Consider the following 72,089-nt stretch of genomic DNA (forward strand, 5'->3'; position numbering starts at 1 on the left):
TGAAAATGAAGTTAAAACATACCCAAACGTATGAGATACAATGAAAGCTGTGCTAAGAGGAAAACTCATACATCTGAGTGCCTGCAGAAAGAAACAGGAGAGAGCACATATCAGCAGCTTGACACCACACCTAAAAGCTCTAGAACAAAAAGAAGCAAATACACCCAGGAAGAGTAGAAGGCAGGAAATAATCAAACTCAGAGCTGAAATCAACCAAGTAGAAACAAACAGTACCATACAAAGAATCAACAGACCCAAAAGCTGGTTCTTTGAGAAAAATCAACAAGATAGATAAATACTTAGTCATGCTAACCAGAGGACACAGAGAGTGTGTCCAAATTAACAAAATCAGAAATGAAAAGGGACACATAACAACAGAATCAGAGGAAATTCAAAAAATCATCAGATCTTACTACAAAAGCTTATATTAAACAAAACTTGAAAATCTGGAGGAAATGAACAATTTCCTAGACAGATAGCAGGTTCCAAAGTTAAGTCAGGAACAGATAAACCATTTAAACATCCCCATAACTCCTAAAGAAATAGAAGCAGTCATTAAAAGTCTCCCAACCAAAAAGAGCCCAGGTCCAGATGGGTTCAGTGCAGAATTCTATCAGACCTTCATAGAAGACCTCATACCAATACTGTCCAAACTGTTCTACAAAATTGAAACAGACAGAGCACTACCGAATTCCTTCTATGTAGCCACAATTACTCTTATTCCTAAACCACGCAAAGACCCAACGGAGAAAGAACTTCAGGCCAATTTCCCGTATGAATATCGACACAAAAATACTCAATAAAATACTTGCAAACTGAATCAAGAACACATCAAAACAATCATCCACCATGATCAAGTGGGCTACATCCCACATATGCAGGAATGGTTTAATATATGGAAAACCATCATCGTAATCCATTATATAAACAAACTGAAAGAACAAAACCACAAGATCATTTCATTAGATGCTGAGAAAGCATTTGACAAAATTCAACACCCCTTCATGATAAAAGTCCTGGAAAGAACAGGAATTCAAGGCCCATACCTAAACATAGTAAAAGCCATATACAGCAAACCAGTAGCTAACATTAAACTAAATGGAGAGAAACTTGAAGCAATCCCACTAAAATCAGGGACTAGACAAGGCTGCCAACTCTCTCCCTACTTATTCAATATAGTTCTCAAAGTCCTAGCCAGAGCAATCAGACAACAAGAAGAGATCAAAGGGATACAGATTGGAAAAGAAGTCAAAATATCGGGTTGGGGATTTAGCTCAGTGGTAGAGCACTTGCCTAGGAAGCACTATTTGCAGATGATATGATAGTATATTTAAAGTGACCCCAAAAGTTCAACCAGAGAACTGCTAAACCTGATAAACATCTTCAGCAAAGTGGCTGGATATAAAATTAACTCCACATATACATACAAAACAAGGGTTTAAATTGAGCGCCTCCATGTGGGGAACTAATGATTTTAAAACAGAAAGCACATTACCACGGCTAGGACGCCATCCTTTGAGTTGTCAGTGAAGTACCATAGATACCAAAAATAAAACAGGCTGTCCCCATTGTTCTTAGTCACTCACAATAATTAGAAGGTAAGAGCCTGTGACTAAAGACAGCACACACCACAGGCATTAGCAATGAAGCGAGTGATGATCTGAGAAATTCCTCCCTAGTAGACACTGTTATCCATAATAACACAAGGTGCTATAGACACTGAGTAGTATGAAATAAACCATCAATGGTTTTGCACAGCCACAAATTCTGAGAGCTACAAGGATGAGTGACTGACCTAGGAAGATATACCAGTGGTGCCAGGGTGCTGTGAATGTTATGGCAGTAGCAATAGCTTTGAAGTTATGCCTAGTAAGGTAAACCTGACAAAAGTGCCTGTGGAAAAGTCATGAACACTAGGGGAGAACCTATTACTGCTTTTTTTTGATAGAAAGATTATCAAACTGCCTTCTAATTACTCATCTCTCTATCCACAGATTAGTGATATTCTCAACCACTTTCGAAGCAGTTTCATTTTTTACCAAATGGGGATCAAATACTGCTGCTTAGAGTACAGGAGAAGAAACTGCAGAGTGCCCTGCCCTACATAAAATATTTACTTCCTGGCCTTCCTCATAGCTCATGGAACATTGTGGAAGATGGTATGGAGACACTTTAAGAGCAAGAGTTCAAGGAGGAGTGTTGTGAAACAGTTTTCTAAATACATAAGAGACATGGCAGGCAGAGAGTAGTCTCCTCTGATTTTACACGAGTCACACCAAGGTACTTTATATTATATGTGACTATTGTGAAGGGTGTTTATTCTCTAATTTCTTTCTCAGTCTATTTATCCTTTGAGTAGAGGAAGGCTACTGGTATTTTTCAGTTAACTTTATATCCAGCCACTTTGCTAAAGTTGTTTATCAGCCTTAGTAGTTCTCTGGTGGAACTTTTGGGGTCACTTTAAATATACTACCATACCATCTGCAAATAGTGATATTTTGACTTTGTCCCTTCCAATTTGTATCCCTTTGACCTCCTTTCCTTGGATGATTGCTCTGGCTAAGAGTTCTAGCACTTTATTGAATAAGTAGGGAGAGAGTGGGTACCCTTTCTAGATCCTGAGTTTAGTAGGATTGCTTCAAGTTTCTCTCCATTTATTTAATGTTAGCTACTGGTTTGCTGTGTATGGCTTTTACTATGCTTAGGTATGGGCTTTGAACTCCTAGTCTTTCCAAGACATTATAATGAAAGGGTGTTGAATTTTGTCAAATGCTTTCTCAGCATCTAGTGAAATGGTCATGTGGTTTTGTTCTTTCCATTTGTTTGTATAATTGATCACGTCGATGGTTTTCCGAATATTAAACCATCCCTGCATGCCTGGGATGAAGCCTACTTGATCATGATGGATGATTGTTTTGATGTGCTCTTGGATTATTTGAGTTAATTTTATACCCAGCCACTTTGCTGAATGTGTTTATCAGGTTTAGTAGTTCTCTGGAGGAACTTTTGGGATCATTTAAGTATACAATCATATCGTCTGCATATAGTGATATTTTGACTTCTTCCTTTCTAATCTGTATCCCGTTGATCTCTTCTTGTTGTCTAATTGCTCTGGCTAGGACTTTGAGAACTATATTGAATAAGTAGGGAGAGAGTTGGCAGCCTTGTCTAGTCCCTGATTTTAGTGGGATTGCTTCAAGTTTCTCTCCATTTAGTTTGTTAACTACTGGTTTGCTGTATATGGCTTTTACTATGTTTAGGTATGGGCCTTGAATTCCTGTTCTTTCCAGGACTTTTATCATAAAGAGGTGTTGAATTTTGTCAAATGCTTTATCAGCATCTAATGTAATGATCATGTGGTTTTTATCTTTCAGTTTCTTTGTATAGTGGACTACATTGATGGTTTCCCGTATATTAAACCATCCCTGCATACCTGGGATGAAACCAACTTGATCAGGATGGATGATTGTTTTGATGTGCTCTTGGTTTTGGTTTGCAAGTATTTTATTGAGTATTTTTGCGTCAATATTCATAAGGGAAATTGGTCTTAAATTCTCTTTCTTTGTTGGGTCTCTGTGTGGTTTAAGTATAAGAGTAATTGTGGCTTCATAGAAGGAATTTGGTAGTGCTCCGTCTGTTTCTATTTTGTGAAATAGTTCAGATAGTATTGGTATGAGGTCTTCTGTGATGGTCTGATAAAATTCTGCAATGAACCCATCTGGACCTGGGCTCTATTTGGTTGGGAGACTTTTAATGACGGCTTCTATTTCTTTAGGAGTTACGGGATTGTTTAAATGGTTCATCTGTTCCCGATTTAACTTTGGTACCTGGTATGTGTCTAGAAAATTGTCAGTGTCCTCCAGATTTTCAAATTTTGTTGAATATAAGCTTTTGTAGTAGGATCTGGTGATTTTTTTTAATTTCCTCTGATTCTCTTGTTATGTGCCCCTTTTCATTTCTGATTTTGTTAATTTGGACACACTTTCTGTGTCCTCTCATTAGTCTGGCTAAGGGTTTATCTATCTTCTTGATTTTCTCAAAGAACCAGCTTTTGGGTCTGTTGATTCTTTGTATAGTTCCTTTTATTTCTACTTGGTTGATTTCAGCTCTGAGTTTGATTATTTCCTGCCTTCTACTCCTCCTGGGTGTATTTGCTTCTTTGTGTTCTAGAGCTTGTAGGTGTGCTGTCAAGCTACTGATATGTGCTCTCTCCTGTTTCTTTCTGCAGGCACTTAGAGCTATGAGTTTCCTCTTAGCACAACTTTCATTGTGTCCTATAAGCTTGGGTATGTTGTACCTTCATTTTCTTTAAATTTTAAGAAGTCTATAATTCTTTCTTTCTTTCTTCCTTGACCATGTTATCATTGAGTAGAACATTGTTCAACTTCCATATATATGTGGGTTTTCTTTCCTTATCAATTAACATAGATGGAGAAACCAAGATATTCCATGACAAAAACAAATTTACACAATATCTTTCTACAAATCCAGCCCTACAAAGGATAATAAATGGTAAAGCCCAAGATAAGGAGGCAAGCTACACCCTAGAAAAAGGAAGAAACCAATTGTCTTGGCAACAAAACATAGAGAAGAAAATCACACATACATAATCTCACACCCAAATATGAAGATAACAGGAAGCAATAATCACTATTCCTTAATATCTCTCAACATCAATGGTCTCAACTCCCCAATAAAAAGACATAGATTAACAAACTGGATACGCAACAAGGACCCTACCTTCTGCTGCCTACAGGAAACACAACTCAGAGACAAAGACAGACACTACCTCAGAGTGAAAGGCTGGAAAACAACTTTCCAGGCAAATGGTCTGAAGAAGCAAGCTAGAGTAGCCTTTGTGCTTTCTTTATTGTTTCTATTTCTAATTTTAAAACTGGGAAAGTTTTTTTCAATTCCTTCACCTATTTGGTCATGTTGTTCTGTAATTCTTTCAGGGATTTTTGTGTTTCCTCTTTAAGGGCTTCTAATCATTTTCTGTATTGTCCTGCATTTCTTTAAGCGAGTTAAGTATTCCCTTCTTAAAGTTCTCCATAATTATTATAAAATGTGATTTTAAATCTAAATCTTGTTTTTCCAGTGTTTTTGGATATCCAGTATTTTCTTTGGTGGGAGAACTGGCCTCTGATGTTGCCAAGTAGTCTTAGTTTCTGTTGCTTAGGTTTCTGCACTTGCCTCATGCCTTCAAGTTGTCTCTGATGTTTGCTTGCCTTGCTATTTCTGACAGTGACTTTACCCTCCTATAGGCCTCTGTGTAAGCACTCCTGTAGACCTGTTTTCTTGTTTTCTCTCAGCTCTTTCTGGGAACAAGTGCTCTGATCTCAGGTGTGTACTCTTTCAGTGCTAGGCAGGGGCAGGAATCAGATGGGTCCTGAACCTGACTGCTTTTAGGTTCTAGCACTAGGGGTATAGCTGGTACTAGGCAATTCCCTCTTGGGTCTGGAATGTGGGCAGAGGGTAGTCTCCTCTGACTTCTCAGGAGTGTCAGTACTTCTGAGGGCCCAGCTCTCTCCCCCACAGAATTTGGGTGCAGGGAGCTGTTTGACCTGTTCAGTTCAGTTCAGTGCACAGATCAAAACCACAGGTAGTGGTGGCTGACTGTTCCTATATTCCTGTGTCTAGAGGCACTATGCAGTTTCCTCTTGGACCAGGGTTGTGGGCAAAGGTGGGGAGAAGTGGCAGTCTATCCTGTGGTCTCAGGATGTCTACACTTCTGAGTGTTCAGCTCTCTTCCCCATGGGATTTGGGTGCAGAGAACTGTGGGATGGCATCAGTTTATATCAGGCACAGCCAGAAAGAGGAAATGCCCTGAACCAGAGAACTTCTCCCTCTGTGTGTCCTGAGTCTACCAGTCAGATCACTTGGAGCATAAAAGTGGGTCTTACCTCTGCTCTATGGTGTGTAGGCACTCCTGGTGACTGACTTTCAGCTCTTGGCACAGGCAGGTATCAGTGCCTCAGTCCTTCTTAAAAGGGGAAACAAAAATATGTATAGGAGCAGGATATGGAGCAGAGACTGAAGGAATGGCCATTCAGAGCCTGCCCCACCTAGGGATCCAGCATACACACACACACACACACACACACACACACACACACACACAAACACAAACACAGCCACCAAACCTAGACAATATTGAGGAAGCCAAGAAGTGCATGCTGACAGGAGCCTGATATAGCTGTCTCCTGAGAGGGTCAGCCAGAGCATGACAAATGCAGAGGTGAATGATAGCAGCAAACCATTGAACTGAGAACAGGGTCCCATTGGTGGGATTAGAGAAAGAATTGAAGGAGCTGAAGTGGCTTGCTACCCCATAAGAATAGCAACACCAACCAACCAGAGCTCTCAGGGACTAAACCACCACCCAAAGACATGGTCAGACCTATGATTCCAGCTGCATAATTAGCAGAGATGGCCTTGTTGGGCACCAATGGGAGGAGAAGCCTTTTTCCTGCCAAGACTGGATCCCTCAGTGTAGGGGACTATCAAGGAGGGGATGTAGGAAGAGGGTGGTTGGGGAGTGAGAATACCATTATAAAAGAAGGTGGGGAGGATGGGATAGGGGGCTTATGGATGGGAAACTGGAAAACAGAATAACATTTGAAATGTAAATAAAAATTATCCAATAAAAATTTTTTAAAAAAAAGAAAGGAATGTTCAACATCCTTAGTCATCAGGGAAATACAAATCAAAAATCCCTGAGATTCCACTTCACACCTGTCAGAATGTCTAAGATTAAATACTCAGGTGACAACAGATGCTGGCAAGGATGTGGTGAAAGAGGAACACTCTTCCATTGTTGGTGGGATTGCAAGCTGGTACAATCACTCTGAAAATCAGTCCAGAGGTTTCTCAGAAAATTGGACCCAGCTATACCACTCCTTGTCATATACTCAAAAGATGCTCCAACATATGACAAAGACATATGCTCTACTATGTTCAAGCAACCTTATTTATAATAGCCAGAAGCTGGAAAGAACCCAGATGTCCCTCAAAAGAGGAATGGAAACAGAAAATGTGGTACATTTACACAATGGAGTACTACTCAGTGCTCAAAAACAATGACTTCATAAAATTCATAGGCAAATGGATGGAAGTAGAAAATATTATCCCAAATGAGGTAGCCAAATCACAAAAAAGAACATGGTATGCACTCACTGATAAATGGATATTAGCCCAAAAGCTTGAATTACCCAAGATACAATCTATAGGCCAAATGAAGTTCAAGAAGAACAATGACCAAAGTGTAGATACTTCAGTCCTTCTTAGAAGAGGGAACAAAAATATTTATAGGAGGGAGTACAGAGACTGAATGAATGGCCACTGAGAGCCTGCCCCACCTGGGGATGCAGCCCATATACATACAGCCACCAACTCCAGACAGTGCTGCTGATTCCAAGAAGTGCATGCTGACAGGAGCCTGATATAGGTGTCCCCTGAGAGGCTCTGCCAGAGCATGACAAAAACAGAGGCAGATGCTTGCAACCAACCATTGAACTGAGAATGGGGTCCCCATTGGAGGAGTTAGAGAAAGAATTGAAGGAGCTGAAGGTATTTGCAACTCCATAAGAACAACAGTCCCAACCAACCAGAGCTCCCAGGGACTAAACCACCATCCAAAGAGTACACATGGACAGACCCATGGTTTCAGCTGCATATGTAGCAGAGGATGGCCTTGTTGGGCACCCAAGGGAGGAGAAGCGTTGCCAAGGCTGGAACCCTACCCCATGTAGGGGAATATTGGGGGAGGAGGTTGGAAGGGGTGCGGGAATGGGTGTGGATAGAAGGGGAAGAAAAGGGATGGAGTGTGGGATATGAGTTTTTATGGACAGGAAATTGGGAAAGGGGATAACATTTGAAATGTAAATAAATATCTCTAAAAATAAAAATAAAATAAAAAAGAAAGAAAGAAATCTTTATATTAACCTTAAGAAGGATATTTGAAGCGTTGGGCAGGAGTGTATTTGGTATATCCCATCTCAGGCCTTTTCACAATCATTCCAGGACTCCCCAGTATAGCCACACATCTCAGATCAACCTTGGGTAACAGCCCTCCAATTCACCCATCAAATCACACAAGAACTCCACAGTACAGCCACTCATTTCAGATCCACCTTGGGTGACCCTAAATAGCATCAGTGTGGACAAGCAGTCTATCCCCATGCTGTTCTTCATATCACTCCCCAAAACTTTGTCATAAACCTCCAGGGATAAATCATGGATAGGAATTCACAGCAACTAAGATGATGCAGCCCAGTAAGCATACTCCAGTTAAGATACTCCACAGAATAAAGTCCAGCCCAGCAAACCAGAAATGGTGTCTGGAAGATTTTCCAGACCTTAAGAGAGAATCCAAGTCCCAGAGAAAGACTGATTCCCTTAGGTGTACAGGGCACTCTGACTCTTAAGTATTGTGGCAAGCGGTATCAGGGTTACTGTGAGACATATACTAGGCTGAAGTTGTCAATGCCAAGGGAGGATTGGAGTCCTAAAGGATCTTGTGTACCAGTACAATAGCCAGAGTTCACATGCAATGGATAAAAAAGAGGAATCCCCATAATATGACTAATAGTAAATTGTCTATGAAACATCTTTAATGCTTGACTGCAATAGCCAATTCCATTATCTGTCTAATCTGATTTAAAACACCCAGCATAAAGAAAAATGTAGGCAATGACATTTCATTTTTAGTTGCTTCTCCTGTTAAAGAAGTTGCAACAAGAAAGCCTGAGAAGGGGGCCAATAGTCATGTGTACATATTTTAATTTTCCAAAATCAGATATGAGTAATATCCATTTTCATAATTGATTAAGTACAAATTCTCAAAGATTAACACCATTATGTGGTACAGAAAGAAACTGAGAACATTGAGGACAAGTTTTACAATTTGAAATGCACATTCTCTAGAAATACCAAATTGTCTCAAGCTATGACTATTTTGACAAAGAATGAGATCACTTGTCAAATTGTTCCTGTGTAAGGCCTATAATTTGCCTAGTATACAAATATGCTGTTGAATTGCCATCACTAAAGGGTCTGGGCAATTCAGTATGAGCTCGTGTGTGTGTGTGTGTGTGTGTGTGTGTGTGTGTGTGTGTGTGTGTGTGTGTATTATTGGTTATTTTATTTCTTTATATTTCAAATGTTATCCCCCTTGCTAGTTTCCCCTCCACAAACTCCCTATTTCATCTCCCCCTGTCCTGCTTCTATGAAGGAGCTCCCTCACCCACTTCTATCTCACCACCCTAGCATTCCCCTACACTGGGGCATCGAACCTCCACAGGACCAAGGACCTCCCCTCCCATTAATGCCAGATAAGGCGATCCTCTGCTATATATGCAGCTGGAGCCATGGGTCCCTCCATGTGTACTCTCTGGTTAGTGATTTTGTCCCTGGGAACTCTGGGGGATCTGTTTGGTTGATATTGTTGTTCTTCCCATGGGTTTGTGAATCCCTTCAGCTCCTTCAGTACTTCCCCTAACTCTTCTACTGTCATCCCATGCTCAGTCCAATTGTTGGCTGTGAGCATCTGCATCTGTATTGGTCCTCTGGCAGAGCCTTTCAGGGGACAACCATATCAAGCTTCTGTAAGCAAGTGCTTCTTGGCATTAGCAATAGTGTCTGGGTTTGCTGTGTATGGATGTGATGGCACAGTCTCAGAATGGTATGTACTTCAGTCTCTCCTCCACTCTTTGTTCCTGTATTTCCTTTAGACAGGAGCAATTCTCAACAATAAGTGAACTTGTGGGGTAATCATCATCCCTGTACTCAAGCTGTACTACAGAGCAACAGTGATAAAAACAACATGGTATTGGTACAGAGTCAACTAGATCAACAGAATAGAATTGAAGACCCAGAAATGAACCCACACACCTATGGTCACCTGATCTTTGACAAAGAAGCCAAAACCATCTAGTGGGGAAAAAACAGCATATTCAACAAATGGTGCTGGCTTAAGTGGCAGTTAACATGTATAAGAATGCAAATTTATCTACTCTTATCTCCTTGTACAAAGCTCAAGTCCAAGTGGATCAAGAACCTTCACATAAAACCAGATACACTGAATCTAATAAAAGAGAAAGTTGGAAAGAACCTTGAACATATTAGCACAGTATGTGCTTTTAAATGTCCTATAAAGTAAAGAGCAGTACATTCTCTTAAATTAAGTTGTATTTGCTTAAATACTTGCGAACTTTGAGAATTAGCAATATCTAAAAAGGAACAGGTTCAAGCAATTGTAAACCATGAGCTATATATTGGCTATCAATCAGTTATCTGTTCTGTAGCAGGGAAAAACTCAAGAGAATGAACATGTGATGTGATCCAATTTCATATGCTGCCTTCCTGTTAGATGCACTATCTGTAAATACAATAAGGGCATTCTCTATTGACTACATCATAAATTTACAGGAAATACAAAAGCATGTATAGAAGCAAATGGTAGCAACTTGTCCTTTGAATAATGCTTATCCATTTAGCCTGAAATGCTTGTGCAAGCCATAGCCCCACATGTCAGTATTCCACAATAACCAATATAATTGTTGTTTGGAATAAGGAATAAATACTTCATCAGTTTTTCTCTCAAAATATTCTTGTGATTCTGTCCTACGATTCTGTATTAACATAGCAAGAGCTTCGTAATAGGGTGTTAAAACTTTAGTTGGAGATAAAGAAAGAAGAATCCACATTAATGGTCCCTTCTGCCAAAGAACTGCTGAGGGTGACACCGCCCAGACCTGAAGGGAGTCAGTCAACAGTTCTCTACACCCAAATCCTGTGGGAGGGAGAGCTAAACGTTCAGAGAGGCAGACACGCCTGGGAAGCCAGAAGAGACTACACTCTGCCCACATTTCTGACTCCAGAGGAAAACACCTAATGCCATCCGGGACCCCGGTGCACCAGAGCTCCGGGAAAAGGTGGTGCAGACCCTCCTGGTTGCTGCCCTTGCCCAAAGCTCAAAAGCAGCCCCCCACGAGCAACTTGAGCTGCCGGACCAGAGGTAAGACCAACTTTTCTGCTACAAGTGACCTGCCTGGTGGACTCAGGACAGAGGCCCACAGGAACAGCTGAAGACCAGTAGACAGGAAAAACTACACGCCCGAAAGCAAAACACTCTGTTCCCATAACTGGCTGAAAGAAAACAGGAAAACAGGTCTACAGCACTCCTGATACACACAGGCCTATAGTAGGGTCTAACCACTGTCAGAAATAGCAGAACAAAGTAACACCAGAGACAATCTGATGGTGAGAGGCAAGCGCAGGAACCCAAGCAACAGAAACCAAGACTACATGGAATCATCTGAGCCCAATTCTCCCACCAAAGCAAACACTGAATATCCAAACACACCAGAAAAGCAAGATCTAGATTTAAAATCACATTTGATCATAATGCTGGAGGACTTCAAGAAAGACATGAAGAACTCCCTTAGAGAAATGCAGGAAAACATAAATAAACAAGTAGAAGCCTATACAGAGGAACCACAAAAATCCCTGAAAGAATTCCAGGAAAACATAATCAAACAGGTGAAGGAGTTAAAAATGGAAATAGAAGCAATAAAGAAAGAACACAGGAAAACAACCCTGGATATAGAAAACCAAAGGAAGAGACAAGGAACCATAGATACAAGCATCACCAGCAGAATACAAGAGATAGAACAGAGAATCTCAGGAGCAGAAGATTCCATAGATATCATCGACACAACTGTCAAAGATAATGTAAAATGGAAAAAGCTACTGGTCCAAAACATACAGGAAATCTAGGACTCAATGAGAAGATCAAACCTAAGGATACTAGGTATAGAAGAGAGTGAAGACTCCCAGCTCAAAGGACCAGTAAATATCTTCAACAAAATCATAGAAGAAAACTTCCCTAACCTAAAGAAAGAGATAACCATAAGCATACAAGAAGCCTACAGAACTCCAAATAGATTGGACCATAAAAGAAACTCCTCCCATCACATAATAGTCAAAACACCAAACGCACAAAATAAAGAAAGAATATTAAAAGCAGTAAGGGAAAAAGGTCAAGGAACATATAAAGGCAGACCTATCAGAATCACACCAGACTTTTCTCCAGAGACTATGAAAGCCAGAAGATCCAGGACAGATGTCATACAGACCCTAAGAGAACACAAATGCCAGCCCAGGTTACTGTATCCTACAAAACTCTCAATTAACATAGATGGAGAAACCAAGATATTCCATGATGAAACCAAATTTACACAATATCTTTCTACAAATCCAGCCCTACAAAGGATAATAATGGTAAAGCCCAACATAAGGAGGCAAGCTATACCCTAGAAGAAGCAAGAAACTAATCGTCTTGGCAACAAAACAAAGAGAAGAAAAGCACACAAACATAACCTCATATCCAAATATGAATAGAACAGGAAGCAATACTCACTATTCCTTAATATCTCTCAACATCAATGGCCTCAACTCCCCAATAAAAAGACATAGATTAACAAAGTGTATACGCAACGAGGACCCTACATTCTGCTGCCTACAGGAAACACACCTCAGAGACAAAGACAGACACTACCTCAGAGTGAAAGGCTGGAAAACAACTTTCCAAGCAAATGGTCAGAAGAAGCAAGCTGGAGTAGCCATTCTAATATCAAATAAAATCAATTTTCAACTAAAATTCATCAAAAAAGATAAGGAAGGACACTTCATATTCATCAAAGGAAAAATCCACCAAGATGAACTCTCAATCCTAAATATCTATGCCCCAAATAAAAGGGCACCTACATACGTAAAAGAAACCTTACTAAAGCTCAAAACACACATTGCACCTCACACAATAATAGTAGGAGATTTCAACACCCCACTCTCATCAATGGACAGATCATGGAAACAGAAATTAAACAGAGACATAGACACACTAAGAAAAATCACAAACCAAATGGACTTAACAGATATTTATAGAACATTCTATCCTAAAACAAAAGGATATACCTTCTTCCCACCACCCCATGGTACTTTCTCCAAAATTGACCAAGATAGATAAACAGCCAAACTAACGAGAGGGCACAGAGAGATTATCCAAATTAACAATATCAGAAATAGAAAGGGAGATATAGCAACAGAGTCTGAGGAAATTAAAAAAAATAATGAGATCCTACTACAAAAGCCTATATTCAACAAAACTAGAAACTCTGGATGAAATGGACAATTTTCTAGACAGATAAAATCAGGATCAGATAAACCATCTGAACAGTCCCATAACTCCTAAAGAAATACAAGCAGTTATTAAAAGACTCCCAACCAAAAAGAAAAAGCCCAGGACAGGATGGGTTTAGTGGAGAATACTATCAGACCTTAATAGAAGACCTAAAACCAATACTGTCAAAACCAACCACAAAAATAGAAACAGAAAGAACACAACCCAATTCCTTCTATGGAGCCACAATTTTGCTTATGCCTAAATTACACAAAGACCTAACAAAGAAAGAAAACTTCAAACCAATTTCCCAACAAATATTACTTCAAAAATACTCAATAAAATTCTTGCAAACTGAATCCAAGAACACATCAAAATGATCACTGATCATGATCAAGTAGATTTCATCCCAGGGATGATGGAATGGTTTAATATACAAAAATCTATCAACATAATCAACTCTATAAACAAACTCTAAGAAAAAAACCACATGATCATCTCATTAGATGCTGAGAAAGCATTTGACAAAATTCAACACACCTTCATACATAAGTCTTGGAAAGATAGGGTATTCAAGGCCCATACATAAACATAGTAAAAGCAATATACAGCACACCAGTAGCCAACATCAAACTAAATAGAGAGAAATTTAAAGCAATCCCACTAAAATCAAGGACTAGACAAGGCTGCCACTCTCTCCCTATTTATTCAATATAGTACTTGGAGTCCTAGCCAGAGCTATCAGACAACAAAAGGAAGTCAAAGGGATACAAATTGGAAAGAAAAAAGTCAAAATATCACTAATTGCAGATAATATGATAGTATACTTAAATAACCCCAAAAGTTCAACCAGAGAATTATTAAGCCTGATAAACAACTTCAGCAACGTGGCTGAGTATAAAATTAACTCAAACAAATCAGTAGTCTTCCTCTACTCAAAGGATAAACAGGCTGAAAGAGATAGTAGGAAAATGACACTCTTCACAATAGTCACAAATAACATAAAATACCCTGGTCTGACTATAACCAAGTAAGTGAAAGATCTGTATGAAAAGAACTTCAAGTCTCAGAAGAAAGAAACTTACGAAGACCTCAGAAAATGGAAAGACCTCCCATGCTCATGGATTGGCAGGATTAATATAGTAAAAATGGCCATTTTGCCAAAAGCAATCTACAGAGTCAACGCAATCCCCATCAAATTCCACATCAATTCTTCATAGAGTTAGAAAGAGTAATTTGCAAATTCATTAGAATAACAAAAAATCCAGGAGAGCAAAAACTATTCTCAACAATAAAAGAACTTCTGGAGAAATCACCATCCCTGACCTCAAGCTGTACTTTACAGAGCAATAGTGATAAAAACTGTATGATATTGGAACAGAGACAGGCAGATAGATAAATGGAATAGAATTGAAGACACATAAATGAACCCACACACCTATGGTCACTTGATCTTTGGCAAAGGAACTAAAACCATCCAGTGGAAAAAAGATAGCATTTTCAACAAATAGTGCTGATTAAACTGGAGGTCAGTATGTAGAAGAATGCAATGCAATCCATTCTTATTGCCCTGTACAAAGCTTAAGTCGAAGTGGATCAAGGGCCTCCACATCAAACCAGGATATACTCAAATCTATAGAAAAAGGTTGGGAAGAGCCTCTAGCACATGGGCCCTGGAGATGATTTCCTGAATAGAACACCAATGGCTTATGCTCTAAGTTCAAGAATGGACAAATGAGGTCTCATAAAATTGCAAAGCTTCTGAAAGCAAAGGACACTGTCATTAGGACAAAACAGCAACCAACAGATTGGTAAAGTTCTTTACCAATCCTATATCAAATAGAGGGCTAATATCCAATATATACAAAGGACTCAAGAAGTTAGACTCCAGAGAATCAAATAACCCTATTGAAAATGGGGTACAGAGCTAAACAAAGAATTCTCAGCTGAGAAATATTGAATGGCTGCTAAGTACCTAAAGAAATGTTCAACATCCTTAGTCATTAGGGAAATGCTAATCAAATCAACCCTGACACAAGTCAGAATGACTAAGATCAAAAGCTCAGGTGACAAAAGATGATGGAGAGGATGCGGAGAAAGAGGAACACCCCTCCATTGCTGGTGGGATTGCAAGCTGGTACAACCATTATGGAAATCAATCTGGAGGTTCCTCAGAAAATTAGACATTGTACTACCTAAGGACTCAGCTATATCACTCCTGGGCATATACCCAAAAGGTGCTCCAACATACAACAAAGACACATGCTCCAGTATGTTTATAGTGGCCTTATTTATAATAGCCAGAAGCTGGAAAGAACCCAGATGCCCTTCAACAGAGGAATGGATACAGAAAATGTGGTACATCTACACAATGGAGTACTGCTCAGCTATTAAAAACAATTACTTCATAAAATTCATAGGCAAATGAATGTAACTAGAAAATGTCATTCTGAGTGAGGTAACCCAATCTCATACACACACACACACACACACACACACACACACACACACACACACACGTTTGCATTCACTGATAAGTGAATATTAGCCTAAAAGCTTGTATTATCCAAGATACAACCCAGTGACCACATGAAGCTCAAGGAGAAGGATGACCAAAATATGGATGCTTCAGACCTTCTTAGAAGGAGGAATAAAAGTTTTTGTAGGAGGGGATATGGAGACAAAATTTGGAGCAGATACTGAAGGACCTTTCAGAGCCTGCCCCACCTGGGGATCCAGCCCATATACATGCAGCCACCAAACCCAGACAATATTGAGGATGCCAAGATGTGCATGCTGACACAGGAGCCTGATATAACTGTCTCCTGAGAGGCTCTGCCAGAGCATGACAAATACAGAAGTGAATGCTAGCAGCCAACCATTGAACTGAGAATGGGGTCCTCATTGGAGGAGTTAGAGAAAGAATTGAAGCTGAATGGGTTTGCAGCCCCATAAGAACAACAATACCAACCAACCAGAGCTCCCAGGGATTAAACTACCATCCAAAGAGTACACATGAACAAACCTATGGCTCCAGCTGTGTATGTAGCAGAGGATGGCCCTGTTGGGCTCCAGAGGGAGAAGAAACCCTTGGTCCTACCAAGGCTGGATCTCTCAGTGTAGGATAATGTCAGGGAAGGGAGGTGGGAAGGATTGCTGGGTGGGTGGGGGAAAGGGGATAACATTTGACATATAAAGAAAAAGTATCCAATAAAAATAACTGACATAAAAATTATTTTTTGTGGAAACAACTTGTTTCAGGCTTCCAAGTGCAGGTCAAAAACTGCAGCGTCTTTCCCATGTATGGGACAAATTTTATGTCTCATCTGCTCTAGTACCACTTTGCCGAGATAATTCAATCACATGCTCTGTCCAGAGAGCTAGAGTCTGGAAATAAATAAACTGTGGGTCAACAGTGATGGTGGTCTTTCTTCCAGGCTTCTGACACAGCCTTCAGATACTGACACATGAATAGAATTGACCACTTGGAATGCCATAGAAAAATGAACAGTAGGTGACATCTTAAGGGAAGTCTTTCTCAGTGCTGTACACATTTTCATGATAAAATCATCCAAAAATTCTCTAAAAGATTGATGAGAGATAGAATATAGTGCAGTGATAAAATGCCTGCCCCAGCACCAAATACATACATAAACCTGGCAGAGATGTCAGGCAATAGTCTTGTCATGATAACTCCAAGGCTGGTGGCCCTTGCAGTGACTAATAAATTTTATTTTAAGATGAATAAATAGGACAGGCAAGATGAGTCCATACAGAAAGGTATTTGTGGCCAGGTCCAATCATCTGAGCTCAATACCTGAGGTTCAGACCTTAGAAGGAAAGAACTGACTCAATTGTTCTCTGACCCATACTTGTACTTTGCAGAATACACATATACAGGAAGGAAGGAAGGAAGGAAGGAAGGAAGGAAGGAAGGAAGGAAGGAAGAAGGGCAGTATATTTAATGTCAAAACATCTAATTGCCATAAGATCCATTTTATACCATTTGAAATTTTTGCTTCTGTTTTAAAATCTACTGAGAAAAAGAGGCAGAAATTAGTCATACATGGGAATGAACTAAACCATTAAGTTACAAAGAAAACATAATTTGATCTATGTTAACTGAATATTTCCTCAATTTCTGCTTTTTTTCAATGTCATGTTGATGGAATTTATCAATAATGTCTCTTCTAAAAATTGTGTCTGCTGTTGTCATGTTAATAGTTACAAGCTTTGTGAGCTTGCCTGAGGCAAGACCAGTAAGCCTCACCATGTATAAATATCCCTGGTCCCCACAGTCTCTGGGAGAGTCCATTTGCTCAGTCTAAAAGCAAACTGAGCACCATGAGGCTGAGCCTGTGTCTTCTGACCATTCTGGTTGTTTGTTGCTATGAAGGTGAGTATTATTTAGGATTGATCCAGCCACAGCTCCTGGTAAGTTTGCCCCTTTGAACAGGTGGTAAGTTTCTGTGCCATGAAGTCGGGGTCAGGAAAAGACTATTATTCTAAAAATTCCCCCCCAACCTCTTTTATTAGCTCCCAAAAGAACAAAAACTCCAGATACTTTCTCTTGCTGAGGAAGCTTTGATGAGGCAGAGTGTCTGGAAAGAACCAAAAAGGACATTAGAAACTAAGTTCAAAAAAGGAATCTATTTGTTGTACTACTTTTCACTTTCTTGTATTGGAAAGTAACCCGAAAGAGTTCTCCATTCCTGATAGTCAATGTTCTCTGAATCTGTGAATAATCAATTTTCAAACCTCTCAACTTGACTCTAAGAATAAGCAAGCCTGTGTAGTCTGATCAGTTTCTTGGGGTTCTACCAATACTGTTAATAGGAACAGTGTGGTCATTATCAATAAGATATTGGTTTTTTCTTAAATTAATAAATTTTCACAATCTATTGCATCCTACATACTCTGTGCCTTAAAAATTAACTGAGTCTCATGGGCGATTACCCCCTGTTTCTTCTCCGCATCTCCTCCTGCCTAACCAGCTACCCCTCGTCCTATAGCCTACAGTATTTTCCTACAATATTTTCTGATGGAATCTGTTTAAGGCTCATATCAGTCACTGTTCAGGCACGTCCTAGGTATAGTATCTACATGTCCTTGGGAAAACTGACTCTGGTGGCACATACCTCTGCTCCAAGTTAAATGAGGTTAAATATAAGGCGCTTGGGTCTAAGTCCAGTGCAGGCCACCGCCGGAGATTTTTTTAAGAGCCTTGAAGGGAACGTGGAAACTAGATTAGAAAAACACAGTTTCTTCAGTTCTTATGTGGACAGTCAACATACATCTTTACAATCCATAAGATGGATGCCAATTTGCCCTTGTCAACCTCCCTAGAAGTGAACCTGAGCGTCACTGTGCAAATGCACCTGGGTATGATCCAAAACTGATCAACTCTTTACCTTGAACTGTACCTGTTGCCATGACCTAATCTGTCAATTTCAAATTGTCACCTCTCTACACAAAAGAATCTGCTCACTTTTTACTTTTCCTATCTCTTATAAAATTCTGATGTTCATGTCAAGTTGGACAACACAACAATTACTATTTTCAGTTGTACAAGACTCATAAAAATGCTAGTGGATATGAAGTTAAACCTGAAACTTTTAATGCTAAGAAAGAAAATTTCAGGAAACCATAGAAGATTGGGGAGTCATTGGTGTGGACTAAAATAAAAAACAGAGGGAGCCAACAATAATGTTCCTTCAGTCCCTTGCTGTGTGATCTTCAGGATTTCATACAGGAACAGGCAAGGGGCCCAATACCCTCCATATTCTGTCCAGTCTTCAGTCTCAAGTCAGAGAAATTCATACAAAAACATAATTAAAAATAAAAAGTAGCCATGGGACCTGGGAAGCAGAGAAAGGTGAATTTCCACGTGTTTGACTCTCAAAGTTAGAATGGTCTACAAAGTGAGTTCCAGGACAGCCAGAACTACACAGAGAAACTGTCTAGAAAAACAGGAAAGCAAAACAAAACAAAAGTGATTAATGATAGTTTCACTTCGCTCACACTTTCCAGCTAATGGCCAGACCTTGGCTGGCCAGGTCTGCCAAGCTCTTCAGGATGTAACTATAACCTTCTTACTAAACCCTGAGGAAGAACTGAAGAGGGAACTTGAGGAATTTGATGCACCTCCAGAGGCTGTTGAAGCAAACCTAAAAGTGAAGCGATGTATAAATAAGATAATGTATGGAGACAGACTTTCAATGGGAACTTCATTGGTATGTTCATATTGCTTTACACACTCAGAAGGCCACAATCGAGGTTGATGTGATGGTCTCTTGGGGCCACATGGATGGGGAAGAACTACAGGACATTGGTGATAGGTTGGTTGAGGAATACACTGCTAATCTGAGTTCATTTGTAAACAGTTCCCAGAATAGTTGCCTCATTGTACAGTGTTACCCGAGATACAACACTCTTGTGGCATCCTAACAAGGCCAAAAAGGGTTCTACAAAAGTAGGTTTTATGGTTCACTCTGTTGTCAATCTGCTAGGGACTTTGACGAAGTTTATATCTGCACAATGAATGGATATTATCTCTATTGAATACTATGGGGGATGTTGGTAAATGAAAATCCCACAGATGGGAGGAAGGAACCTGGAAACAACTTCCTTAAGATCAAAATATGGGTAGGATCCATTTCTCTGCCAAATTTGCTCACACTGCCAGGAACCTGAGGACCTCCTGTTTGCAATACTTCATACCCACTTCAGCCCTGGATCTACCCTGGTTAACCCATTAGAAGGAAAGTAGAGGCCACAATTTTAAATCATCTAAAGAAGTTATGCCTAGGGAACTGTCCCCTCCTAATCCAGAGAAGTAGGGACCTGAGCAATGCTGTGGTCACCTGACACGGAAAGAGCTCTCATTTATATGCATTATTTTATTTTATTCCCTGAGCACACTTTATGTTTTTGTCTTTCTATGGTGCCCTCCATGGACTCTTAATTTGTTACCATTTCTTCTCCAGGAACTGCCTGACTCACCTCACCTTTCTTCTCTTGCCTTCTGTTTATTTGCAGGTATTCATTATGTTGAAATGTGATGTGAAAGTATGGTTACAAATAAACTTTCCAAGAGGTCGTTGGTTCTCAGAAATTAACTGACTTTCACTGCTCAATGTGAAGGTTTCAATATCTTGCACTAATAAATTACTCTCCTTGCATATTAACACCTGTCTGTTACACTAAGTCTTGGGTCTTACATTGGATTAGTTTTAATTTTTAAAAGTGTATTTTCAGTGATGGTAATAAGTTACAGAGGTCATCTCTATCAACGTGACTGTCAAGCCTGAGGTTCAGGCATCAGGAACACTGCCCTACAAGTAAGTTTGCCATTTCTGTGAGACCATAAAGGAAAATGATCAAAGATGATAGCACACATTGGCCTCTTCTGTGGCCACTGTTCTAAACTGACTTACTACCCCAGTACATCATGCCATTCATGGTCTAAGTACTCCACCTGACTACTTCCCATTCAACCTATGGTAGTACTTAGAACAAGCCCCCTATTCTAAAACAAAAGCCCTGATTGTCATAAGCTTCACTGCAATAGGTTCACCATTCTTTCCATCACTTTCATGAAGTGCAGAGCAATTTCTCAAAAATTCAAATATCTTGTGTCCTAATCAAAACTATATATTCATTTATAATTAATGGCTCTTACTATGGCTTTTATGAATATCCACATTTTCTGCCCTAGTAAAGCAATCATGGGTTTGTACCATGTCAGGGCACAGGATAAAATGAAAGAAAAGGAAAAGAGGAGGGGTAGCTATGCCTACTGCCTCCTGTTCTAAATGTGGTCCATATCCTCCAGTCTGATGGGGTGTGGCTTACCCTAAAGGAGAGTATGGACATGCTTCACATGTTCAGGTTACAAATATGTCTGCCGTTTATGGCTGAGCAAGTAAACAAAGAAAAGCAAAACTCTTCCAAAATAGAGATACAACCGCCAGCTACACAAATAGTACATGCATGCATAAATGTTTCAATAAAGCTGCTGTCTCAATCACATTACATCTAATGGGAAAGAAATTGAGGTAGAATGTTTCATGAAAAAGAATGATAAATCTTAAAACCACTGTGTGTAACACAAAACTCAAAACTTAAGGAGACAATTGAAAAATAGAACTAAAATTTTAAAAGCCAGGAAATTTTTCCAGAATTAAAACCATATAAAATTGAAAAGGCCACAGTAACTAACTGTTTTTCTACATCTATAATATCTTGGTGATATTGACAATTTCAATGAAGGAAAGTCTTCTGAAAAAACAAGCAAGACAAAAAACACTAAGTTTTTTCAAAGTAGAGGGAGTAAACATTAAATCTTCAGGGTAATGTGTCAGACAAGAAGTTGCTTCTATGTAACCCTGTGAAGGAGACACAGAAGTGGAAAAAGGAAAAGAAAGAAAAGGGAAGGGAAAGGAAGGGAAGGGAAAGGAAGGGAAGGGAAGGGAAGGAAAGGAAAGGAAAGGAAAGGAAAGGAAAGGAAAGGAAAGGAAAGGAAAGGAAAGGAAAGGAAAGGAAAGGAATTTGCCAAGTGTGGTAGACTATGCCTTTAATCCAAGTACACAGGAGGCAGAGACAGGCAGATCACTGTGGACTCCAGAACACCTTGGTCTACAAAGCAGGTCAAGGCTATCCAGGGCTACATAGTGAGATCCTGTCTCAGAAAGAGGAAGAAACGAGAGAGAGAGAAAGGGCCTCCTTATGAGGAAAGAGAAGGTGTCAGAGATACAAAAGTAACAGTACCCTTGAAACAGTCTATGAGCCTGTTGGGGTGGTGCACTCTGCTAGGATTTGCTGAAGGAGGCAGAGGCAGGAGGATCATGAGTTCAAGACCAGCCTGGGCTACACATTTTTTTAAAAAATTAAAAATAAATAAAACAAAGAAACATGCTATGAAAAAGATGATGGCAACTTGAAGAACAGAAACCAATCACAGGTCACTCCAGCTGCATGGCAACCATGTAGAGAAGTTGAAAGTTGTGATAGTTGAAGGCCCCCACAAGCTCATCCTGCTTAGAGCCCTGCATCAGGACAAGCCCAAATCCTCACAGGTTTAAAGACTGGTTGCAAGTCAACTGGCGGAGAGCACAGGGACTCAGTACCATCTTGAGAGAAAAACCCACCATTTGAAACTGACTTACCGGAGGGGCCTGAGAATGGATAAGTGGATAACATTTAGAGTCTGAATTTAACCTGTCAATTGCAGCATGAGAGATGACCCTGGGAGGCATTTGTGGGGAACTGCAGGGACACACACAAACTGGCTGAAAACTCAAGTCTCCAAGTAAGCTCGGTTTAGGCAGTAAACTGCTCAAGGGAAAGGTTCAGTGCTTGGTATCAGACATCAACTCCTGACAATAGCTCAGGTGATACTTACTAATCACTGAATTTTAAAATTCCTCTTACTTTTTGTCATTTACATATTCACTTAAATAGGCTTCTTTTGATTATTGAGTGTTCCTACATACTTTTAGTTTTCTTTTCTTATTTTAAAATTATTAGTTTTTTTAACTTACTTTACATTCCTACTGCCCCCTTACCAGTCACCCCCTCCCGCAACCTATCCCACTCCCCCTCCCTTTCTCCTCTGAAGAGGTAGGAGCTATCCTAAATATCCTCCAACACTACATCAAGTCTCTATCAGGCTCCCACTAAGGCCAAACAAGGCTGCCTAGTTTTTAGGGAAAAGTTTTTAGGATAGTCCCTGCCCCAGTTGTTTGGGACCCACATGAAGACCAAACTGCACATTAGCTACATATGTGTGGAAGCTTAGGTCCAGCCTGTGTATGGTTGGTGGTTAACTCTCTGAGAGACCCAACAGTCCAGGTTAGTTGACTCTGATGAGTTCCTATCCCCTTCAGGCCTATTCTTGTATAAGAGTCCCCAAGCTCAATCCACTGTTTGGGTGTGAGTGTCTGCATCTGTTTTAGTTAGCTGCTGAGTGAAGCTTCTCAGAGGACAGCCATGCTAAACTCACTGCAAGCATAACCAAGTATCATTAATAGTGTTAGAGTTTGGTATTTATTCATAGGTTGGGTCTCAGGTTGGGTTGATTATTTGTTGACATTTTTCTCAGGCTCTGTACCATTCCCCATCCCTGCATTTCTTGTAGACAGGATAATTTGTGGGTCCAATGTTTTGTGGGAGATTTGGTGTCCCTATCACTCCACTGGGGTTCTTCCCTGGCTACAGGAAATGGCCTCTTCAAGCTCCATCTCTCCAATGCTGTGAGTCACAGCTAAGGACACCACCATTGATTCTTGGGCACCTCCCTTATCCCAGATCTCTGTCTCTTTCTGAAGATGCCCTTTACCTCCACACTTCCATCAATTACAAGTTTCTATTCATTGTCTTAGACATCTAGCCATCCCTCCTGTCCCTCCCCAAACCTGATCCTGTAACCCCCATTATGTTCCCCATCCCCTCCTGCCCTCAGTTCCCTCCCTCCATCTACCTCTTATAACAATTTTATTCCCCTTTCTAGGTGAGATCCAAGTATCCTTGCTTGTGCCATATTTGTTTACCTTCTTTGGGTCTGTGGAGTGTAGCATGGTACCTGTATTTTATGGCTAATATACACTTATCAGCGAGTGCATACAAGGCATATCATTTTAGGACTGGGTTACCTCATTCAGGTATTCTCAAGTTCATTCCATTTGCCTGCAAAATGTTTGATGCCTTGGTTTTTAATAGCTGAATAATATTCCATTCTTTAGATGTACCACATTTTCCTTACCCATTCTTCAGTTGAGGGAATCTAGGTTGTTTCCAATTTCTGGCTATTACAAATAAGGCTGCTACCAACATAGTTGAACAAAATTCTTTGTGAGATGTTGGCACATCTTTGGGGTATAGCTGAGGCTTGAGGTAGAACTATTTCCAGTTTTCTGAGGAACTTCCAAATTCATTTCCAAAATGGTTGTGCAAGGTTGCACTCCCAAAACAATGAAGTAGTGTTCCTCTCGCTCCACATTCTCGCCAGCATGGTCTGTCACTTGGAGGTTTTCTATTGATTCTAAGAGCCATCAGATGGGAGCTCAGGGTCATTTTGATTTGCATTTCCCTGTCTAGAAAGGACTCTGAGCTTTTCTTTAAATGCTTCATCCTCTTCAACTCTGAACCTCACTTTTTTCTTTTCTTTTCTTTTTTCTCTTTTTTTTCTTTTTTTGATATTTTTCATTAGCGTCTCAAATGTTATTCTGTTTCCCAGTTTCCTGGACATAAGCCTCATCCCCTCCCCATCCCCCTCCCCTTCTTCTGTAAAGATGCTCCCCCTCCCCATAACCCTCCCTTCACATGCCACCCTGAAGTTCCCCTAAACTGGCGGGGGCAGGGGGCATCCAGACTTGTCATGACCAAGGGCTTCTCCTTCCATTGGTACACAACAAGGCCATCCTCTACTACATATGCAGCTGGAGCCATGGATCTGTCCATGTGTAGTCTTTGAGTAGTGGTTTAGTCCCTGGGAACTCTGGTTGGTTGGCATTGTTGTTCTTATGGAGTTGCAAGCCCCTTCGGTTCCTTCAATCCTTTCTCTAACTCATCCAAGGGGGACCCCATTCTCACCTGAATGGTTTGCTGCTAGCATTCGCCTCTATTAGACATGCTCTGGCTGAGTCTCTAGGAGACATCCTGTCAGCATGCACTTATTGGCTTCATCAATATTGTCTACTTTTGGTGGATATATATATGGGCTGGATCCCAAGGTGGGGCAGGCTCTAAATGGCCATTCCTTCAGTCTCTGTACTAAACTTTGTCTCCATATCCCCTCGAATAAATATTTTTGTTGCCCCTTTTAGGAAGGATTGAGGCATCTGAACTTTGGCTGTTCCTCTTCTTGAGTTCCATGTGTTCTGTGGATTATATCTTGGGTAATTCGAGCTTTTGGGCTAATAGCCACTTATCAGTGAGTGCATAACATGTATGATTTTTTGTGATTGAGTTACCACACTCAGAATGATATTTTCTAGTTCCATCCATTTGCCTATGAATTTCATGAAGTCATTGTTTTTGATAGCTGATTAGTACTCCATTGTGTAGATGTACCACATTTTCTGTATCAATTCCTCTGTTGAAGGGCATCTGGGTTCTTTCCACTTCTGGCTATTATAAATAAGTGAAACATAGTGAAACATGTATTCTTGCCCAGGAGAGGTAAAGCTGGGTCCTTAGGTAGTACAATATCCAATTTTCTGATGAACCCCCAGACTGATTTCCAGAGTGGTTGTAACACTTTGCAATCCCACCAACAAGGGATGAGTGTTCTTCTTTCTCCACATCCTCGACAGCATCTGTTGTCACCTGAGTTTTTGATCTTAGCCATTCTGACTGGTATGAGGTGGAATCTCAGGGTTGTTTGGATTTGCATTTCCCTGATGACTAAGGATGTAAAACATTTCTTTAGGTACTTCTCAGACATTTAATATTCGTCAGATGAGAATTCTTTGTTTAGTTCTGTACCCCACTTTTAATAGGGATATTTGGCTCTCTGGAGTCTTACTTCTTGAGTTCTTTGTATATTTGGGAAATTAGCCCTCTATTAAATGTAGGGTTGGTAAAGATCTTTTCATAATCTGTTGGTTGACATTTTGCCCTAATGACAGTGTCCTTTGCATTAGAGATGTTTTGAAGTTTTATGAGATCCCATTTGTCGATTCTTGATCTAAGAGCATAAGCCATTGGTGTTCTGTTCAGGAAATTGTCCCCAGTGCTCATGTGTTCCAGGCTCTTACCCACTTTTTCTTCTATTGGGTTGAATGTATCTGGTTTGATGTGGAGGTCCTTGATCCACTTGGACTTAAGCTTTGTACAGGGTGATAAGCATGGATCGATCTGCCTTCTTCTACATGCTGACCTCCAGTTGAACCAGCACCATTTGCTGAAAATGCTATCTTTTTTCCATTGGATGGTTTTGGCTCCTTTGTCAAAAATCAAGTGCCCATAGGTGTGTGGGTTCATTTCTGGGTCTTCAATTCTATTCCACTGGTCTATCTGTCTGTCTCTGTACCAATACCATGCAGTTCTTATCACTATTGCTCTGTAATACTGCTTGAGTTCAGGGATAGTGATTCCCCCAGAAGTACTTTTATTGTTCTCTTAGTGTCTGTATGACATCTGTACAGGATCTTCTGGCTTTCACAGTCTCTGGTGAGATGTCTGTTGTAATTCTGATAGATCTGCCTTTTTATGTTACTTGACCTTTTTCCCTTACTGCTTTTAATACTCTTTTTTTGTTTTGTGCATTTTGTGTTTTGACTATTATGTGACAGGAGGAGTTTCTTTTCTGGTCCAATCTATTTGGAGTTCTGTAGGCTTCTTGTATGTTTATGGGCATCTCTTTCTTTAGGTTAGGGAGGTTTTCTTCTATGATTTTGTTGAAGGTATTTACTGGTCCTTTGAGTTGGGAGTCTTTATTCTCTTCTATGCCTATGATCCTTGGGTTTGATCTTCTCATTGTGTCCTGGATTTCCTGTATGTTTTGGACCAGTAGCTTTTTCTGATTTACATTATCTTTGACCATTGTGTCGATGATTTCTATGGAATCTTCTGCTCCTGAGATTCTCTCTTCTATCTCTTGTATTCTGTTGGCGATGCTTGTATCTACAGCTCCTTGTCTCTTCCTTTGGTTTTCTATATCCAGGGTTGTCTCCCTTTGTGCTTTCTTTATTGCTTATATTTACATTTTTAATCCCTTCACCTGTTTGATTATGTTTTCCTGGAATTCTCTCAGGGATTTTTTGAGTCCTCTCTATAGGCTTCTGCTTATTTATTTGTGTTTTCCTGCATTTCTCTAAGGGAGTTCTTCATGTCTTTCTTGAAGTCCTCCAGCATCATGATCAAATGTGATTTTAAATCTAGATCTTGCTTTTCTGGTGTGTTTGGATATTCAGTGTTTGCTTTGGTGGGAGAATTGGGCTCCGATGATGCCATGTAGTCTTGGTTTCTGTTGCTTGGGTTCCTTCGCTTGCCTCTTGCCATCAGATTGTCTCTGGTGTTACCTTGTTCTGCTATTTCTGATAGTAGTTAGACCCTCCTATAGGCCTGTGTGTGTCAGGAGTGCTGTAGACCTATTTTCCTGTTCTCTTTCAGCCAGTTATGGGAACAGAGTATTCTGCCTTCAGTTGTGTAGTCATTCCTGTTTACTGGTATTCAGGTGTTCCTGTGGGTATGTGTCCTGGCAAGTCACTTGGAGCAGAAAAGTTGGCCTTACCTCTGGTCTCAGGCCTGGAGTCACTTCCTAGAGCCGGGTTTCAGCTCTCTGTGAGGGCAGCAACCAGAAGGTCCTACCCCGCCTTCACCTGGGACCCCGTGCACAGGGAGCCCAGATGGCACCGGGCGTTTTCCTCTAGAGTCAGAAATGTGGGTAGTGAATAGTCTCCTCTGACTTCCTAGGCATGTCTACTCCTCTGAAGGTCTAACTCTCCCTCCCAGGGGATTTGGTGCAGGGAGCTGTTTCACCAGGTCCCTTCAGATCTGGGTGTTGTCTGGACCCCAGTGTTGAGTGCCCCTATCTTCCTGTTCCCAGAGGCCCTATCCTTACCCTTCTTTTGTTCTTTTCTTTCCCCTCCCCATCAAGCCCCTTCCCATCCCCCTCCCTGAAATTCCCCTACACTGTGGGATCCAGCCTTGCTCCTGTGTTTTTGTGACCTGAAGCCTCCAGGTGGGCTGTTTGGAGCAGAAGAGTTGGTCTTACCTCTGCTTTCAGGTGTGTTGGCACTCCTGATGACTAGCTTCTGCTCTTGGTCCAGACAGAAAAAAATGATTTCTTTCTTGAGAGACTTGTATTTATTTTCATACAGATCATTTACTTGTTTGGTTAGAGTTACTCCAAGATATTTAATATGATTTATGGCTACTGTGAAGGGAGTTGTTTCCTTAATTTCTTTTTCAGACTCTTTATCATTTGTATAAAGGAAGGCTAATTAAATATAAATTAATTTTATATATGGCTACTTTGCTGAGGTTGTTAATCAGCTGGAGAAGTTCTCTTGTACAATTTTTGGTATGCCAATTTGTATCCCCTTAATCTCTTGGAATCTCGAATGGTTGAGAAGCACCTAAAGAAATGTTCAAAGTCCTTAGTGATCAGAGAAATGCAAATCAAAGTGATCCTGAGATTCCACCTTAATGCAATCAGAATGGCTAAGATCAAAACCTCAGATGAAAATACTTGTTGGCAAAGAATTCACAGCTGAGGAATGCCGAATGGCTGAGAAACACCTAAAGAAATGTTCAACATCTTTAGTCATAAGGGAAATGCAAATCAAAACAACCCTGAGATTTCACCTCACACCAGTGAGAATGGCTAAGATCAAAAACTCAGGGGACAGCAAATGCTGGCGAGGATGCGGAGAAAGAGGAACACTCCTCCATTGTTGGTGGGATTGCAGACTGGTACAACCATTCTGGAAATCAGTCAGGAGGTTCCTCAGAAAATTGGACATTGAACTGCCTGAGGATCCAGCTATACCTCTCTTGGGCATATACCCAAAAGATGCCCCAACATATAAAAAAGACACGTGCTCCACTATGTTCATCGCAGCCTTATTTATCATAGCCAGAAGCTGGAAAGAACCCAGATGCCCTTCAACAGAGGAATGGATACAGAAAATGTGGTACATCTACACAATGGAATATTACTCAGCTATCAAAAACAATGACTTTATGAAATTCATAGGCAAATGGAGGGAACTGGAAAATATCATCCTGAGTGAGGTAACCCAATCACAGAAAAACACACATGGTATGCACTCATTGATAAGTGGCTATTAGCCCTAATGCTTGAATTACCCTAGATGCCTAGAAAAAATGAAACTCAAGACGGATGATCAAAATGTGAATGCTTCACTCCTTCTTTAAAAGGGGAACAAGAATACTGTTGGCAGGGAATAGAGAGGCAAAGATTAAAACAGACACAGAAGGAACACCCATTCAGAGCCTGCCCCACATGTGGCCCATGCATATACAGTCATCCAATTAGACAAGATGGATGAAGCAAAGAAGTGCAGGCCGACAGGAGCCGGATGTAGATCTCTCCCAAGAGACACAGCCAGAATACAGCAAACACAGAGGCGTATGCCAGCAGCAAACCACTGAACTGAGAATAGGACCCCCGTTGAAGGAATCAGAGAAAGAACTGGAAGAGCTTGAAGGGGCTCGTGACCCCATATGTACAACAATGCCAAGCAACCAGAGCTTCCAGGGACTAAGCCACTACCTAAAGACTATACATGGACTGACCCTGGACTCTGAACTCTGACCTCATAGGTAGCAATGAATATCCTAGTAAGAGCACCAGTGGAAGGGGAAGCCGTTGGTCCTGCTAAGACTGAACCCCCAGTGAACTAGATTGTTGGGGGGAGGGCGGCAAGGGGGGGGAGGATGGGGAGGGGAACACCCATAAAGAAGGGGAGGGGGGAGGGGGATGTTTGCCCAGAAACCGGGAAAGGGAATAACACTCGAAATGTATATAAGAAATACTCAAGTTAATAAAAAAAAAAGTACTTGTTGGCAAGGATGTGGAGTAAGAGGAACACTCCTGCATTGCTGCTGGAATTGCAAACTGGTACAACCACTGTGGAAATCAATTTGGAGGTTCCTCAGAAAATTGGAAATTAATCTATGTGAAGACCAGCTATACCACTCTTGGGAATATACCCAAAAGATGCCCTACCACACCACAGGGGCAGATGTTCCACTATGTTCATAGTGGGCTTATTTGTGATAGCCAGAAACTGGAAACAACCAGATATCCCTCGACAGAGGAATGGATACAGAAAATGTGGTTCATTTACACAATGGAATATTACTCAGCTATTCAGAGCAAGGACATCTTGAGTTCTGTAGGCAAATAGATGAAACTAGAAAATACCCAGAGTGAGGTAACTCAGACCCAAAAGGGCATGCGTGATATGTTCTCACTAATAAGTGGAGATTAGCCTCCCAAAAAAGTACAGAATACCCAAGATACAGTCCACAGAACTCAAAAAACGTCAACAAACTGAAGGAACCAAGTGAGAATGCCTCAGTTCCACTTGGGAGGGAGAAGAAAGCAACCACAAGGGAAGAGGGAGGCAGGGATCTGGGAGTGAAAGATGGGGTGATGAGGAGAGGGGAGCATGATCTGAAACTGGGTGGGGGGAAAGGACTGAAACCCTGAGGGCTAGCAGAAAAAATAGAAACAGGCAACCTTGGGAAGAAGGAGGTTGGGAGGACCCTCCATAATGTACCAGAGGCATGGAGGTGAGAGACTCTCAAGACTCAAAGGGAGGGCGGACCCTAGATGAAATACCCTACAGTGGGGAAAGGAAACTTCTTGAACCCACCTCCAGCAGAAAGACAGGGCATCAAGTGAGGAATGGGGTCAAAACTCTGACCAATGATTGTTCCTTTCTGAAAGAACTGTAGGGATGGAAATGGAGAAGAACCTGAGGAAAAGAAGGTCCAACAATAAGCCCAAAGTAGGATGCAGCTCAAGGGGAGCCCCCAAGACCTGATACCATTACCGAGGCTTTGGAGTGTTCCCAAAAAGCTCTCTGAAAGACCCAACAAGGAACTGATAGTCAGATGCAGATATGTGCACTCAACCAATGAATAGAAGCTGCTGACCCTTCTGGTTGAATTAGGGAAAAGCTGGAGGAAGCTGAGGAGGAGGGTGACCTTGTAAGAAAACCAGCAGTCTCAATTTACCTGGATCCCTGAGATCTCTCAGACCCAGGTTCCTGGACCAGGTATCATACACCAGCTGAGATGAGGCCCCCAACACATACAGCAGAGGACTCCTGGGTCTGGGTTCAGTCAGAAAAAATGCATCTAACCTTCCAGAGACTGGAGGGCCCCAGAGAGTTTAGAGATCTGGTGGGGTGGGCGCCGTGGTTGGGGTGGGGACATTCTTGTGGAGATAAGGGGCAGCTAGGATTTATGGGATCTAGAAAAGTCATAGGGTGGACCAGGAGGGAAATAAAACTGGAGTGGAGAAAGAGAGAGAGAGAGAGAGAGAGAGAGAGAGAGAGAGAGAGAGAGAGAGAATGTGGTATATCTAAACAGTGGGATACTATTCTGATATTACAAACAAAAGCATCATAAATTCTGCTGGTAATTGGAACTGAAAACTTGAGAATATAATCCAGTATGCGCTAACCCAGTCCCAAAAGGACACGCTTGTTATGTACTCACTTATAAGTTGGTATTAGACATAAAATACAGGATGCCCATGCTACACTCCACGAACACAAAGAAGCTAAACATGAATGAAGGCACAAGCAAGGATGCTTGAATCTCACTTAAACAGGGAACAAATTAGTCATAAGTGGCAGATGGAGAGAGTGAACTGGGAGGGAGAGGGAATGAGCAGCAAAATAGGAGATTCAGGATCAGGTGTGGGGAGGAACAGGAGAGATGGCCAGATGATTATGAGAATAAACTGAAACCTGCAAATTACAGGAGTAGGTAAGAGACAGGAGTATCTCCAAAATGATACAGAGATCTGGGATAAAGGAGGCATTCAAGAATTAGTGGAGGTGACCTTAGCTGTGACTCACAGCACTGGGGTACAGAAACCCAGTGAAGCAATAGAGACACTAACCCACCCACAAAACTTTCAACCCAAAATTTACCCTATCTAGAAGAAATGCAAGCACATGAGAATAGAGGACAGACTGAAGGAATAGCCAAACAAAAACTGGACCAACTAGAGACCCATCCCATAGGCAAGTACCTATCCCTCACATAATTAATGATATTCTGTTATGCTTGCAGACGGGAGCCTAGTATGACTGTCATCTGAGAGGATCCAGCCAGCAGCTGACTCAAACAGATGCAGACACCCACAGCCAAACAGTGAATGGAGTTTGGGGACTCTTATAAAAGAATACAAGGACACCTTACAGGTCCAAAGGTATAGAAACTACACAGGAAGACCAACAGAGTCAACCATTGGGGCTCTCAGAGACTGAACTACCAACCAAAGAATATATAGGTTGATGTCTATATGCAGTAAGGGCTGTCAAAAGTTAGGTCAAGGCCCATGATCAGACACTAAAAAGTAAGGCAGAAACAAAGTTTTAATAAGGCAGGAGAGAAAAGGAAAAGGAGAAGAACCAAGATGGAAACAGAGAAAGACAACCCAGATCCATGTGGCCTTAAATGAACATAGGAAGTTATGAATATTTCTTAAGGGATAGATTTCTTTCTTTCCTTCCTTCCTTCTTTTTTTTTTTTTTTTTTTTTTGCTTTCCTTTGAGGCACAAGTTGGTTTATTATTGTCTCAAAAAAACCAGAAATTTAAATAAAAAGTAACAACACTGAATTAGTGGCCTCTGCACAGGACAGTGTAGCACTAGACCCTAACCTAAGGAAAGAGATGCCCATAAACATAAAAGAAGTCTACAGAATTCCAAATAGATTGGGCCAGAAAAGAAATTGTTATTGACACATAATAGTCAAAACAACAAATGCACAAAATAAAGAAAGAATATTAAAAGCAGTAAGGAGAAAAGGTCAAATATTATATATAAAGGCACACCTATCAGAATTAAATCAGACTTCTCACCAGAGATTATTAAAGCCAGAAGATACTGGGCAGATGTCATAAGAGAACACAAATGCCAGCCCAGGCAACTATATCCAACAAAACTCTCAATTAACATAGAGGGAGAAACCAAAATATTCCATGACAAAACCAAATTTACAAAATATATTTTTATAAATCCAGTCCTACAAAGGATAATAGAGAGAAAACTCCAACACAAGGAGAGAAATTACACCCTAGAAAAATCAAGAAAGTAATCTCCTTGCAACAAAGACAAAAGAAGAGAGACACACAAACACCTTTAACAACAAAATAACAAGAAGCAACAATCATTATTCCTTAATATCTCTCAACACCAGTGGACTCAGTTCCCTAATAAAAAGACATAGACTAACAGACTGGATACATAAAGAGAACCGAGCATTTTGCTGTACAAAGGAATCACACCTCAGTGATATGGAACCAGAAACTATCATTCTGAGTGAGGTAACCCAATCACAGAAAAACATATGGTATGCACTCATTGACAAGTAGATATTAGCCCAAATGCTCATATTACCCTAGATGCACAGAATACATGAAACTCAAGAAGGATGACCAAAATGTGAATGCTTCACTCCTTCTTTAAAAGGGGAACAAGAATACCTTTGGCAGGGAATAGGGAAGCAAAGTTTAGAACAGAGGCTAAAGAAACACCCATTCAGAGCTTGCCCCACATGTGGCCCATACATATACAGTCACCAAACAACATAAGATGGATGAAGCAAAGAAGTGAAGGAACCAAATGTAGATCTCTCCTGAGAGACACAGCCAGAATAAGGCAAATACATAGGCGAATGCCAGCAGCAAACAACTAAACTGAGAACAGGACCCCTGTTGAAGGATTCAGAGAAAGGACTAAAGAGCTTGAAGGGACTTGAGACCCCATATGAACAACAGTGCCAACCAACCAGAGCTTCCAGGGACTAAGCCATTACCCAAAGACTAAACATGGACTGACCCTGGGCTCCAAACTCATAGGTAGCAATGAATAGCCTAGTAAGAGCACCAGTGGAAGGGGAAGCCCTTGGTCCTGCCAAGACTGAACCCCCAGTGAATGTGATTGTCGGGGGAGGGCGGTAAGTAGGGGACGATGGGGAGGGGAACACCAATATAGAAGGGGAGGGAGAGGGGTTAGGCAGATGTTGGCCCAGAAACCAGGAAAGGGAATAACAATTGAAATGTAAATAAGAGGAACCAGAAGATAGGGGCACTGGAGCTGCAGGTCCCCTGTGCTCCAGACACCAATGGGACCTGAAGGGACTGGATCAAAAGTTCTCTGCACCCAAATCCCGTGGGAGGGAGAGCTAAACCTTCAGAGAGGCAGACACACCTGGGAAGCCAGAAGTGACTACACTCTGCCCACATTTCTGAATCCAGAGGAAAACACCTAATGCCATCTGGGACCGTGATGCACAGGGGCTCCCAGAAAACGCAGCGCAGACTATCCTGGTTGCTGCCCTCACGGAGAGCTCAAAAGCAACACCCCACGAGCAAACTTGAGCCACAGGACCACAGGTAAGACCAACTTTTCTGCTCTAACTGACCTGATTGGTGTCTCAGGACACACAGAGGCAAAATTCCTCTGGGACCAGACACTTCCGGTTTTTAGCTGGATTCCCAACCTCGATGATCCCTGCCTGCAGCTCACTACTCCCAAACACTGTGGGAGAGAGAGCTCACCACCCAGACAGGTGGGCCCTCCTGAGACTGCAGAGTGGAAGAGACCAACAATACTGCTCATCACTGTCCACATCCCTGGCCTAAGAGGAAACTGTATACGGCCTCTGGGAAACGAAAAATAGAAGCACTGGAGGTGCAGGTCCCCTGCGCTCCAGACACCGCTGGGACCTGAAGGGACTGCATCAACTGTTCTCTGCACCCAAATCCCATGGGAGGGAGAGCTAAACCTTCAGAGAGGCAGACATGCCTGGGAAGCCAGAAGAGACTACACTCTGCCCACATTTCTGACTCCAGAGGAAAACACCTAACGCCATCTGGGACCCTGGTGCATGGGGGCCCCCGGAAAAGGCAGCGCAGGCCCCCCTGGTTGCCGCCCTTACTGAGAGCTCAAAAGCAACACCCCACGAGGAACTTGAGCTGCGGGACCACAGGTAAGACCAATATTTCTGGTCCAAGCGACCTACCTGGTGAACTCAGAACACAGGCCCACAGGAAAAGATGAAGACCAGTAGACAGGAAAAATTACACACCTGAAAGCAGAACACTCTGTTCCCATAACTGGCTGAAAGAAACAGGGAAACAGGTCTACAGCACTCCTGACACACAGGCCTATAGGACAGTCTAAACACTTTCAGAAATAGCAGAACAAGGTAACACCAGAGATAATCTGATGGTGAGAGGCAAGCACAGGAACCCAAGCAATAGAAACCAAGACTACATGGCATCATCAGAGCCCAATTCTACAACCAAAGCAAACACTGAATATCCAAACACACCAGAAAAGCAAGATCTAGATTTAAAATCATATTTGATCGTGATGTTGGCGGACTTCAAGAAAGACATGAAGAACTCCCTTAGAGAAACACAGGAAAACATAAATAAACAAGTAGAAGCCTATAAAGAGAAATCACAAAAATCCCTGAAAGAATTCCAGGAAAACACAATCATACAGTTGAAGGAATTAAACATGGAAATATAAGCAATGAAGAAAGAACACAGGGAAACAACCCTGGATATAGAAAACCAGAGGAAGAGACAAGGAGCCATAGATACAAGCAACACCAACAGAATACAAGAGATAGAAGAAAGAATCTCAGGAGCAGAAGATTCCATAGAAATCATCAACACAACTGTCAAAGATAATGTAAAGCAGAAAAAGCTACTGGTCCAAAACATACAGGAAATCCAGGACTCAATGAGAAGATCAAACATAAGGATAATAGGTATAGAAGAGAGTGAAGACTCTCAAAGCTCAAAGGACCAGTAAATATCTTCAACAAAATCATAGAAGAAAACTTCCCTAACCTAAAAAAAGAGTCACCCATAGGCATACAAGAAGCCTACAGAACTCCAAATAGATTGGACCAGAAAAGAAACTCCTCCCGTGACATAAAAGTCAAAATATCAAATGCACAAAATAAAGAAAGAATATTAAAAGCAGTAAGGGAAAAAGGTCACGTAACATATAAAGGCAGACCTATCAGAATCACACAAGACTTCTCGCCAGAGACTATGAAAGCCAGAAGATCCAGGACACATGTCATACAGACCCGAAGAGAACACAAATGCCAGCCCAGGTTACTGTACCCTGCAAAACTCTCAATTAACATAGATGGAGAAATCTAGATATTCCATGACAAAAACAAATTTACACAATGTCTTTCTATAAATACAGTGCTACAAAGGATAATAAATGGTAAAGCCCAACATAAGGAGGCAAGCTACACCCTAGAAGAAGCAAGAAACTAATCGTCTTGGCAACAAAACAAAGAGAAGAAAAGCACACAAACATAACCTCACATCCAAATATGAATATAATAGGAAGCAATAAACACTATTCCTTAATATCTCTCAACATCAATGGCCTCAACTCCCCAATAAAAAGACATAGATTAACAAACTGGATACGCAACGAGGACCCTGCATTCTGCTGCCTACAGGAAACACACCGCAGAAACAAAGACAGACACTACCTCAGAGTGAAAGGCTGGAAAACAACTTTCCAAGCAAATGGTCAGAAGAAGCAAGCTGGAGTAGCCATTCTAATATCAAATAAAATCAATTTTCAACTAAAAGTCATCAAAAAAAGATAATGAAGGACACTTCATATTCATCAAAGGAAAAATCCACCAAGATGAACTCTCAATCCTAAATATCTATGCCCCAAATACAAGGGCACCTACATACGTAAAAGAAACCTTACTAAAGCTCAAAACACACATTGCACCTCACACAATAATAGTAGGAGATTTCAACACCCCACTCTCATCAATGGACAGATCATGGAAACAGAAATTAAACAGAGATGTAGACAGACTAAGAGAAGTCATGAGCCAAATGGACTTAACGGATATTTATAGAACATTCTATCCTAAAGCAAAAGGATATACCTTCTTCTCAGCTCCTCATGGTACTTTCTCCAAAATTGACCATATAATTGGTCAAAAAACGGGCCTCAACAGGTACAGAAAGATAGAAATAATCCCATGCGTGCTATCGGACCACCACGGCCTAAAACGAGTCTTCAATAACAATAAGGGAAGAATGCCCACATATACGTGGAAATTGAACAATGCTCTTCTCAATGATAACCTGGTCAGGGAAGAAATAAAGAAAGAAATTAAAGACATTTTAGAATTTAATGAAAATGAAGGTACAACATACCCAAACTTATGGGACACAATGAAAGCTGTGCTAAGAGGAAAATTCATAGCGCTGAGTGCCTGCAGAAACAGGAAAGAGCACATGTCACCAGCTTGACAGCACACCTAAAAGCTCTAGAACAAAAAGAAGCAAATACATCCAGGAGGTGTAGAAGGCAGGAAATAATCAAACTCAGAGATGAAATTAACCAAGTAGAAACAAAAAGGACCATAGAAACAATCAATAGAATCAAAAGTTGGTTCTTTGAGAAAATCAAGAAGATAGATAAACCCTTAGCCAGACTAACGAGAGGACACAGAGAGTGCGTCCAAATTAACAAAATCAGAAATGAAAAGGGAGACATAACTACAGATTCAGAGGAAATTCAAAAAATCATCAGATCTTACTATAAAAGCCTATATTCAACAAAACTTGAAAATCTTCAGGAAATGGACAATTTCCTAGACAGATACCAGGTATCGAAGTTAAATCAGGAACAGATAAACCAGTTAAACAACCCCATAACTCCTAAGGAAATAGAAGCAGTCATTAAAGGTCTCCCAACCAAAAAGAGCCCAGGTCCAGACGGGTTTAGTGCAGATTCTATCAGACCTTCATAGAAGACCTAATACCAATATTATCCAAAATATTCCACAAAATTGAAACACATGGAGCACTACCGAATTCCTTCTATGAAGCCACAATTACTCTTATACCTAAACCACACAAAGACCCAACAAAGAAAGAGAACTTCAGACCAATTTCCCTTATGAATATCGACGCAAAAATACTCAATAAAATTCTGGCAAACCAAATCCAAGAGCACATCAAAACAATCATCCACCATGATCAAGTAGGCTTCATGCCAGGCATGCAGGGATGGTTTAATATACAGAAACCCATCAACGTGATCCATTATATAAACAAACTGAAAGAACAAAACCACATGATCATTTCATTAGATGCTGAGGAAGCATTTGACAAAATTCAACACCCCTTCATGATAAAAATCCTGGAAAGAATAGGAATTGAAGGCCCATACCTAAACATAGTAAACGCCATATACAGCAAACCAGTTGCTAACATTAAACTAAATGGAGAGAAACTTGAAGCAATCCCACTAAAATCAGGGACTAGACAAGGCTGCCCACTCTCTCCCTACCTATTCAATATAGTTCTTGAAGTTCTAACCAGAGCAATCAGACAACAAAAGGAGGTCAAGGGGATACAGATCGGAAAAGAAGAAGTCAAAATATCACTATTTGCAGATGATATGATAGTATATTTAAGTGATCCCAAAAGTTCCCCCAGAGAACTACTAAAGCTGATAAACAACTTCAGCAAAGTGGCTGGGTATAAAATTAACTCAAATAAATCAGTAGCCTTCCTCTACACAAAAGAGAAACAAGCCGAGAAAGAAATTAGGGAAACGACACCCTTCATAATAGAGCCAAATAATATAAAGTACCTCGGTGTGACTTTAACCAAGCAAGTAAAAGATCTGTACAATAAGAACTTCAAGACACTGAAGAAAGAAATTGAAGAAGACCTCAGAAGATGGAAAGATCTCCCATGCTCATGGATTGGCAGGATTAATATAGTAAAAATGGCCATTTTACCAAAAGCCATCTACAGATTCAATGCAATCCCCATCAAAATACCAATCCAATTCTTCAAAGAGTTAGACAGAACAATTTACAAATTCATCTGGAATAACAAAAAACCCAGGATAGCTAAAACTATCCTCAACAATAAAAGGACTTCAGGGGGAATCACTATCCCTGAACTCAAGCAGTATTACAGAGCAATAGTAATAAAAACTGCATGGTATTGGTACAGAGACAGACAGATAGACCAATGGAACAGAATTGAAGACCCAGAAATGAACCCACACACCTATGGTCACTTGATTTTTGACAAAGGAGCCAAAACCATCCAATGGAAAAAAGATAGCATTTTCAGCAAATGGTGCTGGTTCAACTGGAAGTCAATATGTAGAAGAATGCAGATCGATCCATGCTTATCACCCTGTACAAAGCTTAAGTCCAAGTGGATCAAGGACCTCCATATCAAACCAGACACACTCAAACTAATAGAAGAAAAACTAGGGAAGCATCTGGAACACATGGGCACTGGAAAAAATTTCCTGAACAAAACACCAATGGCTTATGCTCTAAGATCAAGAATCAACAAATGGGATCTCATAAAACTGCAAAGCTTCTGTAAGGCAAAGGACACTGTGGCTAGGACAAAACCGCAACCAACAGACTGGGAAAATATCTTTACCAATCCTACAACAGATAGAGGCCTTATATCCAAAATATACAAAGAACTCAAGAAATTAGACCGCAGGGAGACAAATAACCCTATTAAAAATGGGGTTCAGAGCTAAACAAAGAATTCACAGCTGAGGAATGCCGAATGGCTGTGAAACACCTAAAGAAATGTTCAACATCTTTAGTCATAAGGGAAATGCAAATCAAAACAACCCTGAGATTTCACCTCACACCAGTGAGAATGGCTAAGATCAAAAACTCAGGTGACAGCAGATGCTGGCGAGGATGCGGAAAAAGAGGAACACTCCTCCATTGTTGGTGGGATTGCAGACTGGTACAACCATTCTGGAAATCAGTCTGGAGGTTCCTCAGAAAATTGGACATTGAACTACCCGAGGACCCAGCTATAGCTCTCTTGGGCATATACCCAAAAGATGCCCCAACATATAAAAAAGACACGTGCTCCACTATGTTCATCGCAGCCTTATTCATAATAGCCAGAGGCTGGAAAGAACCCAGATGCCCTTCAACACAAGAATGGACACAGAAAATGTGGTACATCTACACAATGGAATATTACTCAGCTATCAAAAACAATGACTTTATGAAATTCGTAGGCAAATGGTTGGAACTGGAAAATATCATTCTGAGTGAGCTAACCCAATCACAGAAAGACATACATGGTATGCACTCATTGATAAGTGGCTATTAGCCCAAATGCTTGAATTACCCTAGATGCCTAGAACAAATGAAACGCAAGACAGGATGATCAAAATGCGAATGCTTCACTCCTTCTTTAAAAGGGAAACAAGAATACTCTTGGCAGGAAAGAGAGAGGCAAAGATTAAAACAGAGACAGAAGGAACACCCATTCATAGCCTGCCCCACATGTGGCCCATACATATACAGCCACCCAATTAGACAAGATGGATGAAGCAAAGAAGTGCAGACCGACAGGAGCCGGATGTAGATTGCTCCTGAGAGACACAGCCAGAATACAGCAAATACAGGGGCGAATGCCAGCAGCAAACCACTGAACTGAGAATAGAACCCCCGTTGAAGGAATCAGAGAAAGAACTGGAAGAGCTTGAAGGGGCTCGAGACCCCAAAAGTACAACAATGTCAAGCAACCAGAGCTTCCAGGGACTAAGCCACTACCTAAAGACTATACATGGACTGACCCTGGACTCTGACCTCATAGGTAGCAATGAATATCCTAGTAAGAGCACCAGTGGAAGGGGAAGCCCTGGGTCCTCCTAAGACTGAACCCCCAGTGATCTAGATTTTTGGGGGGAGGGCGGCAATGGGGGGAGGATGGGGAGGGGAACACCGATAAGAAAGGGAAGGGGGAGGGGGATGTTTGCCCGGAAACCAGGAAATGGAATAACACTCGAAATGTATATAAGAAATACTCAAGTTAATTAAAAAAAAAAAACAGACCTCAACAGATACGTGGAGATTGAAATAATCCCATGTGTCATATCAGATCCCCAAGGGCTAAGGCTGGTCTTCAATAACAACAAAAATGGCAGAAAGTTCACATACACATGGAAGTTGAGCAACACTCTACTCAATGATAACTTGGTCAAGGAAGAAATAAATAAAGAAATTAAAGACTTTTTAAAATTTAATGAAAATGAAGGCACAACATACACAAACTTGTTGGACACAATGAAGGCAGTGATAACAGGAAAACTCTTAGCTCTGAGTGCCTCAAAAAGAAACTGGAGAGAGCATACACTAGGAGGCTTAACAGCACACCTAAAAGTTCTAAAACAAAAAGAAGCAAATACACCCAAGAGGAGTAGATGGTAGGAAATAATCGAACTTGGGCTGAAATCAACCAAGTACAAACAAAAAGAACTGACAAAACCAGGAGCTGGTTCTTTTGGAGATTCAATAAGATAGATAAACCCATAGCTAGACTAACCAGAGGGCAAAAGGAGTATATCCAAATTAACAGAGTCAGAAATGAACAGGAAGACAGCAACAGAAACTGAGGAAATTTAAAAAATTGTCAGATCTTACTACAAAACCCTATATTCAATGAAACTTGAAATTCTGGATGAAATGAATAATTTTCTAGACAGACACCAGGTACCAAAATTAAATCAGGAACAGATAAGCCATCTAAACAACCCCATAACTCCTAAAGAAATACAAGCAGTTATTAAAAGTCTCCCAACCAAAAAGAGCCCAGAACTAGATGGATTTAGTGCAGAATTCTATCAGACCGTCACAGAAGACTTTACCAATACTGTACAAACTATTCCACAAAATAGAAACAGACAGAGCACTACCAAATCCATTCTATGAAGCCACAATTATGCTTATACCTAAAGCACACAAAGACCCAACAAAGAAAAAGAACCCCAGACCAATTTCCCTTATAAATATCGACCCAAAAATACTCAATGAAATTCTTGCAAACTGAATCCAAGAACACATCAAAATGATCATCCATCATGATCCAGTAGGCATAATCCCAGGGATACAGGGATGGTTCAATATACAGAAATCCATCAACGGAATCCACTATATAAATAAACTCAAATAAAAACATCACATCATCATCTCATTAGATGCTGAGAAAGCATTTGACAAAATTCAACATCCTTTCATGGTAAAAGTCTTGGAAAGATCAGAAATTCAAGGCCCATACCTAAACATAGTAAAAGCAATGTACAGCAAGCCAGTAGCCAACATTAAACTAAATGGAGAGAACCTTGAAGCAGTCCTACTAAAATCAGGGACTAGACAAGGCTGCCCACTGTCTCCTTACTGATTCAATACAGTTTTTGAAGTCATAGCAAGAGCGACTAGTCAACAAAAGGAGGTCAAAGGGATACAAAGTGGAAAAGAAGAAGTCAAAATATCACTATTTGCAGATGATATGATAGTATATTTAAGTGACCGCAAAAGTTCCACCGGAGAACTACTAAGCCTGATAAACAGCTTCAGCAACATTGCTGGGTATAAAATTAACTCAAACAAATCCTCTACTCAAAGGATAAACAGGCTGAAAGAGAAAGTAGGAAAATGACACTCTTCACAATAGTCACAAATAACATAAAATGCCCCAGTGTAACTAACCAAGTAAGTGAAAAATCTGTATGAAAAGAACTTCAAGTCTCAGAAGAAAGAAACTTAAGAAGATCTCAGAAGAATGGACACTGAAAATATGGTGCATTTACACAATGGAGTACTACTCTGCTATTAAAAACAATGACACTATGAAATTCTTAGGCAAATATATGGAGCTAGAAAATATCATCCTGGGTGAGGTAACCAGGTCACAAAAGAATGCAAATAGTATGCACTTCCTGATAAGAGCATATTACCCAAAAGTTTGGAATACCTAAGAAAAAATTCACAGACCATATGTAATCCAAGCAGGAGGAAAACCAAAATGTGGATGCTTCATTCCTCTTTATAAGGGAGAACAAAATAGTCACAAGGGGAAATACAGGGACAAAGAGTGGAGTAGAGACTGAAAAAAGGCCATCCAGAGACTACCCTACCTGGGTATCCATCCCATATGCTGCCACCAAACCAAGTAACTATTGCTGATGCCAAGATGTGCTTGCTGACAAGAGCCAGATATGGATATCTCTTGAGAAAGCTCTGCCAGAGCCCTACTGATACAAATGAGGAAGGTTGCGGCCAACCATCAGACTGAATAAGGGGAGGAGATAGAGAAAAGACTGAAGAAGCAGAAGGGGTTTGCAACACCATAGTAAGAACAACAATATCAACCAACCAAACCCCACCAGAAATCCCAGTGACTAGACCATAAACCTCTACACATAGAGGGATCCATGACACTAGCCACATACGTGGCAGAGGGTGACCTTGTCCAGCATCAATGGGAGGAAAAGCTATTGTCCTGTGAAGGATTGTTTCCCCAATGTAGGGTAATGGCTGGTCTTTGATGTTGAAGTTGTTGTGTAGCCATGGGAGCATCCTCTTAGAAGCAGGGAGAGAGGGGAGGAGGAATGGGAGAGGGAGGAAAGGGGATAACATTTGAAATGTAAATGCATAAAATATCCAAGAACAATAAATTTATTTATAAAAAAAATAAAAAAATTAAAAAAAGAAGATCTCAGAAAATGGAAAGACCTCCCATGCTCATGTCTTGGCAGGATTAATTCAGTAAAAATGGCCATTTTGCCAAAAACAATCTACAGAATCAATGTAATACCCATCAAAATTCTAACTCAACTCTTCATAGAATTAGACAGAGCAGTTTGGAAAGTCATTTGGAATAAAAAAAAAAAAACAAGACAGGGGAAAGTATACTCAACAATAAAAGAACTTCTGGGGGAATCACCATCTCTGACCTCAAGCAGTATTACAGAGCAATAGTGATAAAAAACTGTATGGCACAGAAACAGACAGGTAGATCAATGGAATTGAAGACGCAGAAATGAAACCATATATGTATGGTCACTTGATCTTTCACAAAGGATCTAATACCATCCAGAATGTTGAAAAAGATAGCATTTTCAACAAATGGTGTGGGTTCAACTGGAGGTCAGCATGTAGAAGAATGGAAATCAATTCATTCTTATCATCCTGAATGAAGGTTAAGTACAAGTGGATCAAGGACTTCCACATCAAACCACTCAAACTAATAGAAGAAAAATTGGGGGAAATCCTCGAACACATGGGCACTGCGGAAAATTTCCTGAACAGAACACCAATGGCTTATGCTCTAAGATTAATAATCGACAAATGGGACCTCATAAAACTGCAAAGCATCTGTAAGGCAAAAGACACTGTGGTTAGAACAAAACGGCAACCAACAGATTGAGAAATGATGTTTACCAATCCTACATCTGATAGTGGGCTAATATCCAAAATATACAAGAAACCGGAGAAGATAGACTGCAGAGAGCCAAATAACCCTATTTAAAAATGGGATACAGAGATCTAGATAATATTGATGATGCTAAGAATTATGTGCTGACAAGAGTCGGATGTAGATGTCTCCTAAGAGGCACAACAGAGCATGTCAAATACAGAGGTGAATGCTGACAGCAAACCATTGACCTGAGACCAGGATCCCCGTGGAAGGAATTAGGGAAAGGATTGAAAGAGCTGAAGGGGCTTGCAACCCCATAAGAACAACAAAATCTACCAACCAGAGTTTCCAGGGACTAAAGCACTACACAAAGACTATACATGGACAGACCCATAGCTCCTGCTGCATATGTAGCAAAGAATGGCCTGGTTGGGCACCAATGAAAGAAGCCCTTGGTCCTGCCAAGACTGGACCTCCCCAATGTAGGGGAATGTCGAGGGTAAGGGGAGAGGTTGGGGAGAGGAACACCCCTATAGAACAAGGGGAAGGGGATGATATAGGGGGCTTATGTCCAGGAAACCTGGAAAGGGAATAACATTTCAAATGTAAATATAAAAATATCCAATAAAAGAAAAAGTATCCAATTTTAAAAGATGGGGTACAGAAGTAAACAAAGGATTCTCAGCTGAAGAATATCATAAGGCTGAGAAATACCTAAAGAAATGTTCAACAGCCTTAGTCATCAGGGAAATGAAATCCAAACAACCCTGAGATTCCACCTCACATCAGTGAGAATGGCTAAGATCAAAAACTCAGGTGACAGCACATGCTGGTGAGGATGTGAAGAAAGAGGAACACTCCTCCATTGTTGGTGGGATTGCAAAACGGTACAACCACTCTGGAAATCAGTCTGAAGGTTCCTTAGAAAAATTGGACATTGTACTACCTAGGACCCAGCTATACCAGTCCTGGGCATATACCCAAATCATGCTCCAACATAAAACAAGGACACATGCTCCACTATGTTCATATCAGCATCATTTATAAAACCCAGAAGCTGGAAAGAACCCAGATGCCCTTTGATTGGATTGGATACAGAAAATGTGGTACATCTGCACAATGGAGTACTACTCAGCTATCAAAAACAATGACTTCATGAAATTCATAGGCAAATGGAATGAACTGGAAAACATCATCCTGAGTGAGGTAACCCAATCACAGGAAAACACACTTGGTATGCACTCACTGATAAGTGGAAATTAGCCCAAATGCTCGAATTACCCAAGATTCAATCCACAGACCACAGGAAGCTCAAGAAGAAGGATGACCAAAATGGAGATGCTCCTACTCCTTCTTAAAAAGGGGGAACAAAAATATCCATAGAAGGGGATATGGAGGCAAAGTTTAGAGCAGAGAATGAAGGAACAGTCATTCAGAGCCTGCCCCACATGTGGACCATATATATACAGCCACCAAAACAAGATAAGATTGATAAAGCTAAAAAGTGTATGCTGAAAGGGACCAGATATAGATCTCTCCTGAGATACACATTCAGATCATATCAAATACAGAGGTCAATGCTAGCAGCAAACCACCGAACTCAGAACAGGTCCCCCTTTGGGGGGAATTAGCGGAAAGATTCAAAGAGCTAAAGGGACTTGAAGCCCCATAAGAACAACAATGCCAACCAACCAGAGCTTCCAGGAACTAAACCACTACCGAAAGATTATACCTGGACTGAACCTTGGCTCCAACTGCACATGTAGCAGAGAATAGCCTTGTTGGGGCACCAGTGGAAGGGGAAGCCCTTGGTCCTGCCAAGGTTGGACCCTCAGTGCAGGGGAATGTCAGTTGGGGGTAGTTGGTAAGGGAGGAGGATGGGGGGAACACCCGTATGGGGGAGGGGGAGAGGATGGGGGGACGATTGACAGGAAACAAGGAAAGGGGATAATGTTTGAAATATAAATAAAGAAATATATCTAATAAAAAACCTGAATAAAGAGGATGAAGAAGACACTGAACAGTGGACAGATGCCTCATGCTCATGGAACAGTAGGATTAATATATTAATATATATTGAGAGTTTGTATTGCCAGAGTGAGTTATTAACTCAATGAAGTATCCATAAAAATAGCAATGACTTATTGAAGCAAATGGAGAAATATCCTAAACTTTACAATCCCATTTAATTCTGTTGTTCTGGAAACCAGACAAAGGGAAAGACACACACAGGCAAGAACTCTATGACTGAGTTGCAGCTCCAGCCCTTCATTTTCCTATGCAGAGTCTTTATGTGTAGCGCAGGTTAGCCTTGTGCCTGTACCTCACATGCGCTGGTTCATAGATGAGGCTACCATGCCCAGCTCTGTTAGAAAAGGATGCAGGCTTTTTCTTGTTTGTTTGTTTTTTATTTTCAGTGCTGGAAATTGAACCTACAGCCTTAGAAATGATAGGTAAGAACTCCTTGGCCATGTTTCCCAGATTCTATTACTCTGTTGGGTCAGTTGGATGCCTAGTTTTGAATTCTGGAGTATTGTCTGAACATTTCAAAATCAGAATGCATTCATCCATTAAGGAATAAGGAGGAATTGATTCAAAGGAGTCTTGACAGATTCTTGACAGGAAATTGATGATGATGTTGTCCACTTTATAACACTCGGGTAAGGAATAAATTCGTAAACCCAACCAGAGAAAAACTAGAGCACCTGGCAGTAAATCCTAATGGTTTAAGCCAACATAGGTGACTAAAAGGAAAAACAAAGTAAGTCATGTGAAATTAATCACCTCTTTCTCAGAGGAGGTGGTCAAACTCAATCTTATCTGTCAACAAGGAGTGTTTATTTATTCTAAATGTTCAGAAAATGTGCTACAATTTAGCTCTGGTTTTGATGGCTTTTCTCTGCCTAGAGCTAAGTTACTTACCCTTCATCACTTTGATTTTCTTGGTTATGATGAAGTGACTATAATGGTGGTAGAATTCTTAGTTGACTATTGGAAATACATGTGACTGGTAGATTGGGACAGATATTAATCAGCCCTAAGATCCCTAAAATGGAGAAGAGACTGCACTCTGTGCACATCCAGACGCCAAAGGAAAACACCAAACGCCATCTGGAACCCTGGTGCACGGAGGCTCCCGGAAAGAGCGGCGCAGATCTTCCCGGTTGCTGACGCCGCGGAGAGGACTTAGGCAGTACCCCACGAGCAAACTTGAGCCTTGGAACCGCAGGTAGGACCAACTTTTCCCCTGCAAGAAACCTGCCTGGAGAACTCAGGACACAGGGGCAAAATTCCTCTAGGACCGGGCACTTCCTGTGTTTACCGGAAGTCCCACACCCGCAGATCCCGGCCGCAGCAGCTCTCTGTTCCCAAACCCCGTGGGAGAGAGACCTCACCGCCTGATCAGGTGGGCACTCCTGAGGCTGTAGAGCGGAGGAGACCACCAACACTGCCCACCCCTGCCCACATCCCTGGCCCAAGAGGCAACTGTATAAGGCCTCTGGGTTCCCGTAGAGGAGGGCCCAGGAGCGGCAGGATCCCTGCACCTGAGACACCGCCGGAACCTGAAGGAAACAGACCGGATAAACAGTTCTCTGCACCCAAATCCTGTGGGAGGGAGAGCTAAACCTTCAGAGAGGCAGACACGCCTGGGAAACCAGAAGAGACTGCACTCTGTGCACATCCAGACGCCAGAGGAAAACACCAAACGTCATCTGGAACCCTGGTGCACGGAGGCTCCCGGAAAGAGCGGCGCAGATCTTCCCAGTTGCTGCCGCCGCGGAGAGGACTTGGGCAGTACCCCACGAGCAAACTTGAGCCTTGGAACCACAGGTAGGACCAACTTTTCCCCTGCAAGAAACCTGCCTGGTGAACTCAAGACACAGGCCCACAGGAACAGCTGAAGACTTGTAGAGAGGAAAAACTACACGCCCGAAAGCAGAACACTCTGTCCCCATAACTGGCTGAAAGAAAACAGGAAAACAGGTCTACAGCACTCCTGACACACAGGCTTATAGGACAGTCTAGCCATGGTCAGAAATAGCAGAACAAAGTAACACTAGAGATAATCTGATGGCGAGAGGCAAGCGCAGGAACCCAAGCAACAGAAACCAAGACTACATGCCATCATCGGAGCCCAATTCTCCCACCAAAACAAACACGGAATATCCAAACACACCAGAAAAGCAAGATCTAGTTTCAAAATCATATTTGATCATGATGCTGGAGGACTTCAAGAAAGACATGAACACACTTAGGGAAACACAGGAAAACATTAATAAACAAGTAGAAGCCTACAGAGAGGAATCGCAAAAATCCCTGAAAGAATTCCAGGAAAACACAATCAAACAGTTGAAGGAATTAAAAATGGAAATAGAAGCAATCAAGAAAGAACACATGGAAACAACCCTGGACATAGAAAATCAAAAGAAAAGACAAGGAGCTGTAGATAGAAGCTTCACCAACAGAATACAAGAGATGGAAGAGAGAATCTCGGGAGCAGAAGATTCCATAGAAATCATTGACTCAACTGTCAAAGATGATGTAAAGCAGAAAAAGCTACTGGTCCAAAACATACAGGAAATCCAGGACTCAATGAGAAGATCAAACCTAAGGATAATAGGTATAGAAGAGAGTGAAGACTCCCAGCTCAAAGGACCAGTAAATATCTTCAACAAAATCATAGAAGAAAACTTCCCTAACCTAAAAAAAGAGATACCCATAGGCATACAAGAAGCCTACAGAACTCCAAATAGATTGGACCAGAAAAGAAACACCTCCCGTCACATAATTGTCAAAACACCAAACGCACAAAATAAAGAAAGAATATTAAAAGCAGTAAGGGAAAAAGGTCAAGTAACATATAAAGGCAGACCTATCAGAATCACACCAGACTTTTCGCCAGGAACTATGAAGGCCAGAAGATCCTGGACAGATTTCATACAGACCCTAAGAGAACACAAATGCCAGCCCAGGTTACTGTATCCTGCAAAACTCTCAATTAACATAGATGGAGAAACCAAGATATTCCATGACAAAACCAAATTTACACAATATCTTTCTACAAATCCAGCACTACAAAGGATAATAAAGGGTAAAGCCCAACATAAGGAGGCAAGCTATACCCTAAAAGAAGCAAGAAACTAATCGTCTTGGCAACAAAACAAAGAGAATGAAAGCACACAAACATAACCTCACATCCAAATATGAATATAACAGGAAGCAATAATCACTATTCCTTAATATCTCTCAACATCAATGGCCTCAACTCCCCAATAAAAAGACATAGATTAACAAACTGGATACGCAATGAGGACCCTGCATTCTGCTGCCTACAGGAAACACACCTCAGAGACAAAGACAGACACTACCTCAGAGTGAAAGGCTGGAAAACAACTTTCCAAGCAAATGGTCAGAAGAAGCAAGCTGGAGTAGCCATTCTAATATCAAATAAAATCAATTTTCAATTAAAAGTCATCAAAAAAGATAAGGAAGGACACTTCATATTCATCAAAGGAAAAATCCACCAAGATGAACTCTCAATCCTCATCTTCGATTGGTTTATATAAAAGTGTGCAATTTCTAGGCTTGAAAGTAAAATGATGCTATCTGGTGCTGGATAGAGGAGCCTTATTTTTTATTATGGCAGCTTGCTATTTTTGTAACATGGTGATTTGGTTGAACACAATAAAGTACAGTAGTAACTGAAAAAAAAAAAAGAATGGAGGTGGTGGTAGTATGGGGTGTGGAACAGTAGGAGGGTAGACCAGGAGGGGAATAAAATCTGAAGTGTAAAAATAAATAAATAAAAATGAATAAATCTAATGAAGTCAGAAATCATCATAAACACCTGCCTGAATGCAGTGGTAGGGTTTACTTCTTGCCTCCGAAAAGCAGAGATGCTGGAGGCCTCCTGGGATTTATTTGTCCAAGCATATTTGAGCTAGAAACATTGGTGCACCAATCTACAGTCTTGGCTACTTGGGAGGCTGCTTGAGCCCCAAAATGGTATGCCAGTCTGGGCAACATCACAAGATGTTTGTTTTCAAAATAAAACAAAACAAAATGTAACAAAATTAAGATAGCTCTTTGTCAAAATACTGGATTCCCTGATCAGCCTCACTTTAAGTCCTAATTTAAGCATAGCTGTTTGAAGCCAATCCTAGTGGGATAAACCTGAAATCTCAGCTCCTCAAGAGAATCAGAAGTTCAAGGCCTATCTGAGCTACAGTGAACTGAACACATCTGGTCAAATTATAGAGAGCAGGATTCAAGAAAGGAAGGTGGAAGGAAGGTGAGGAGGGAGGAAGTGAGGGAGGGAGAGGACGAGAAAAGGGTGGAGGGAGGAAAGGAAAGGAAAGAAGGAAGGAAGGATAAAAGAGAAGAGGAGAATAAAAGAAAAGCTAGGAGGGTCAGTAAGAAGCTTTCCGTGTGGGAGGGGAGCACCCATAAAGAAGGGGGGGGGATGTTTGCCCGGATACCGGGAAAGGGAATAACACTCGAAATGTATATAAGAAATACTCAAGTTAATAAAAAAAAATAAAATGTAAAAAAATTTAAAAAAAAAGATCCCTAAAATGGCCCTCCATACATTAGAAGGTGCTGAAAACACGTATGTTGAGGGCAAATCCCAGGCATTCTTTTGCCCTTGCTTTTTCAAACTGGTTAACATATATGTGATCCATGGGAATTTTGTGAAGAAGAATCACCACAAGTTGTTAGTGTCTACACAAATTGATAAGAAATGTGTGTGTGTGTGTGTGTGTGTGTGTGTGTGTGTGTGTGTGTGTGTAGTTTTCAACTCCATCACCCTTTATAATCATTCTTACTATAAATTACCAAAGCCAGAGCTATGCCCATCCTCAAATACACATTTACCATTTACAACCTTTTATGAATGTCAACTGATACTGATTGTGTTCCTCTGTAGTTTGTGCTCCCATTCCTTTGTATACATGCTTAGAAGTGGGATCTTACCACCATAATTCATTGCTTTTCATATCTGCCAGGTTTACCTGACAGAAGTAATTTATATAAATGAATTATTTAGCCTATGTCAAAGTTCCTAGTGAATTTTTAAGTACATCATGATGAGAGGGAATTAGGCAGACCAAGCCGTAATATCACAGCAGAACAGCAAGAAAACAAGTAGCAATGCTGACTCTCTATTTTTCTCTTCTGTTTATGCCCAGGACCTCAGTCTAAAGGAAGTTCTGCTGACATTTAAGGCGAGTCTCCTTCAACTTGTTCTAATCACTCATTTAATGGTTGGATGGTTCATTGTCCTTGTAAAGACAGAAACTCAACAAGAGACAAGACCTGATGTAATTTGTCAATACAACAGAATGTATAGGGCACAGGTCATGAAAGCCAGTTATCATGTATTCAACTTTTCTTGACAGATAGCTGGGTACGTAGGTGGGTGAGAACTTTGCCTGCACATCACAGCTTTTTCTAAATTATTTCATGTTAGATCACATGATAGATGTTTGGCCTACTATTTCAACAGTGATGTTGGTACTGTGGTTCCTAGGGCTCACCGCTCTGCCCTTCCTTCAAGTGATCCTTCTTGTTCTTCAGGGAGTGGTTCCATGAATTTCAGGTTACTTTTGCGCTTTCTGTGATTATTATCTACATTTTCTGTCTCACTTCACAGCCACGGGTAGATTCCGAAAACAAAAGAACATGTCCTTTACACTAAAAGTGATGGAAGCAACCTCACTTATGTGTGACCAGGTACGATCAAGCATTTAAGGATGAAAGTTGTCCCATGTAAAGATCCATATGAATCCACTAAGCCTAACAACCTGAGTTTAATCCCTGAAACCTATATAGTTGAAGAAGATAATTGACTTGTAGAAGTCATCCTGTGGCCTCCACAATGTCCTATGGTACACATGCAAACACTCTAAATAAATAAACATAACTGAAAAACAAAAAAGGAAAGAGTAAGATTCATATGGTCACATTGGGGAAAGGGAACTCAGAGTCTATATCTAGTACATAGACAGAGGCTCAAGTGGAGGGACTGGGTTATGAACCCACAATCAAAACTCCTGACCCATAATTGTTCCTGTCTAAAAGAACTGCAGGGATAAAAATGCAGATGAGACTGAAGGAAAGGCAATACAATGACCAGCCCAACTACGCATCTATCTCACGGGAGGACACCAAGGTCTGACGTTACTATGCTATGATATGCCTTCAGACAGGAGCCTAGCATAGCTGTCCTCTGAGAGCCCCTACCAGCAGCTGACTGACACAGAAACAGATACTTAGACCCAACCGTTTCACTGAAGTCAGGGATCCCTATAGTTGAATTAGGGGAGAGTGACCCCATAGGAAGACCAACAGTCTCAACTAAACCAGACCCCAGGGAGCTCCCAGAGACTAAACCACTGAACAGTAGCATCCACAGGCTGGTCTGATGAAGCCCCTGGCACATATGTGCAGAGGTCTGCATGGTCTGGGCTCAGTGGGAGAAGATGTGCTTAATCGTTGAGAGACTTGAGGCCCCAGGGAAGGGGGAGGTCCGGTGGGGCAGGGAGCACCCTCTTAGAGGCAAGGAAGGAAAGAATGGGATGAGGAACTGTGGGAGGGAGGACCAAGGGGGGGCAAAGAGTGGAATTAAATAAATAAAATGTTTTTTAGAAAAGATTCATATGTTCTATCCAAGGTAATAATGACCAGTATCTTTCTGTCTATCATGCATCTATTCTTCCATGAGCATGTAATGAAGGACATCTTCTGGAGCATGAATCCAGGTTTATTCCTGAGTATATTTTTAGGAATATTCTCCCTTGTGTCACATCACTTTTCTGTTTTGCTTTGTTTTGTTTTGTTTTGTTTTGAGACAGGATATCACTATGTGGCCCTGGTTATCCTGGAACTCACTCAGTAGACCAGAATGGGCCATCAAACTCAGAGATCCACCTGCCTCTACCTCCTGGGTGCTGGGATTAAAGGTGTGCACCATCAGTACCCAGCCAAGCACATCCCTTTTTAAGGAGAAGACTGAAAGAGTCCTTTCTCTGAAGGCACTTGAGACCATATGAACAAGAATGCCAAGCAACCAGAGCTTCCAGGGACTAAAGCACTACCCAAAGACTATACATGGACTGACCCTGGGCTCCAACTGCATATGTAGCAATGAATAGCCTAGTAAGGGCACCAGTGGAAGGGGAAGACCTTGGACCTGTTAAGACTGAACCCCCAGTGAATGGGATTGTTGGGGGGAGGGCAGTAATGGGAGGAGGATGGGGAGGGGAAACCCATATAGAAGGGGAGGGGGAGCGGTTAGGGGATGTTGGCCTGGAAACCAGGAAAGGGAATAACAATTGAAATGTAAATAAGAAATACCCAATTTAATAAAGATGGAGAAAAAAAGATAAAACATGAAATGCTAACATGTGGTGTTCACTCCAAAAAGCTACAAAATATCAGCAAAATTGGGGAATGAAATAAGAGGCCACCTGTGCTGTACTTCAATCATAACATGGAAAGCTGTAAGTTGTTCTTTTGTTTATTTTGTTTTATACGACCTCACAGTTGAGTTCCTCTTAACCCTTAGAGGGCTTTTCAGACTTGGACTTAAAAACTATTACAGGGGTAGTGAACACAGCTGACATTGTGAAATAGACATGGTCCCTGGAGGACTACAGTGGAATGCTACACCCAAATCTCTGTAGTTAAAGGCTTATTCCAAGAGCAGTGATAGTGTGTCGTCTTTGTGGAGCCTCAAGAGGTGAAGTCCTGTAAAATGTTCATGGGTTTTTGTGTGTTGCCCATGAAGGCAATTATGTAACCCTTAGCTTGAAATTCAGTCCCTCTGTTTTGAAATTTGAGTTATTCATATCTCCTGAGCCACTAACACACGCCATATTCTGTAATCTTCATCATGAGAGAAATGAATTTGACCTCTCAGTTTTGAACACTTAAACTCCTAAACTATAAGATAATTAAAACTCTTTTCATAGTAATAATCCCAAGCAACTATTTTGTTAGAGTATATGGTATGTTCAAAAGAAAGCATTTAATTGAGGACTTGTTTACTGTTTCAGAGGGTGAGTAGTCCATTACCATCATGGCAGGGAGCATGGCAGCAGGCAGGCAAGCCTGGCACTAGAGTACTAGCTGAGACCATACATTGTATCTTCAAGATGGGCTTTTTATACCTCAAAGCTATAATGGGTGCATGTTGCCTGACTGATTGATTAGTATTGTAGTTCATAAAGTTCACTGCTTGGCAAGACTGTTGAAGTTTGAGTAGTATTGGTACTAAATCTTCCTAGGAACTTAAGTAAAATTCAGCACTGAATATGTCTGACCCTAGATTTTTCTTTGTAGGCAGACTTTTAATTGTTAATTCAATCCCATTGCTTGTTGTGGGCCTGTTTTACTGTCTTTGGTATAATGACCACACTTCCTCTATATGTTACTTCATCCTTCTCCCTTGCATCTTTCAATATTCTTTTCTGTGTGGGCTGTATGTTTGGTGCTTTGATTATTACGTGGCTGGTCTACATAGTGAGTTACAGGTCAGGTCATAGCTACATAGAAAGACACTGTTTTTAAAAATAATACCCAGGGGTTGGGGATTTAGCTCAGTGGTAGAGCCCTTGCCTAGGAAGCGCAAGGCCCTGGGTTCGGTCCCCAGCTCCGAAAAAAAGAACCAGAAAAAAAAATAATAATACCCAAACTAAAAGTAAACTATTTGGGTGTGATGTTGTGCAAATAGTAGGTTTCATTGTGACATTCTATACAATTATCAATGTATATTTGTTCTTTTTTATATTTTTGGTTGTGAGCCTAGCCTTTAACGGCTGAGCCATCTCTCCAGCCCTGTTCTTTTTTAACATACCCTACCACATCCTTTTTCTTTTCTCCTTCTGGTCCCTGTCCTCACCCCAAATATTTTCTCTTCTGATTTCTTGTTCTCAAACTATGCTTATATACTTATATACATATATGATTCATATAAAATATACATTGGACATATAAAAGTATGTGATATTGGTCTTCTGATTCTAATAGTTTTCACTCAACGTAATGCTCTTTTTTCCACCCTTTTCCATATAAATGACATATTTTCAATCTTCTTTATAGCCATTTAAACTCCTATTACAATATATATAAACATTATGTATGTAAACATTTTATTTGTACAATCATCTACTGATAGAGTCATCAAGCTGGCTTTATAACTAAGCTATTGTGAATAGTGCAACAACTCACATAACAGAGCTAGGCAAGTTCCTGTGCAGGAGTCTTACTCAGATTCCATCAGGTGTACACCCCAAAGATAGAGCTGAATTATGAGTAGCTCAGGTTTTGAGAAATCTTCATACTCATTTCCATAATTGCTATTCCAGAAACTACACTTACATCTCAAGTATTTGCTCATTTTATGTGTATAAATGTGTGACTGATGGCTTGGATGTATATGTACCAAATGCATGCAGGAACCCAGAGAGGTTAGAAAATGGCATCAGATCCCCTGGAACTAGTGTTACTGTGAGATACTATATGGGTGCCAAGAACTCAGTTTCTTTGCAAAATCAGTAAGTGCTCTTACCCCCTGAGCTGTCTCTCCAGCCAGCCACAGAGACTCCCATTTGTTAGTGGTTGTCTTATACTATTCAATATGGCAGATTTTTTTTTACATATACTATCTGTTATCCTGACAAAAGCTCATCCTGACAAAAAGTGTTATTTAAATGCCCATCTTACCAATGTCTAAAAGAAATCTTAGAGAGAAAAGAATTTAACTTTCCCAAGACAGGACCTGAGTAGATTTTAGATTCTAGACCTTTTCAATAATGAGTCAAAATTGGTGAGCCCCTTTCCAAACTGGAGGGTATTTACAAAGAAGGTTAGCAAAAGGAAAGTTTGCCTTGCAGAGTGAGGATGCCATAATGCACTCACCCCAACCACTGAAATCAACAGAAAGTGACAGACAATGGATGAAGCAGCTTGAGGTTTGTAAGGGAGAAAAGGGGGACAGAAGGAAGGTGAAGCAGGAAGAAAACGAGGGATGCTATTAACAAAGCAAATAAAGAGAGAAAAGAGGGGTTGGGGATTTAGCTCAGTGGTAGAGCGCTTGCCTAGCAAGCGCAAGGCCCTGGGTTCGGTCCCCAGCTCCGAAAAAAAGAAAAGGAAAAAAAAAGAGAGAGAGAGAGAGAGAAAAGAATGAGGAGAATGGAGTAAAAGGAAGGGATAGATGAGACCACCTTAAAAATCAGAAGAGCAGATGATAAAACCAGCCTGCAGTGCTGGAGTCTGCACTGGACTTTAGAAGTCAACACTTTGCTGTGGCCATTTGTCATCACAGTGGTTCCCAGAGTCTCAAAATCTGTTTCCCTGCTTTCTTCAATGAAACCAGTGTTCTTTGGCTCTTCTTCGCCCTCTTATGTTTCCTGGTGCAGTGCCATGGTAAACATATGACTTGGGTTCTTATTTATTGGGCAAGACTAAGGTGATTGCCTGAGCAATAGATAGAGGAACACTGAGGTCTCAGCTCCAGAGTTTCCTGATTTCTGTCTTGGACAACAGAACAACCCACAGGGACTGCCTCAACATGAAGCTGGTGTTTCTATTCTTGTTGGTCACCATCCCCATTTGCTGCTATGCCAGTGGTAAGTTCTGTAGAAGGGAAGAGTGCTTTTGGACCACACATTCTTACTGTGTCTTCCAGGAAGAAGTCATCATACCTGAGCACTAGTATAAAGTGTCTGATGTACTAACTCCATGGATCAACATTAGTTCAGATAATAAAAAGGGTATCTCTACTGTGGATTTGATTCCTGTGTTGGAGCTGCATGTCATGTGTCAATACCATATAAAATGTCCTATTATGAAAACTGGTCTTTTAAAATCCACAGCAAGGCTCAGGTTTGATTATGAGATATTTCAGCAGAAATGGATGGGGCCTTACAATCTTTCTGCTGCTCTACTGTGATGCTTTCTGAGCCTTGGGTACAGGAGTTATGTTGCACCAGTTGGGGATGGGCACGTTATGATCAGATTTCTCTGCATTTCAACTAGTTATGGTTTTCTTTAATAGTCTCTGTCTGTTGAAACAAACTACAGGCAACTAAGGAATTTCAAGACCAGGAGAAATAATCTTTCCCAGGGATAAGCTCTCTAATTGGTTATCTAATACCATGATCAGCCCTGAAATCATAAACAAACAAGTAACATTAAATGAATGCAGAGAGAGAGAGAGAGAGAGACAGAGAGAGACAGAGACAGAGACAGAGACAGAGACAGAGATAGAGAGAGACAGAGGAGACAGACAGACAAAGACAGACAGAGAGAGGAAGAGACAGACAGACAGAGACAGAGAGGACATGGAAGGGTTGGAGAGAGAGATAAGGAAAAGGGGGAGATGATGTCATTATACTTTAATTTAAGAACACAAATTTAAAAATAAATGTGGTCATCTGAGCAGTGGTGGTGCACCTCTTTAATCCCAGCACTCAGGAGCAGAGGCAAACAGATCTCTGAGTTCAAGGCCAGCCTGGTCTACAGAGTGTGTTCCAGGATAGCCAAGGCTACACAGAGAAACCCTGTCTCAGAAAAACAATGTGATTAGTATAAACGACTCTCATGTAGTGTGGTTTGTAGAGTGTACATTGTTTTTATTGCCTACTTTATTTGGCACAGGTTGAAAAAACTGTGAAGGACTTAGTGAATTTTAAATAAGATTGAAGACCCATGACTAGCACTAGTTCAAATGAAACAAAATCCTGAGTTCCTTCCTGCCCACCCCTAGTCTAGCTGCATGAGTTCACTTCAACACTAGGGTTTCTGGTTATGTTGTTTTGTGATGCAGATGCTAGAGTTAAGAGAACAGCTTGGCTAACATTCGAGCTGTGATATTTATAGGATGTTTGAACATAGTCCATGATGTTCTCAAGATAGTAATGAAATATGCTTACCATAGCCAGCAAAACAGCTGCCATCACTTCAGTTTTCTCGTTAGTGAAGGGTATGGGAGGTGTGGCTTAGTTGTGATAGGATGTAAGGTGCAAAGTTTGAAGTTTTTAAGTGGAATCTCTCAGCCGGCATATTCTGTCCCAGATTTGGCAGTGCCCCATCACCATTGCTAATCTGTGTTTCCACTTGTACACATGAACATGAATGTAATGATAGGTAAGCATTAATGAGTTCAAACCTCCATTCATGAATGTCATGTCTTTCTAGGTTCTGGCTGCAGTATTCTAGATGAAGTTATTAGAGGTACAATTAATTCAACTGTGACTTTACATGACTATATGAAATTAGTTAAGCCATATGTACATGATCATTTTACTGCAAATGCTGTGAAGCAATTCAAGCAGTGTTTTCTAGATCAGACCAACAAGACTGTTGAAAATGTTGCGTGATGACGGTAACTTTGAATTTGTTTTGTTTTTTTGTTTTGTTGTTTTTGTTTTGTAAACTGTGAAATCACTAACAAGGCGGAAGGAGAGAACTAGCTTCCAACAGACAGTTGTTCTCTGATTTCCCACACTTATGGGCCCACCACACAGAAATACACATGCTAATTATACACATTCTAGAGGTCAATGCCAGCAGCAAACCACCGAACTGAGAACAGGACCCCCTTGGGGGAAACTAGATGAAGTATTGAAAGAGTTGAAGGAGCTTGCAACCCCATAAAAACAACGATACCAACCCACCAGAGCTTCCAGGGACTAAACCACTACCGGAAGACTATACATGGACTGACCCAGGGCTCCAAATGCATAGGTAGCAGAGAATAGCTTTGTTGGGGTACCAGTGAAAGGGAAAAGCTTTGGACTTGCCAAGGTTGGACCCCCAGTGCAGGAAAACATGGGGGAGGGCAATGAGGGGGATGTATAGGGAGAACACCCGTATGGGAGAGAGGGAGGGGAAGGAATGGGGGCTTATGGACAGGAAACCAGGAAGGGGAATAACCTTTGAAATGTAAGTAAGGAAATATATAATAAAAAAATTACTAAGAAAAATGAACAAAAATGCTAGCAAGAAAAAATGGTTTTTATCCTGTGACTTTTAAGGACAATTCTAAATTTAAGACATCTCTTTGTTTTGGTTCTCCAGGAGGCAATATTTAACAGTGAAAGCTGTCAACAGCCATCCTAAACATCTACAAGATCTTTGGCTCACAGGACTCCAGGAAACTGGCAATGGCCAAGCAACTGATAACACAGATCATAACTCTTCTTTCTTGACCCTTTTTTTCTACCTATAAAGTACAAGACAATTGTTGAAACCTCACATTTATGTCTTTCCATTTTATTAAATTATCTGCATACAATTCTCTCTCGTTTTATTTCATAAAAAAATAACCTAAGTGGGCTGCTCTGTCTCACACTTGGAGTTTTACACACACATATGCACATGCCATACACACAGAGGTAGACATTAGGAAATGCCCAGGTGAGGAAGTGAAGAAGAAAAGCAGCTTCCTCAACCCTTGTGAGTCTCTGCTATGAAGAAGCCCCCCAGCTGCTCTCTTCTCATCATTCTGCACACACTGCACATAGCCCTCCTGAGACGCTGGGGCTGGGATGTTGGGAGGTTGGATAACACTCCTGCTACCACCACTCTTTTCCTATCTTATCCTCTAACCCCCCCCCAACACTTCATTTTCTAAAATCTTGATAACCCATGTGCACATGAGTACTGGGCCATGGAAATAGATTTCCTCCTTCTGTTCCCTGTACGGTGCTAGGATACTCTGCAGTAGGAACTGAGGATGCCTGAATTTGAACAAAACAATATATACCTACGTAAACTCTTGTGTTTAGGCTCCACTTCTGACAGAGGAGAGTCTGGATTAAACCATTTTTTTTCAACTCAGCTCAGTGGTTTCCTCTTTTTTTTTTCTTATAAGGACAACATTTAATTGGGGCTAGCTTACAGGTTCAGCGGTTCAGACCATTATCATCATGGTGGGAACATGGCAACATCTAGGCAGACATGGTGCAGGAGGAGCTGAGAGTTCTACATCTTCATCTGAAGGCTGATAATAGAAGACTGACTTCTAAGCAGCTAGGATTCAGGTCTTAAAGCCCATACCCACAGTGACACACCTATTCTAACAAGGCGACACCTCCTAATAGTGCCACTCCCTGGGCCAAGCATATTCAAACCATGACAGGAGTTTTTAATTGCATCCAGGCTATAGAAATACAGTTTTCCAGAGTTGTTTCTTTTAATTTTTTTGTTTGTTTGAGACTATAACCCATGCTGACCTTTGACCGCTCAGTCATCCTACCTTGATCTCCTCAGTATAAGTGTTAGCTTTTGGGATTCTATTAAGGGCCACACTTGGGAGTTCATAACAAAGTGACCACTCTCTTTAGTTCCTCCTCTTTTCCTGACACATGAGTTTCCCACACTATGCTTTCTTTTTTTTTAATTTATTTAATACTTAATAATAATTCTTTGGTTTCCGGGCAAACATCCCCCTCCCCCCTCCCCTTCCTTATGGGTGTTCCCCCCCCAACCCTCCCCCCATTGCTGCCCTCCCCCCAACAGTCTAGTTCACTGGAGGTTCAGTCTTAGCAGGACCCAGGGCTTCCCTTTCCACTGGTGCTCTTACTAGGATATTCATTCCTACCTATGAGGTCAGAGTCCAGGGTCAGTCCATGTATAGTCTTTAGGTAGTGGCTTAGTCCCTGGAAGCTCTGGTTGCTTGGCATTGTTGTTCATAAGGGGTCTCGAGTCCCTTCAAGCTCTTCCAGTTCTTTCTCTGATTCCTTCAACGGGGGTTCTATTCTCAGTTCAGTGGTTTGCTGCTGGCATTCGCCTCTGTATTTGCTGTATTCTGGCTGTGTCTCTCAGGAGAGATCTACATCCGGCTCCTGTCGGTCTGCACTTCTTTGCTTCATCCATCTTGTCTAATTGGGTGGCTATATATGTATGGGCCACATGTGGGGCAGGCTCTGAATGGGTGTTCCTTCAGTCTCTGTTTTAATCTTTGCCTCTCTCTTCCCTGCCAAGGGTATTCTTGTTCCCCTTTTAGAGAAGGAGTGAAGCATTCACATTTTGATCATCCGTCTTGAGTTTCATTTGTTCTAGGCATCTAGGGTAATTCAAGCATTTGGGCTAATAGCAACTTATCAGTGAGTGCATACCATGTATGTCTTTCTGTGATTGGGTTAGCTCACTCAGGATGATATTTTCCAGTTCCAACCATTTGCCTACAAATTTCATAAAGCCGTTGTTTTTGATAGCTGAGTAATATTCCATTGTGTAGATGTACCACAGTTTCTGTATCCATTCCTCTGTTGAAGGGCATCTGGGTTCTTTCCAGCTTCTGGCTATTATAAATAAGGCTGCGATGAACATAGTGGAGCACGTGTCTTTTTTATATATTGGAGCATCTTTTGGGTATATGCCCAAGAGAGGTATAGCTGGATCCTCAGGCAGTTCGATGTCCAATTTTCTGAGGAACCTGCAGACTGATTTCCAGAATGGTTGTACCAGTCTGCAATCCCACCAACAATGGAGGAGTGTTCCTCTTTTTCCGCATCCTCGCCAGCATCTGCTGTCACCTGAGTTTTTGATCTTAGCCATTCTCACTGGTGTGAGGTGAAATCTCAGGGTTGTTTTGATTTGCATTTCCCTTATGACTAAAGATGTTGAACATTTCTTTAGGTGTTTCTCAGCCATTCGGCATTCCTCAGCTGTGAATTCTTTCTTTAGCTCTGAACCCCATTTTTTAATAGGGTTATTTGTCTCCCTGCGGTCTAACTTCTTGAGTTCTTTGTATATTTTGGATATAAGGCCTCTATCTGTTGTAGGATTGGTAAAGGTCTTTTCCCAATCTGTTGGTTGCCGATTTGTCCTAACCACAGTGTCCTTTGCCTTACAGAAGCTTTGCAGTTTTATGAGATCCCATTTGTCGATTCTTGATCTTAGAGCATAAGCCATTGGTGTTTTGTTCAGGAAATTATTTCCAGTGCCCATGTGTTCCAGATGCTTCCCTAGTTTTTCTTCTATTACTTTGAGTGTGTCTGGTTTGATGTGGAGGTCCTTGATCCACTTAGACTTAAGCTTTGTACAGGGTGATAAGCATGGATCAATCTGCATTCTTCTACATTGACCTCCAGTTGAACCAGCACTATTTGCTGAAAATGCTATCTTTTTTCCATTGGATGGTTTTGGCTCCTTTGTCAAAAATCAAGTGACCATAGGTGTGTGGGTTCATTTGTGAGTCTTCAATTTTATTCCACTGGTCTATCTGTCTGTCTCTGTACCAATCCCATGCAGTTTTTATTACTATTGCTCTGTAATACTGCTTGAGTTCAGGGATAGTGATTCCCCCTGAAGTCCTTTTATTGTTGAGGATAGTTTTAGCTATCCTGGGTTTTTTGTTATTCCAGATGAATTTGCAAATTGTTCTGTCTAACTCTTTGAAGAATTGGATTGGTATTTTGATGGGGATTGCATTGAATCTGTAGATGGCTTTTGGTAAAATGGCCATTTTTACTATATTAATCCTGCCAATCCATGAGCATGGGAGATCTTTCCATCTTCTGAGGTCTTCTTCTATTTCTTTCTTCAGAGGCTTGGAGTTCTTATTGTACAGATCTTTTACTTGCTTGGTTAAAGTCACACCGAGGTACCTTATATTATTTGGGTCTATTATGAAGGGTGTCGTTTCCCTAATTTCTTTCTCGGCTTGTTTCTCTTTTGTGTAGAGGAAGGCTACTGATTTATTTGAGTTAATTTTATACCCAGCCACTTTGCTGAAGTTGTTTATCAGCTTTAGAAGATCTCTGGTGGAACTTTTGGGATCACTTAAATATGCTATCATATCATCTGCAAATAGTGATATTTTGACTTCTTCTTTTCCGATCTGTATCCCCTTGACCTCCTTTTGTTGTCTGATTGCTCTGGCTAGAACTTCAAGAACTATATTGAATAAGTAGGGAGAGAGTGGGCAGCCTTGTCTAGTCCCTGATTTTAGTGGGATTGCTTCAAGTTTCTCTCCATTTAGTTTAATGTTAGCAACTGGTTTGCTGTATATGGCTTTTACTATGTGTAGGTATGGGCCTTGAATTCCTATTCTTTCCAGGACTTTTATCATGAAGGGGTGTTCAATTTTGTCAAATGCTTTCTCAGCATCTAATGAAATGATCATGTGGTTTTGTTCTTTCAGTTTGTTTATATAATGGATCACGTTGATGGTTTTTTGTATATTAAACCATCCCTGCATGCCTGGGATGAAGCCTACTTGATCATGATGGATGATTGTTTTGATGTGCTCTTGGATTCAGTTTGCCAGAATTTTATTGAGTATTTTTGCGTCGATATTCATAAGGGAAATTGGTCTGAAGTTCTCTTTCTTTGTTGGGTCTTTGTGTGGTTTAGGTATACGAGTAATTGTGGCTTCATAGAAAGAATTCGGGAGTGATCCATCTGTTTCAATTTTGTGGAATATTTTGGATAATATTGGTATGAGGTCTTCTATGAAGGTTTGATAGAATTCTGCACTAAACCCATCTGGACCTGGGCTCTTTTTGGTTGGGAGACCTTTAATGACTGCTTCTATTTCCTTAGGAGTTATGGGGTTGTTTAACTGGTTTATCTGTTCCTGATTTAACTTCGATACCTGGTATCTGTCTAGGAAATTGTCCATTTCCTGCAGATTTTCAAGTTTTGTTGAATATAGGCTTTTATAGTAAGATCTGATGATTTTTTGAATTTCCTCTGAATCTGTAGTTATGTCTCCCTTTTCATTTCTGATTTTGTTAATTTGGACACACTCTCTGTGTCCTCTCGTTAGTCTGGCTAAGGGTTTATCTATCTTGTTGATTTTCTCAAAGAACCAACTTTTGGTTCTGTTGATTCTTTCTATGGTCCTTTTTGTTTCTACTTGGTTGATTTCAGCTCTGAGTTTGATTATTTCCTGCCTTCTACTCCTCCTGGGTGTATTTGCTTCTTTTTGCTCTAGAGCTTTTAGGTGTGCTGTCAAGCTGCTGACATATGCTCTTTCCTGTTTCTTTCTGCAGGCACTCAGCGCTATGAGTTTTCCTCTTAGCACAGCTTTCATTGTGTCCCGTAAGTTTGGTTATGTTGTACCTTCATTTTCATTAAATTCTAAAAAGTTTTTAATTTCTTTCTTTATTTCTTCCTTGACTAGGTTATCATTGAGTAGAGCATTGTTCAATTTCCACGTATATGTGGGCATTCTTCCCTTACTGTTATTGAAGACCAGTTTTAGGCCGTGGTGGTCTGATAGCACACATGGGATTATTTCTATCTTTCTGTACCTGTTGAGGCCCGTTTTTTGACCAATTATATGGTCAATTTTGGAGAAAGTACCATGAGGAGCTGAGAAGAAGGTATACCCTTTTGCTTTAGGATAGAATGTTCTATAAATATCCGTTAAGTCCATTTGGCTCATGACTTCTCTTAGTCTGTCTACGTCTCTGTGTAATTTCTGTTTCCATGATCTGTCCATTGATGAGAGTGGGGTGTTGAAATCTCCCACTATTATTGTATGAGGTGCAATGTGTGTTTTGAGCTTTAGTAAGGTTTCTTTTACGTATGTAGGTGCCCTTGTATTTGGGGCATATATATTTAGGATTGAGAGTTCATCTTGTTGGATTTCTCCTTTGTTGAATATGAAGTGTCCTTCCTTATTTTTTTTGATGACTTTTAATTGAAAATTGATTTTATTTGATATTAGAATGGCTACTCCAGCTTGCTTCTTCTGACCATTTGCTTGGAAAGTTGTTTTCCAGCCTTTCACTTTGAGGTAGTGTCTGTCTTTGTCTCTGAGGTGTGTTTCCTGTAGGCAGCAGAATGCAGGGTCCTCGTTGCGTATCCAGTTTGTTAATCTATGTCTTTTTACTGGGGAGTTGAGGCCATTGATGTTGAGAGATATTAAGGAATAGTGATTATTGCTTCCCGTTATATTCATATTTGGATGTGAGGTTATGTTTGTGTGCTTTTCTTCTCTTTGTTTTGTTGCCAAGACGATTAGTTTCTTGCTTCTTCTAGGGTATAGCTTGCCTCCTTATGTTGGGCTTTACCATTTATTATCCTTTGTAGTGCTGGATTTGTAGAAAGATATTGTGTAAATTTGGTTTTGTCATGGAATATCTTGGTTTCTCCATCTATGTTAATTGAGAGTTTTGCAGGATACAGTAACCTGGGCTGGCATTTGTGTTCTCTTAGGGTCTGTATGACATCAGTCCACGATCTTCTGGTCTTCATAGTTTCTGGCGAAACGTCTGGTGTGATTCTGATAGGTCTGCCTTTATATGTTACTTGACCTTTTTCCCTTACTGCTTTTAATATTCTTTCTTTATTTTGTGCGTTTGGTGTTTTGACTATTATGTGACAGGAGGTGTTTCTTTTCTGGTCCAATCTATTTGGAGTTCTGTAGGCTTCTTGTATGCCTATGGGTATCTCTTTTTTTAGGTTAGGGAAGTTTTCTTCTATGATTTTGTTGAAGATATTTACTGGTCCTTTGAGCTGGGAGTCTTCACTCTCTTCTATACCTATTATCCTTAGGTTTGTTCTTCTCATTGAGTCCTGGATTTCCTGTATGTTTTGGACCAGTAGCTTTTTCTGCTTTACAATACCTTTGACAGTTGAGTCAATGATTTCTATGGAATCTTCTGCTCCCAAGATTCTCTCTTCCATCTCTTGAATTCTGTTGGTGAAGCTTGTATCTACAGCTCCTTGTCTCTTCTTTTGGTTTTCTATATCCAGGGTTGTTTCCATGTGTTCTTTCTTGATTGCTTCTATTTCCATTTTTAATTCCTTCAACTGTTTGATTGTGTTTTCCTGGAATTCTTTCAGGGATTTTTGCGATTCCTCTCTGTAGGCTTCTACTTTTTTATTAATGTTTTCCTGTGTTTCTCTAAGGGAGTTCTTCATGTCTTTCTTGAAGTCCTCCAGCATCATGATCAAATATGATTTTGAAACTAGATCTTGCTTTTCTGGTGTGTTTGGATATTCCGTGTTTGCTTTGGTGGGAGAATTGAGCTCCGATGATGCCATGTAGTCTTCGTTTCTGTTGCTTGTGTTCCTGCGCTTGCCTCTCGCCATCAGATTATCTCTAGTGTTACTTTGTTCTGCTATTTCTGACAGTGGCTAGACTGTCCTATAAGTCTGTGTGTCAGGAGTGCTGTAGACCTGTTTTCCTGTTTTCTTTCAGCCAGTTATGGGGACAGAGTGTTCTGCTTTCGGGCTTGTAGTTTGTCCTCTCTACAGGTCTTCAGCTGTTCCTGTGGGCCTGTGTCTTGAGTTCACCAGGCAGGTCACTTGGAGCAGAAAAGTTGGTCTTACCTGTGGTCCCGAGGGTCAAGTTTGCTCGCGGCGTGCTGCCCACGAGCTCTCTGTGGCGGCAGCAACCAGGAAGATCTGCGCCGCCCTTTCGGGGAGCTTCCGTGCACTAGGGTTCCAGATGGCGTTTGGTGTTTTCCTCTGGCGTCCGAGATGTGTGTGCAGAGTGCAGTCTCTTCTGGTTTCCCAGGTGTGTCTGCCTCTCTGAAGGTTTAGCTCTCCCTCCCATGGGATTTGGGTGCAGAGAACTGTTTATCCAGTCTGTTTCCTTCAGGTTCCGGTGGTGTCTCAGGCTCAGGGGTCCTGCCGCTCCTGGGCCCTCCCCTACGGGAACCCAGAGGCCTTATACAGTTTCCTCTTGGGCCAGGGATGTGGGCAGGGGTGGGCCGTGTTGGTGGTCTCCTCCGCTCTGCAGCCTCGGGAGTGCCCACCTGGCCAGGTGGTGAGGTCTCTCTCCCTCGGGGTTTGGGAGCAGAGAGCTGTTGCGGGCCGGGATCTTCGGGTGTGGGCCAGTGGTTTCCTCTTAATTGATGTGCCTCCTACCTCCCCCAGCCAACGTCAATCCCTTCCATCTAACCCCCAAAAAGAAGGTAGTGAAAGGAATAGAAACCAAAACAATCATCAGATGTGACAGAGATCGACAATCATGAAGTCTAAAGCAGAGTGGGAATGGAGGGTAAACAAGGGGAAAGAGATGTACAATGGCTGCATCTACCATTACCCCTCCTGCTCAGAGGGACTGGAGAGACAGCTTCAAACATGAAGTGCAGGTCCTGAAGAAAGGAGATGGTGTCTGAGCCTGAAGGAGGAACTGGATGTCAACAAAGGAGCACCACCTCTCTTTATAGAATGGAGCCCCCATCTCAGGGCAGCAGCTTCACAGACCGTAGACGCTTTCATCACTGTAGGCTATATAGAGAAAGACGTCTTCTTCATGGTATTCCTGGTACAGCTGACCCATCATGGCACTGGTGGGGGGAATGACACTGTTGACAAAGAAATATAGGGCATCTTCAGCACGGAGATGAATTCGCTTCCAGATCAAGGAGTAGAATTGACCAACTCATCAGGTATCTTTTTGTCCAGGTCCCCTATCCAAGCTTTGGGAGCTTTTTCCACTATCACCAGCACCCGGTCTGGGTATTTTTTTTTTTTTTTTTTTGGATTTTCTCGCCCTCAGAGCAGCGCTTCTTGAACGGAAGCTCCCCTTTGTATATGAACTCATTCTCCCGAGAACCGGGCTGGACCGAGCTGGGTCGAGCACCATTTCTTATCAGATTAAGTAATCCCAAGCAAATCTTGCAGTTGAAATAAACAGGCTTCTTTCCTGTTTTGTTTTTTGTTTCGTTGTGTTGTGTTGTGCTGTCATTTTTGCTGAAGATGATATGAATACAAATGAGTACTGAAAAAAGGTTGGTGTGCAATCTTCAACTGTGAGTTTTCATCAGGCCACACAGACTCAAGTCTGTACTGACCTTCTGCTTCAGTCACTGGCTAGGGCAGCCTTTCTACTACCTGTGCTGTTTAAAGATGTACAAGGAATTGAAATAGAAACCCTACTGCCCTGGTTGGCCCTTCCTTCAATCTCTGTTCCCTTGCTGTGGTCAAGAGGTACTTGCTGCCTGTCCGGCCACCATCTGAGAGCAGCGGCCATGGCCCGGCGCTACCCCATGTCTGTGGGCCTCAACAAAGGCTATAAAGTGACAAAAAACATCAGCAAGCCGAGACACAGCCCATCTCACCAAGCACACCAAGTTTATGCAGGACATGATCCAGGAGGTGTGTGACTTCGCGCCCTAAGAGCAGCATGCCATGGAGTTGCTCAAAGTGGCCACGGACAAGCATGCACTCAAGTTCATCAAGAAGAGGGTGGGCATTCACATCCGCGTCAAGAGGAAGCAGGAGGAGCTGAGCAAAGCGCTCGCAGCCATGAGGAAGGGGCGGCCAAGAAGAATTAATGAACCCTCCCTCAATAAAAGATGGTTCTTACAAAAAAAAGAGGTGCTTGCTAGCAGGAACCTAGTGTGGTGGTTCCTGAGGAAGTCCGAACAGCAACTGACCAATGCAGATGTGGATGCTCGGAGCCAACCATCAGACTGAGTTCAGAGAATCTGGTACGGGAGCTGGCTGAAGGACTGGAGGAGATGAGAGGGATTGCAATCCCATTGGAAGAACAATTTAGGCTGTCCTGACCACTGGGTTCTCTCAGAGTCTAGAGAGGAGTCTACCAAGGAGTGTACCTGGAGGGATCCATGGCTCCAGATACATATGTAGCAATGGATTGCCTTGCCTGACAGCAATGGGAGGGGAAGCCCTCCGTCCTGGGGAGGCTTGATACCCCACCTTAGGGGGATGCTGGAGAGGTAGGGAAGGAGAGTGTGGGAGGGTAGGGGAGCATCCTTATACAGGCAAAGGGGAGAAGGAGGACAGATGAGGAATGGGGAGGGGGTGGCTGGTAGAGGGGTAACCAAGAAGTGGAATATCATGGGATGGGAGGTTGGTGGAGGGGGTAGCTAGGAAGTAAGATATCATTTGAGATGTAAATGAATATAATGATTATTTTTTTAAATTCCTATTGCCACCTCAGAAATCACAGAGTTGATCATCCTAGCACAAAGTGCCTGCAAGTCTCACGGATATTTTTCAGACCCAGGCAATGTCTGAAAATGGTGCAGACCAAAACAATCATGACTTTGTGAAACAGACCTGTACTTGAAACTTTGCAGCATTGGGGAATGTATGCTATTTTCCTCTGCCTGGTTGTCTCACAGTATTGGGCTTGGCAATGAGCTACAAAGCATCTTCCTGTGACATTTTCATGCTCTGCTCTTTGTTGAGTCTTTTCCTCACAGTCGGTGGAGCTTATGAGATGCATGAGGGATACAACACACTGGGCTTCTAGTTAAAGAGTACCAGAAGACCAGTACATGGGTCCTGGCCTAAGGGCTGGGTCTGGTATTATGATGTCTGCACTGTGCTCATTGGGGTAGGAATGGGACTACTGTGAACACAGACTTACACCTGCAGTCTACAGTTTGGAAGAAGAAGGCATTCTGAGAACCAACTTTATTCCTGCTTTATTCAGTATGCAATTGCTTATTGTCTTAAACTAGATCTAGTACACCAGATCTCCTTGGTACTCTAAAGTTTGTTGATATGGCAATATGTTGTTGTAATTAGTGTCATCGCAGGGAAATGATCACTTGGAGATTCCAGTCAGCTAATTACTTCTACTGTGTTCATTCCTATCATCTGAATTCATATTTTATAAATTTATTTTTCAAAATGTGATATATTCTTTTTATTAATTATTTAAATTTCAAATGTTATCCCACTTCCCAGACCCCTCCATGATTCCCCCACACCATCCCCCCTTCACCTCTAAGAGGGTGCTCACCTACCAACCCACCCACCTACTCTCACCTCACCACCTCACCACTCTTACATCCCCCTTCTCTGAGGCATCAAGTCTCCACAGAACCAAGTACATTCCCTCCCACTGAGTCCAGACAAGGCAGTCGTCTGCTACATATGTAGCAGAGACCACAAACCAGCCCATGTATGCTCTTTGGTTGGTGGCTTAGTTCCTGGGAGCTCTGAGGGACCCGGTTAGTTGATACTGTTGTTCTTCCTATGGAGTTGTAATCCTCTTCAACGCCTTCAGTCTTTCCCATAATTCTTCCATAGGGGTCCCTGATCACAGTCAAATGGTTGGCTGTAAGTATCTGTATCTGTCTCTGTCAGGTATTGGTAGAGCCTCTCAAAGGACAACAATGCCAGGCTCCTGTCTGAGAGTACCTCTTGGCATCAGCAATAGTGCCAGGGTCTGGTGTCTGCAGATGCGATGGATCCCTAGGTAGGGCGGTCTCTGGATGGCCTTTCCTTCCATCTCTGCTCCATTTTTGTTGCTGCATTTCCTTTAGACAGGGACAATTCTGGATCAAAAATTTTGAGATGGATGGGTAGCCCCATCCCTCAAATAGGGGCAATGTATAACTAACTACTGGAAGTGCTCTCTTAAGGTTCTAGCTCCCCTTAGTTGCATTGTATTTTGGCTAAAGCCATTCCCACTGGGTCCTGGGAACTTCTTACATCCCTGGTTTCTGGGACTTTCAGGAGGTTCCCCCACCCTACACCCTTCGAGTTCTTTCTACTCATTCTATTGGTCCTCTGGGCTTCTCTCCTGTCTCCTCCCATATCTGATCTCCACCTTTTGCCTCCCCCTCCTCTCTCCTCCTCTTCCCTCCATCTGCCCCCCATGATTATATTCTTCTGCCTTCTAAGTAGGATTGAAGCATCCATACGTGGACCTTCCTTCATGGTAAGCTTCATATGGTCTGTGCATTGTATCATGGGTATTCTGAACTGCTGAAATATCCACTTATCATTGAGTATATACCATATATATTCTTTGGAGCATTGGTTTCCTCATTCAGGATGATATTTTTTTCATCTTTATTAACTTGGGTATTTCTTATTTACATTTCTTTTTTTTTTTTTTAGCCGTGAAGTGAAAGCTTTGCTCTTAACCATCTTTTTTTTTTTATTAATTTGAGTATTTCTTATTAACATTTCGAATGTTATTCCCTTTCCCGGTTTCCGGGCAAACATCCCCCTAAACCCTCCCCCTCCCCTTCTGTATAGGTGTTCCCCTCCCCATCCTCCCCCCATTACCGCCCTCCCCCCAACAATCTAGTTCACTGGGGGTTCAGTCTTAGCAGGACCCAGGGCTTCCCCTTCCACTGGTGATCTTACTAGAGTATTCATTGCTTCCTATGAGGTCAGAGTCCAAGGTCAGTCCATGTATAGTCTTTAGGTAGGGGCTTAGTCCTTGGAAGCTCTGGTTGCTTGGCATTGTTGTTCATAAGGGGTCTCGAGCTCCTTCAAGCTCTTCGAGTTCTTTCTCTGATTCCTTCAACGGGGGTCCCGTTCTCAGTTCAGTGGTTTGCTGCTGGCATTCGCCTCTGTGTTTGCTGTATTCTGGCTGTGTCTCTCAGGAGCAATCTACATCCGGCTCCTGTCAGCCTGCACTTCTTTGCTTCATCCATCTTGTCTAATTGGATGGCTGTATATGTATGGGCCACATGTGGGGCAGGCTCTGAATGGGTGTTCCTTCTGTGTCTGTTTTAATCTTTGCCTCTCTATTCCCTGCTAAGGGTATTCTTGTTCCCCTTTTAAAGGAGTGAAGCATTCACATTTTGATCATCCGTCTTGAGTTTCATTTGTTCTAGGCATCTAGGGTAATTCAAGCATTTGGGCTAATAGCCACTTATCAATGACTGCATACCATGTGTGTTTTTCTGTGATTGGGTTACCTCACTCAGGATGATGTTTTCCAGTTCCAACCATTTGCCTACGAATTTCATAAAGTCATTGTTTTTGATAGCTGAGTAATATTCCATTGTGTAGATGTACCACATTTTCTGTATCCATTCCTCTGTTGAAGGGCATCTGGGCTCTGTCCAGCTTCTGGCTATGATAAATAAGGCTGCTATGAACATAGTGGAGCACGTGTCTTTGTTATATGTTGGAGCATCTTTTGGGTATATGCCCAAGAGAGGTATAGCTGGATCTTCAGGCAGTTCAATGTCCAATTTTCTGAGGAACCTCCAG

At 41.4% G+C, this 72,089-nt stretch overlaps 1 protein-coding gene and 1 pseudogene across 1 annotated transcript; one reads left to right on the forward strand and one right to left on the reverse strand.

The window, feature by feature from the left end:
* The first annotated feature begins 17,491 nt into the window (after positions 1 to 17,491).
* On the forward strand, positions 17,492 to 20,367 carry Scgb1d4 (secretoglobin family 1D member 4). Its single transcript, NM_207593.2, has 3 exons — positions 17,492 to 17,576; positions 19,211 to 19,413; positions 20,219 to 20,367. The coding sequence occupies exons 1-3, from the start codon at positions 17,525 to 17,527 to the stop codon at positions 20,300 to 20,302; spliced, it is 339 nt and encodes a 112-aa protein (NP_997476.2). The 5' UTR covers positions 17,492 to 17,524; the 3' UTR covers positions 20,303 to 20,367.
* A 46,630-nt stretch (positions 20,368 to 66,997) lies between these two features.
* Positions 66,998 to 68,130, reverse strand: Gabarap-ps1 (GABA type A receptor-associated protein, pseudogene 1; annotated as a pseudogene).
* Positions 68,131 to 72,089: the final 3,959 nt, after the last annotated feature.

The sequence above is a fragment of the Rattus norvegicus genome, chromosome 1, assembly GCF_036323735.1.
Source record: "Rattus norvegicus strain BN/NHsdMcwi chromosome 1, GRCr8, whole genome shotgun sequence".
Lineage (NCBI taxonomy): Eukaryota > Metazoa > Chordata > Mammalia > Rodentia > Muridae > Rattus > Rattus norvegicus.

Excerpts from the sequence above, each read along its gene's own strand:
- Scgb1d4 (NM_207593.2), top strand. The coding sequence starts at position 17,525 with ATGAGGCTGAGCCTGTGTCTTCTGACCATTCTGGTTGTTTGTTGCTAT. Across the intron at positions 17,577-19,210 it reads GGTTGTTTGTTGCTATGAAG|CTAATGGCCAGACCTTGGCT; the intron begins GTGAGTATTATT and ends CACACTTTCCAG. Across the intron at positions 19,414-20,218 it reads TTTCAATGGGAACTTCATTG|GTATTCATTATGTTGAAATG; the intron begins GTATGTTCATAT and ends GTTTATTTGCAG.